Source organism: Nicotiana sylvestris, chromosome 11 (genome assembly GCF_000393655.2).
Source record: "Nicotiana sylvestris chromosome 11, ASM39365v2, whole genome shotgun sequence".
Classification (NCBI taxonomy): Eukaryota; Viridiplantae; Streptophyta; class Magnoliopsida; order Solanales; family Solanaceae; genus Nicotiana; species Nicotiana sylvestris.
Genome location: NC_091067.1, coordinates 59,206,859 through 59,267,806, shown reverse-complemented (window position 1 = coordinate 59,267,806; position 60,948 = coordinate 59,206,859). Strand labels below are relative to the sequence as shown.

General features: G+C 40.0%; 1 protein-coding gene across 1 annotated transcript; it reads left to right on the top strand.

The window, feature by feature from the left end:
* The first annotated feature begins 447 nt into the window (after positions 1-447).
* On the top strand, positions 448-17,785 carry LOC138881082 (uncharacterized). The gene is made up of 6 exons (XM_070161282.1): positions 448-579; positions 653-796; positions 7,433-7,557; positions 7,661-7,903; positions 16,945-17,362; positions 17,684-17,785. Exons 1-6 carry the CDS (start codon positions 448-450, stop codon positions 17,783-17,785), a joined length of 1,164 nt encoding a protein of 387 aa, XP_070017383.1.
* The last annotated feature ends 43,163 nt before the right edge of the window (positions 17,786-60,948 follow it).

The following is a 60,948-nucleotide window of genomic DNA, read 5'->3' as shown; positions in this document are numbered from 1 at the left end:
ACCTCGAAACCCGGCAAGGGTAAGAAGAGGAAGAAGAAAACTTTGACCGAGTCTTCAATTAAGATCGACGCCACGATCTCGACTTCAGCTGCTGTGGCAAGGCCCCATACTAAAGATGAAGATGATGATGATCGCCCTTTGGCACAAAGGGCAAGACGGGGTGTGGATGTTTCGTAGGCTGCTAGGCACAAGGCCGCCGAGTCGGTGATGGTCTATATGGACCTAACCCGTGCTGAGGAGACCCTCAAGGAGGGTTCGGGCGTAGTCTCCGAGCTTCAAGTCGGACATGGCACAGTCCGTATCGATGAAACCTTGGCTGGAGATTCCGGAGGGCCTGAACCCGAATTTTCCCGGGGTTGAGAAGATATCCTTACAGAAATTGATGCCTTGGGTGGTTTTAAATTGGGCCCTTCGTTTTCACCGGGGGAGATTAGGGATGCCCAGGATATGGGTTCCACCAGTGTATGGGCCTCTCATGGAGAGGAAGATATGCTTGGGGACTACTTCGCCGGCATCGACATGGACACAGACCTCGACGCCCCCATTGCTCTTGAGAAGGCTGAGAATCTTAAACAGCAGGTAATATTCTCGACATACCATTTGTGCTTCAAGTCTTTACCTTGCCTTCTCATCTTTTCTGCCCCTGTTGTAGGTCAAGAAGTTGTATGATCATACCTTTTCTAAGCTCCAAGAAGAGCTCTCATGTCGTGAGAAGGAACTCGAGAAACTCACCTCGAAGCTAAATAAGTCAGAGGCTTCCTCCGCCCGACAGGAAGAGGAGTTGGGTGACCTTCGGGCAAGCCTGGAGGGGTGCACAAGGAAAGGACCAGCTTTGTGTCATACCTCCTTTTTTCACACCCGAAAGGAGTATAAGGTAGTTTTTTCCAATTTAAGTGACAATCGAAACGGGATTATTCTATTAGATTCAGAGTCGCCACTTGGGATAATTTATAGTGTCCCAAGTCACCGGTTTTAAATCCCGAGTCGAGAAAAGATTGACTCTGTTTTATAGTCTGCCAACACAGAAATCCGTGTAAGGAATTCTGTTAACCCGGGAGAAGGTGTTAGGCATTCCCGGGTTCCATGGTTCTAGCACGGTCGCTCAACTATTATTATTAGCCTATTTATCTGATTTTAAAATACTTTTAAACCTATGTGCCTTTTTAACTTATTAACCGCTTTTTAAATATTTTAAACGCTTTTAGGAAGATTCAACATTATTTAAAACATATCTTGAACCACGCCACATGAAATGCACCAGCGGTTCGCGACATGTTCTATTTAACGTTATTAAGAAATGAAATTGGGTCACATGAAATTTGCACCCGAAATTAGTCATTTAAAGAAAATCAATTTAAAGAATGCGCCTAAAGCAACTACGAAGGTTCAAATTATTAACAAAGTTTGCGAGGGCCATGGACATTCAATTGATGGCACACCCCGATTTTAAGAAAATTAAGTCTTGAATTGGATCTGTGAGGGCCATATATTATTGGTTTTAAATTTGGCACACCTCAAATTATTTTTTTAAAAGGGATGGGTATTTTTAGAGGTGATCTAGAACTAATCATTACGCGCTTAAAGCAATCTATGATTATCCTAGCTTATTTAATACTAACTTAATAATTTATATGAGAGACAAGGGTGATATGGTAAAAATGGCACACCTCAAATTAACCATAAGAATTACTTTAACCTAAGATTTGAAGCCATATTTACACAACTACTACAAATTATGCTGGGCTTTCAGGCATTTGGGTCACGCCTGCTATAGGCGAAACTGGCAACAGTAGTTAAATAAGAAGTTGGGCTAGAAAAGCAGGCCCAAAGCACGATAAGGCTTGTAATTTCCATTTTCAAGCGGCCTCAGGGTCTAGGCCTAAAGGAAAACACAAATCTCCTGAAAAGTAAGGGCTGGGAAATGTGGGACTCGAGATCGAGTCCATATAGAACATAAGCAGCATTTGAAACTCAAGGATATCAACATGAGCCTGAATGGCTTTCAACAATACACAACACCTTGATATAAGAGGAAAAATAAACTTTAAATGTTATCAAACCATACTACATGCCTAGAAGCAACATTATTGTGAATCAAATTGCACTAGTGACATGAGAAACGAAACTGTACAACATCCATAATTAATTCAATTCCAAGCCATCCTATAGACAATTATATGAAATTTAAACCTCAATTAAACCCTTTTTGACATGCACAATAGCAACAAAAACCCCATGAGATTGTCATATGACAAACCTAAATCTAAACATCAAATCAACTTTAAATATACTCAACACACAGACCAAGGGTAATTCAACATAGGGCTTAACCATTATTGCAAATAACCTGGAGCATTTTCTCCACCCATAGCAAGTTTAAACCAAACTACCAACTAATAAGAGACCCAGAGAACTTAAATTTTAGCTTGACAATAGGACACCACATCCATAACATGAAGCAAACTAACAAAATTGTACCCCAAAACTAAAATATTACAGACTATGAATGAGATTGAAGAATAAAGAAGTAAAATTCAACAAAGACACTGATGTTCATCATATATCCACATTTCAATTTGTATGTTTACATATAATATGTTATCCATGGTCCAAAATATACCTAGAAGTCAAGAGAAAAACAAGGAGAATGAAGAATTAGCAACAACAGCAGAATCAACTCAACAACTCAGCAAAACCAACTTCTTTCAAGCCAAATTAAACCCAGATGAACCTAGTTCTTTGGAGCTTTTTTTTTCTAGAAATTCTGACAATCAGGGAACTCAAATAACAAAACCAAACATATTTCAAACAATTTTCAGTATTCAGAGTCTAAAGGATAACTCAGCCGTTTTCTAAGTTTTTTAATCTTGTCATCCTCTGAAATCTAAATGAGAAGAAGTAACCTTATATAGCAAATCCTAGGGCAACAGAAATGATTTACCATTTTATCCATCAACCCTTCCCCAATTTATTTTTTTTATACTTTTAACCCTGAATTTTAAAACCAATTACTGAACTAACCCAAACCCCTCTATACTGGAAGTTTCCCTTTCAGTTTTTACAAGATTCTCTCAATCAAAATTCCCCAAAAACCTTTTAGTCCCCTGTTAATTACTTCAAGCAACAAAACCCTGAATTGAGCTGCTCAAATGCCTTTGGGCCCCCCTGCCCTACCGAGCTCCAAGCAGCTCTTTGGGCTTCTTGCATTTAGCAAGCCCAAATTCAAATTAAACAAATGGATTCCCAAATAAAAACCAGAAAAAAAAAATCAATTCTGGACTTCAGTAACATGAAATTCCTTTAACGAAGCAAAAATAAAAGAAGTAGAAAGAAAAGGAAAATTAACAATCATTTACCAAAGAAATTAATCTACCTTATAAACTAAATGTGACTTAATCCTAATCATGCAATAGAACAATTTAAAAATAGAAACAAGAAAGAGAAAGAAAGGATCAGAAGAAGAAAGAACGGAAATAACAGAAACAACACAAAAGAAATAAAGATTGAGGAGCCAAACTTACCGACCGTATCTAAACAAACGAACCAGAAACTGAGGCAAAAGAAACTGGACGGTCTTCAAAACGCTTTGAAACGGGCCAAAGATGATACCAATTGATCATTCTTACCAAGAACAATCAAATGGCATAAATTTTGACATGAATCGAGCCTTAGAACTCTTGAAATCAGAAAGAGGCAAAGTATTTTTTTTGTTTTCTTTTGGAGTTTCGGATCTGAAATTAAGGCAAATGGGTGGGGATTTTTGGGGAATTGATAGTGGGATAAGGATGATGAAAGGTTAAAAGCTGTATGGTACGAATTTGGGATAATTTGGGGAAACTAGGGTTTTGGCCGGATTGCTTCAATTGAAGATTCGAGACACTCTAAAGGGATTTGAGGGAAACTGGTCAGAGATTGGGAAATGGGAGGTCATGAGGGTTCTGTTGTCACGCCCCGAACCTGGGCCTGGACGTAACACAACACTCGGTGCCTGACTATATGTGACCGAGCAAACCAACTAGCTGGCTGAATCAACATGTGATATCATAACATACTAAATGCGGAAGATAAACTAATACATGCTGATATATTGAAAGTTTGAATGATATAAATCAAAGTACAGAAATACTAATACAATTTCTGAAACGTATTTGTAGTAAATATAGCTTAACATGAAAAACATGAGACTCTGTCTAACTGTTACTGTAGTCTATGAAGCCTTTATTGAAGTACTAAAAACACTAACTATTTGTAAATACTGAAAGGCTGTAAAGTAATGATAATGCCCCAAAAGAACTGGGGATCACCAAACAGCTAATACGAGAGTCCTAGCGCTCTGAATCGTAAACCTGTATATCATTATCTGCATTGTGAGATGCAGGCCCCGGGCAAAAGGGATATCAGTACATTTGAATTGCACTGGTATGTAAAGCAACTGAAATAAAGAATTATAAATGCTGAAACTGAAACTAAGCTGATAACTAAGAATTGATAATTGATAACTGAAATGATAACTATTGAAACTGAAACTGAAATGATAACTGATGACTGATAACGGATAACTAAAATGATAACTGATAACTGATAACTGATAACTGAAATGATAACTGATAGCTAATAACTGAAATGTTAACTGATAACTGATAACTAAAATGATAACTGATAACTGAACTGAACAAAGGAAGTAAGGCTATGAATACTCCCTCTTCTGAATGATGAACAACCTGTTTATCTGAATATTAAACTGCGGCCTCAGGCCCATATATATATATATATATATGCATGTGTGTGTGTATGTGCACAACTGCGGCCTCGGGCCTAAGTATACGTATACATAACTGCGTCCTCAGGCCCAAAGATGCATAAAGCATAAACTGCGGCCTCAGGCCCAAATATAGGTGTTCGACATTCATGGATTTAAAATTAGGAATTTAGAATCATACTGCAATATATAATAGTAAAATACTGAATCACGCTGAGTTACATGATACTGGAATACTGGATCACACTGAGTTACATAATACTGGAATATTGAATCATGCTGAGTTACATAATACTGGAATACTGAATAGGACTAGAATGAGACATGTATTCTTGAACTGATTATGAACACTGAAACTTCAACTGTTTATGATATGCTGAGTAAACTATACTGAGACTTAGGGACATCAAACCCAAGTCTATATTAAATACGAACTGAGCTCACAACGTTCAGAATGAAAGTCATGAACGAGTTATGAAGCTAGAGAATAGAAGCTCTACAACTATTCAAGGAACTAGGCTTAACTATATTTCCGAGGCAATCGATACGTCGTAAAAGAAACTTAGTGTAGGGAGAATCATTAACATTCCCAAACATAGAGATTTAGCCTCACATACCTTAACTTCCTGCTCTTGAGCATAATACAACATTCGCCAACTCTTTCAACTTTAATCTATATTAATACAAGTCAAAGGGATTCCATAGTAGCAATAATTCTCATGTTTTGGTTACTTAGGTATTTTCTCAAACACTTGGTGAGAATAAAGCTTCATAGTCCTTATTAATGGTGTCTCTACACACAATAACCCATTCTCTTGGTCCTAGATAAATTCTAAAGTCTCAAATGGTTATAATCAACATTATTCTTTATCACCCATAAGGTAAACAACACCCTTAACCAATAATCAATAATCAACACCCAAAACCTATAATCGTTCATGCTTTTCTATCAACCCATCAACTCATATCTCATGAACTAGAGTCTATAATCATTAATTCAATGATAGAATCAATTAGAGGGTGAAGAAATTACCTTTTTGAAGTTCAATCCTCTTGAATTCGAGTTCTAGGGTTTCTTCTCTCAACAACAATGTCCCAATCGAATATCTAATGATATGGAGGGTTTACCCATGTTAATAAGATGTTGGGAAATTGAAATTAAGTTAGAATTACCATTAGAACTTACCTTGGGTGGTGGAGGGACCCTTAAGGAGTTAGATTTTTGAGAGCTTTACTTTCTAGAGCAAGTTTTTATGTTTTGGGGCTGTGGGGGACGAAATAGGGCTAAAAAAATGACTTCCCAAGTTGGACACCGCGTCCCAGTTGGCGTGACCGTGGTCCTGACCGCGGTAAATCGCTGGGACACTGCCTCACCACCACGATCACGGTAAAATGCGGCAGGACCGTGGTGGTTACACACTATTCTGTAAATAGGCATAAATTTTTGCACAAAGCTCCATTTGGGCTCCACAATATATCGGTGGAAAGCTATTTCAAAGGCCTACAACTTTCATGATTTGAGTTTTCCCAAATTCCTTACAAAGTTTCACTAAAACCTGTTGGAACATGGACTTTCTGCAAACTTAGTCGATTTTGTCAAATCATATGCACCTCACTTTCCATCTTGATTTTGAATCAACTAGTTTCACCCATAATCCTTCCGATGGGACTTCACATATCAAAAATATAATCTTACTACTCCTTTAACTCATTCATACCTAAGACGAATGTACGAGGTGTTATATCAGTGGTGTAAATTTGGTGGGGGTTTGAGGTGGCGCCGCCACCGGAGATGGTGAGGAATTTAGGGCAGCGCTAGGGTTTGGGTTCAGATGAAGAAGATGAAGTGAAGAAGTACGAGGTGGTTCTGAAGGGGTTTCGACATTTATAAATGAAAATGGGGAAAGTGTTCCTGGCCATTGGATGATGGTAAATGAAAGGCCAGGATTGACTTTATAATAAGAAAACTCAAAACGACGTAGTTTTGCTCCTATACTATATCGTTTCAAAGGTCTTAGGGGCTGATGGCTTGGACCGGGTGTGGGCGAATTTTGGGCCAATTTGAACTGGTTGGGGAAATAAATTGGGTTGTGCTAAAATGGCCCAAAATTACAGCCCTTCTCATTTTCTTTTCTTTTTCTTTTCAATTTTCAAATATTTTTTTCTTATTTTCTTCTTTAATTAATTTAAATCCTAAATTAACTCTTAAACTAAATTAATTTACCAAATTAAGCTAATTACTTATCCTAACATTTACAAAATTTAAAAACTCCTAAATTAAAAGAAAAAACTATAAAATTTAAAATTAAAATGTTAAAATGCAAAGTGAGTCATTTTTGTGATTTTTATTTTTATAAAAAACTAATTTACTAATTAACCTAAAAATATAAAAATAAATCCTAAATGAAAATGAAGAGTAGTTTTATATTTTCATGATTTAAATAAAAATTAAACATGCACAGAAAAATGCAAATAATTGAGAAAATTCCACAAAAATTCCTAAAATGGCAAATAATTAAAAGAAAAAATCTATTTCCTTGGGATTCTGTAGGAGTATTTCATATAGGGCAAAAATAACATGCTCACACTTTTCCGAGCAGGTAACGCGACATTCACGTGCTCATCCTCTTACTCTTATGACTTGATGCTTATGATCTTGTTTCGCCTTTGCAGATTGGGCAAAAGGATGCCCTGGTGGGGCAACTTCGGGAAGAGGTTGCAGCCAACGATGCGGAGATCCTCGAGTTGAAGAGGCAGAATGGGGTCTTGTCCTCGGAAAAGGACCTTCTGCGGGGAGAGTTAGCCTCGACCTAGGAATTTCTTCGAAATGCTCAAAAGGAGGTCGCTGCACTATCTGTAGCCAAGGCTGAGGCTGTTGAAGATGCGTCTTCATACAAGAAGGATGCCGCTACTGCAAATGCTCGAGCCAGGGAGATATCTGAAAAGGCCGAGCAGAAGTTGGCTCGGGCCGTTGCTTATGCTCGTCTCTGAGCTCGGAGGTAGGCCCTCGAGGAAGCAAACCGAAGGTGTCGATCTCTCTATTGAGATCGAGAAAGCCATAATCTTGGAGGAGAGATCAGCGCCTTCAGCTTCTTCGGATGAGGACTCTGGAAGTGATTCAAATGGTAGTGAGGGTGAGGAATGGTCTTCGAGCCGTCCTTTCTGCTTCTTCTTATTTTTCCTTTTGTGTATGGGCTCCTCGGGGGAGTTTTGTAAAGACATATTCTGTAAATGAATTTTTGAGAATGCAAAGAGATCCTTTTATTTTAAGTCTTCAAATTTATTTTTCAATGCTTATGTAAATCTAGTCTGTTGAATCTTGATGTCGGGTCTTTTATAACCCATACTCAGAATAACCGAGATCCTCGAGATCGGGCACTATCTCGATTCTAGACTGTTAGCACTTTCGGGGCTTATCTTGTAGTGGCAGAGATCTTCGGATCGGGCACAATCTCGAGGCTAGACCGATTATGATAGCCCCTTAGAGCTTATTTTCATTTTGATAGAGTTCGTCGATATCGGGCACCATCTCGAGGCTTAGACTGATATTGATGGCTTCATAGAGCCTATAGTTATAACGACAGAGATCCCCGAGATCAGACACCATCTCGAGGCTAGATTTATACAGGAATCTTGACCCCTCGAATGCCGTATGATGGCATAATTTGTATGGCATGATTGCGAAGTGACCGGGGCGGTCCCTCCGGTACACTTCCCCAAAAGTGGCACTAATATGATCAGGATTAATTGGCCTTCAAAATAGGGCGAATGTTGATACCCAATTTTTTCTTATATATTTTCAATATGCAAAATACCTTCAAAATAGCATATATATGCATACATAAGCATGTCCAAGGTTTTATTATTTTTTCCATAATTTTAAGGTTTTTAATTGATTTATTTTCTCCCTTTTTACCTATAAAATCCCCAATAATTATTTCTAAAATTAATTTTTTGATAAGTCATCTATTGGATTTCTATATTTATGCCAAAATATGGCTAATTTAAATTTTACATATTTTAATAATAACATTTATTATTTTTAAAGCTAAATTGTACATAATTGCAATATTAGTCCCTTTTAATATTTAATTATGTTTTATATGCATAAAATTAGATCCTATATTTTTTAAATTTCTAATTATGTATTATAAATCATTTTAGATTTTTAAATTATTTTTCAAAAATTATCTACTATTTATTATAAATCAAATAGAGAAAAAACTGGCTATTTAAATTATAGCCAAATTGGCTTTCAATTATAGCCCAAATCGGACCCTAATTCCCAGCCCAATTTACAATAAAAAAACCCGACCCACACCTTATTAACCCATTCCCAAACTCGGAACCCACCTGTGAGCACGTGATTTTTGCCCTATATGTATTACTCCAACAAATTCAAAACAAAATAATTTCTTTCAGTGTTTGCAATTTTGTTGGATTTCGTGGCATTTTCTATTAATTATTTGCATTTGTCTGTGCATGTTTAGTTTATTTAATTCATGAAAAATAAAAAAAATATGTTGCATCTGCATTTAGGATTTAATGTTATATTTTTAGATTAATTAGCAAATTAGTTTGTTTTATAAAAAACGAAAATCACAAAAAATAATTCATTTTGCATTTTTACTCTTTAATTTTGAATTGTGTAATTTTTCTTTAAATTTAGGATTTAATTATTGTAAATACCATGATGAGTGATTAATCTAATTGGGTAGGTTAATTTAGTTTAAAATAATTATTAACTAATGTAGGATTTATTTTAATTTTGGAAAAGAGAAAAAAGAAGAAGTGTGAAATTAGAAAAGAAAAAGAAAGAAATAAGAAGGTTTAAATCTGGGCCAAAGTCAATCCAAGTTTCCCAGCCCAAACGAAATTACCCGTTCAAATCAACCCAAATATATGCCTCACCCGGTCCAAAACCCCCAGTACCATACGACGTCGTTTTTTGGAGTCCAATCTCAGCCGTTGATCTCATATGATCAGACGGCTGGGAACTGAACCCTTACTTGATATAGCCCTTACTTGATATATATATATGTCCTAACGCCCCTACCCCCCTTCATTTCATCGTTCCAACACCCCTATCAGAGAACCCAAGCCTAACCCTAACAGAGCCGCCCCCTTTTCCACCACCGTCTGGTGGCGGCGCCGCCTCCGGTCAACCCCAAACTAACACCCCACAACCCCCAGGATTCCCTCATACCAAATCCATAACTACTCTCCTTCGAATCTGCCCGGAGCTCTGCGAATCTTGAATCTGAGGTCAACCCCAAAAGTTCAAAACCACTTTTTCGTCAATCCTGGTACATGCATGGTCAGAAGGCATCGTTCTTCGAGTTTTGAAGTTCGGATTCGAACGATCTACCTTAGTTTTGTTAGGGCTTTTGTCTCCGATGGATATCGAGTCTAAATCGGTAAGCTCTTTTCTTCTCTTGTCTTCTCTTCCTTTTTGATTGTCTTATTCTCTTCTTCCTCCCCTTATCTTTAGCTTAATCTTCTTATACTAGTCTGGCTGAAACTCGACTAATCTCTCGAGTTTAGATTGGTCTTCCGGTCATTGTCCTTCTCTTCTTCGTGAAAGTTTGTTTTCTGATTTCTTTAGTCTGTTGTGTTAATAGCATGGATAACTCTCCGATCTTGTTTTCTGTTTAGCCATCCAAGTTATTTTAAAATTAAGTTACTTCGACTGAGTTAAATCCTTGCCTAGTCATCGTTAATTGATCAGTATAGATTTGCTTTGAAATCATTTCATGTTATCATGGCTTGCAGATTTTTCTTTTCAAAGAGATAAGTGTTCGTCTGGGCATTGGTTTGTCTTTGGTCCATTTGGCAAAGAGCAGCCCGTCCAAATTGGTTTCCTTTCTTAGGGTAAATTCAGCCGTGGGTTAATTTGACCCATGTCCAGTTGGGGTTCAAGGTAATTTTCAGGGGTGAGGAGGGCATTTTAGGTAGTTTACTGGGGGAATCTTTTGATAATAGAAATAGAAGCTTCTAGAGAGGGGTTCAGGGATATTTCAGACCTTTTGATGGGTTTTAACTTGGGTAACAAGTCATAAATTTAGGGATCCCTAAGCTAAAATAAGAATTTTAAAGGGGGTAGAAAGGAAATATGTGATTCTAAAGTTTGCCCTATGGCCTTGCCTATAAAGGCATATCATTCTTGCCTTTGAACAGGGGTTGGAAAGTTGAAAAAGTCTAGGCGGTTAAACAATTGCAGAAAACACTGTTCTATTGGCTTTCCAGTTCTTTTTTCTCATTTTTTATTCCAATTTGTCAAAGAAAATTTTAAGTTCAGTAAACGGGAGAAATGGCTTGAATTAATTCTTGGTTGAAGTCTGGAATTTGTGTGCTGGTTTGAGGTCACTGCTGCATTGGTATTTGAGTGGAGCTCCTTGGTTATTTGGTTGAATCTGGGACATTGCTTGCTGCTGTCAAGTTCTGTTGTCTTGGTCTACTACTGCTCCAGCTTGCTTATTATAATCATTTTTTCCTTCTATAATTTCCAGGTACACCACTCAAACCCGACATGGAATTGAACATTGATTGGCTTGTATGAAGCTTTGGAAACCCAAGTTGACATTCGACTAAATGTTTCAAAGTTTTGATGTAGTTGTTGTTAAATTCTTTCATTATGCATGACTAGATGCCTCAGTTTTTGTGGAGTTTTGCTTCTGGTTTGTATTGAATGCTAGTGCATGCTAATAGCTTAGGGTGATTTCGTTGCTCGGATTTATTGTATACTTTCAGGGCATTGAGTGCTTTAACATTGTTTGAACTCTAGTGTATGAATGGACTGTTTTTAAGTTTTAAAATGGTATTGTTCAAAACATGTCAAGTCTATTGCGTGTGGATCTGAAAAGAGACTCACATGTGTTCAGGTGGTTAGTTAACAATAAGCTTGGAAACAGCATCTCCTAACTTCAGGTTAATTGTGGATTCGACTATCAGTGATTGTCTTTTGTTTTCTCTATTTTTGATCCCTAAGTTTTATTGTTGATTGTAGCTTGATCATTACTAGTATCTGGGCGTTATGTATTAATATATGCACATAGGTGTATGCACGTTAGTAAAAGAAATTCTGCAAGCTTAATGTTAAAGGATTTCCTGGAAATGGTCTATTGATTGCTTTAGATCTGATGTTTGGAATTGGTTAGAGTTGAGACCTGTTAGCAATTATATCCCTTTTAAAATATGTGGGCGATGGACTAGGTTCGAGGTTAAGCCTCCTGTTTACACTCCTGACGATTGACTCCATGTTTAGCATTTATATCCTTTTGAACCCATGTTGGTAATAAGTTGCTTTGATGTTGAGCCTGTTATTAATAAGAATCTGTTGTCAATCAAAAAAAGTTTCCGATGTCAAATGCAAATCTAGAGACCCCTTGGGTCTGGACTTCATTTTTCTTCTTAGCCCTCAAATAGCTTGGGCCATGAGGCGGCAAAGCTGAGGCGCAGGTTTTTTTTACTGGGCCTGCCTATTATTGCCTTGGGCTTGATCTTGAATAGGGCTTGAGCCCCTTTTCTGTGAATAAGCAAATTGGATTTCCTATTCAATGCGGGTGCTCTTCTATAGGGCTTGTTTGAATACTGGAAGTAAGGGCACAAGCCCAATCTATAATATGTCCTTCACTAGAATTTATTAGTAACTGGAAAGAGCCGTAGTAATTGATTGATTGAGTAATGGCCCTCGCAAAGTTAACAACGTGTTAGTTGCTTTAGGCGCGTTATTTTTAAATAATATTACCTTCTTAAACTCGGGTGCGCATTTCATGTGACCCAAATCCAAATCCTAAAACATTGAATAAAATGTGTTCCAGATTGCGGGTGCATTTCATGTGGCGCGATCCAAAGACATGTTTTAAACGACGTTCAATCTTCCTTAAATGATTAAAAGCGGTTAAAAAATTAAAATCAGCATATAGGTTCATAATTGATTAAAATCAGATAATTAAGCCGATTATAACAGTTGAGCGACCGTGCTAGAACCACGGAACTCGGGAATGCCTAACACCTTCTCTCGGGTTAACAGAATTCCTTACCCGGATTTCTAGTTTGCGGACTGTTAAACAGAGTCATATTTTCCTCGATTCGGGATTCAACCGGTGACTTGGGACACCATAAATCTCCCAAGTGGCGACTCTGAATCTTTTAACAATAAATCCCGTTTCGATTGTCCTTTAATTGGAAAAACTCCCTTATACTATAGCCCTTTACGGGGTATAGGTGAAAAAAGGAGGTGTGACACCACCTCCCCCATTTAATCTCGACCGTTTATCTCTCAGATCAACGGTCCACGTAGTTTCTTTCCTTTTTTTAATCCAACAACCCCCCAAACCCTATCCCATTCTTTCATTTGCGCCGCCTCTGAATCCTCTCCTCCTATCTTCTCTCTCAGACACCCTCAAACCCTAATCAATGTCCACCTTCTCCGGTCACCTGCCTCACCGGAAACCATGACCTCTCATCATCTCCTGGCCTCTGCTTCACCCCACGCCAGTTTGACACTACCCTGAGGTCCTTAGGTGAACCTGGAGCAGTTCAATTCCTATACATGGTTTTTCATGCCATCCACGGCTGTTCGAGTAAGATCTATGACTTTTCCAGCTAAAACCGGTAATATTTTAAGGTCCTCTCATCTTCTCTGGGTTCTCTAAAACCCTAAATCTTGAGATTTTCCACTTTTCTTTAGATTTTTCTTAGATCTAGGTATATCCATGAGTTTTTAACGAATTTTTCTTCATCTCTACTATTTTCCGAAAACCCTAGATTCACTATTGTTCGATTCTTCTCAAACCTTTCTAGATCTAAGGTGATTCGAGTATTATTAAGCGTTTTCCTTTAAAAACCTCCTGTTTTAACTAACTATTTTGAATTTTTAATCACTCTTCCTAAACTAGGGTTCATCCCGAGTTGTTTTTCAAAGGGTTTTTCTGACTTCTAAGTGTTTGATTAATTATCCTTTCTTCTTCGTGACTGATTTGTGCAAGAATACGAAACCCTAGTTGATTCTATGTGGTTCCTTCAATCTGTGCTTTGATTTGGGGTATCTTTGTGGTACCAGTCGTGTTAGTTTACTCTATCTTTTGGACTTAAACATTTTTTCCTTGTTAAATCCAGTATTTTTGTGGTTTTCCCCTAATTAATCTTTGTTAGAGTTCGAACCTGCTTTTCCGGCTAAATACTATACTTTCTTTGAGGTCTTACTTAGTCTAATCTCTATTTTATGGGATTTGAGTAATTCTTTCCGGAAATCACTATTCTTTTGAAGGTTTTGCTGATTACTTTACTCTATTAAGATTTGTGTGCATAGATTATATTTATTTCCTTGTTTATGACTTTAATTGGTCATTTCTGCCTTAATTGATTGCCTATATAATTTTAGGGTTCTTATTGGCTCCTTATTTGGTATGATTTGGACTCCTTGCCTTAATTAAACCTCTGTTGTTACCGTTAATCAATTACCCCTAATTAAAGGGATCTATTCCGAACCCCTTTAGGTGATTTGATTATGTAATTCTGTGATTGTCCCTAATTGACTGGCTTCTGATTCTTTACCTTATTGGTTCTACTCATAAAGTGCTATATGTACACTCTTATTTAAACAAAGTCATATTTTCCTCGATTCGGGATTTAACCGGTGACTTGGGACACCATAAATCTCCCAAGTGGTGACTCTGAATCTTTTAACAATAATCCCGTGTCGATTGTCCTTTAATTGGAAAAACTCCCTTATACTATAGCCCTTTACGGGGTATAGGTGAAAAAAGAAAGTGTGACAGCTCTGGCGACTCTGCTGGGGATCGAACCCAGAATCTCTGGTTCAGGGTTCAAGAATTCGAGGTTAGAATAAATTTTATAGTTGGCTTTATCCATTATCTGATTTTGTTACATGATTTGGGCCTTATGTGCTAATCGATTGCTTTTACCGCTTTGATATTCCGTGAACTGTATATAGATTGTTGCGAAATCCCTCTTCTCTCTAAGTCTTCTTAATCATGAAGAAGTGTGCACTTTGTGTGACTTCTTTTCTGTTAGAGTCATATTCCAAATTTAGAACGAGGTTCGGACAAGCTGCAAAGCCGGCGAAGCTTCTGTATTCCCGGTACACTGCCCCCCCCCCGGCTCGAGCTGTCCGCTCGGGTAAGCCAGGTCTAGAACAATAAACCCTAGGATTTAAACCTAGTATAACAAGACCTCATGTCGGAGCCCTAATAGGAACGTTTGTTTGCATCATGTGCATTTTGACTTTGGACACTCAACACAGGGGTTGGGTCTGTCTAGGACAGGTGCACCCGAAATAAAAAAAGACCATCCTGATGCATCTTACTTGCTACTTGTGCATTTATTTGCTTCGGACTTGCATGCTGACCGGCTTATGAATATTGGGAAAGTTGAGTAAGAGAAATAGCAGTATGAGGGCTAAAGAGAGTTAATCGCCTCTTCTAAAAAAAAACAATGTCCAAATAGTGTCGAAACTCTGCCGGATTTTTGAGAAAATAAAAGCAAAACAAAAAAGAGGAAAACAAAAGTTGGAGAAAAAGTCTTGTTTTCAAATAAAAAATAGTTTTTTTTATTTGCCTGAACTACGCCAGTTTGATTCTCACAGGGTGTGAGATACGTAGGCAACCCCCGTCGGGTCCAACTTCCTTTTTGCAAAAATAGCCCAAAAGCCCAAAAATTTTACTTTAATTTGAAAATAAATAGGGTGATGCAATTCTTGCCAGAAATAGCTAAATGTCCCTAAAAGGGCGCCGGAAGGCTGTTTTTGCAAGAACAATTACTTTTTTGTCACTGTGAAAGGTTTTGGCTGGTTAGCTGACATAGCCTTAAAATCTTCGTTTTTAAAGTGCTGAAAGGCCGTGTTGGCAAGGCCGGATGTTTTGGGGAAAGATTTTGAAAATTGGTCATTTCTCTTAAGTCAAAACGAGTCATGGTTTTCTTTAAATTAAAATCACCTTAATAAATATGCAGGATGAGCACAAATCAAAATGAACCTTTCTCAGTCCGTGAAGAGATCCCTTTGGAGCTACATATGTGGTGGCATGATTTGGGGGACGACAGCAGGAAAGTCGTGACAAAAGCATTGGGCGGTCTTATTAGGATTTTGAAGGTTAAGCCCAGAAAAGATGTGATCGAGGCCTTGATACCGTTTTGGGACCCAACACATAATGTGTTCCACTTTGCGGATTTCGAGTTAACTCCTACGCTGGAAGAGATAGCAGGCTATGCTGGGTTCGAAGGGGTTCTCAGAAGTCAGTACCCAGTAGCACCAAGAGCAGTGACCCCTCACAAATTTTTAGACTTGTTAAGCATCAGTCGGGACATCCGAGATGGAAATTTGGCCAAAGGATTTTGTACCTTCTACTTTCTGTACCAACGATACGGGAATCCCCGTGGCTTTGAAACACCAGATACTGGTCTTACTCATGCTGGGAATCAAGACAAGTGGGAAACTCGGAGAGGATTAGCTTTCATAGTGGCGTTCCTGGGTATTTTGGTTTGCCCGAGAAAAGACGGGAACATAGAGATGGGCTAGTAGGGATAGCTGACTTTATGATGAAAAAGGCAAATGGGACTATAGTGTCGTTTATATTGGAAGAAATTTATCGAGCTCTTACTCATTGTCGAGAAGGAGCAAAGTTCTTTGAAGGGTGCAATATGCTGTTACAAATATAGATGGAGGAACACCTTTGCCACCGTCCCAGATACTTGAATTGCGGTATGACTGGCCTCGAGTGCATTGAAAAACATGAAAAATGAGTAGAGGGTTACGAGTTTCCAGATGGTACGGAAGCATGGCATGCTCATCTGATATCTTTGACCGCAAATAAGATCGAATGGACATTCGGTTGGCTTTCAGTCGACGAAGTAATCTATATGTCGGCTGAGGTGTGTTTTTTGCTATTGATGGGTCTTCGGAGCATCCAGCCTTATGCTCCGCACAGAGTCTTACGTCAGTTAGGCCGATACCAGACCATCCCGCACAATGAAGATTTGAGTCAGCAAGTCATTGAGTTAATGCCAAAAGCGGCCTTCTCAGAAGAAAAAGTGTGTCGGGTTTGGCATCAGTGCAGATTCTTAGGGCCTAACACGCAAGTACGAGACCTATCCAGAGGCGAGGTGGAGCCCAGTTATAATGCTTGGTATGGTAAAAGATCCTGAGTTCAACATGAGCCTGACAGGCCCGCAAAGAGACCCCATATCCAGCAATTCACCGACAGAGCTCAGGTACAATGGGATTGGCTGACCAAAGAAAACGAGTACAGGGCTACCATAAGAAAGTTGGAAAAGCAAGTTAGAGAACTTCAATTCGAGAATAGCTTGCAAGTGGCGGCGGACAAAGGGGAAAAGAAAAAGCTAGCCAAAGAAAATGAGGCACTTCGAGCTCAAATTCAGAAATTGAAAGTAGCGGTAGAAAGTCCAGTCCGAAGTGACAGAGATGAAAAGCTCATAGCTAACCTGAGGCAGAAAGTGAGTGACTATAGTTTCGATTTGAACAAAGCAGAAAGTGAACTAGCCAAGGCTCAAAAACAATTGGCTAAGAACACAGATGAACGAGTACGCCTGGTTAAGCAATTGAGAGAAAGGTACGACGATGAGGTCTTAAGGTTAAAGAAAAGGGTCATCGCCACAGAAAACAAAATGATCAAACAGGCAAAAGACTTCAAAGTTGAAAGGGAACATTGTTATACAGCATTGGCGCAATTAAAAATAGATTTGCAACAACTTCAGGAGCAAAATCATGCGGCTGAGCAAACTTTGGAAGCCAGGGCCCAACAGATTGGGCGTTTGTTACAAGAAAAGGGCGCCATAAGAGAGAGAATTAGAAGCATTGCCGACTACATCGTTATGAAGTGCCAGATTTGTGAGGATATGACTCGCACTACCTTCTTTCCAGCAGTAATGACATTTGTTAAACAGATAATGAACGACTTGGATCAACTTCAAATGGAGCTTGCATATAGGCCTGCGGCGAGACCGAATGATGCCCCGCGGGCACTAGGAGCATTGATGTATTCATGATTTTTTTTGTTTGAGTCTGCATTTCCTTTTTGTTAAGCGTCTGTCAGTCATGTTGAGTTTTCTTTCTGCTAGAGTCCGTCAAATTGTTTTCGAGTCTGTATTTTCTTCTGTTGGAATATAATTTCTATTTTTGGAGTCTGTATTTCATCTTTGCATCGAAATCTGTTAGTCTTTTGGAATTTGTTAGTTTTGAGTTTGTAATGGAAGCATTTGTTGTTTTATTTTATGAAAACTGAAAATCCCAAAAAAGTTTTATTTCGCACTTATCTACAAGAACTACGATTGGTCTGATTCATGCGGGGTCATGATATGTAGGCAATCTCTATAGGATTCGACCGTAACCAAATAAAAGAGAGAAAGAAAGAGCGGAAAAACAAAAGAGAGAGAAAATAAGAAAATCAAGAGAGAATAGAAACAAAGAGTGAACGAAAGGAAGGAAAAGAAAAAGAAAGAAAAGGGGGAGGTTTGCAATCAAAGGTAAGAAAAGGCCGGAATGACGCATGCAACCGATCAAATACATAATAGATACGATTAGCTGTTTAGGTGCATTTATGCCCAATGTGCGGTTACCAATCTGTTAAAGCCTAATCGCTAACAAGGTTGTTGTTTGATGTATTAAGTTCAGGCAGGTGGTTAGTTGACTGGCATTCTGGCAACTCACTCCTACAACACCCGATCGAAAGACAGGCTGAATATGGTCGACCAGGAACCGGAAACAAGTATCGTCGACCCATCGAAAGAGGTGGAAGAAATGGACGTTAATGCAATGAGGGAAGAAATGTATAAGTTGAAACAGCAGATGGCTGAAATGTACCAAGCTTGGGCGAAGGGGCATCCACCACCGGTTTATCCCGCCAATCCTGCTTATATCTCACCATCAGCCCAACCTCCGGAGCCTCCCATTGTGAACTCATCTCCAGCCTTTCCCCTCTACCAACAATGTCATGGCGCCACTTCCCATACTTCTCAAGCTCTACCACCCAAACAAGTCTCATACCCTCCTCCACCAATTACACATGTTTTTGTGGCACATCCACCTGCTACATTACACCGATCTTCCAGTGAACCCCTGTTCCAAACTCACGACAACCAGTACTATCCCCCTGAACCCACCTTCAAAGTTCCAGAACCATATCTTTACACTCCTCATCTTGATATCCCGGCAGAGACCGAGAAACCGCCCAAAAATCCCAAGCACGAAGAGATGATCAGAAAGGTCAAAAGCTTAGAGCAATCGTTCCGAGATATGAGGGGGATGGGAGGTCAAGTGAGTGTAGCCTATAAGGACTTATGTTTGTTCCCAGATGTTCAGTTGCCAGCAGGGTTCAAAATGCCCAAGTTTGATCTGTACGATGGGCATGGTGACCCGGTAGCACACTTAAGAGGATTCTGTAGCAAGATGAGAGGAGCAGGTGGAAGAGACGAATTGTTGATGGCATATTTCAGCCAAAGTTTGAGTGGGTCGGTGCTAGAATGGTACACCAAACAAGATCATAGCCGGTGGTACACATGGGACGATTTGGCCCAAGCCTTTGCCTGTCATTTTCAGTAGAATCTTGAAATCATCCCAGACCGTCTGTAATTGACGAAGATCGAGAAAAAGCCCGGTAAAAGCTTCCGAGAATATGGGTTCTGTTGGAGAGATCAAGCAGCGAGGGTTGACCCACCGATGAAAGAGAGTGAGATGGTTGATTATTTCTTGTAGGCTTTGGAGCCCACTTATTTTGGTCATTTGGTGTCAGCAGTGGGCAAGTCCTTTAATGAAGTTGTGAAAATGGGAGGCATGGTTGAGGAGGGACTCAAGTCCAATAAGATCATGAGTTACTCGGCAATCAAAGCAACCACCCAGGCCATTCAAAACGGTACTGGGGGTTTACTCGGAAAGAAGAAGAAAGAGGATGTTGCAACGATCGAGTCGGCAGCTTGGGGTGGATCTAGAAACCTTCCACAGTTCTACAACCAGCCTCGACCCTATCCCCAAACCTATCCCCACACTCTATATAGCCCGCCACAACATTACTACCCACCGCCAGATCCCCATTTTTCTGTCTATCACGCACAAACCTATACCCAACCTCCCACTCATGCGCAGTGGCGTGCGCCAGCTCCACAAAATCCATACCAAGCTCCACAAAATAACTATCCACCCCCAAAAGCCTACAAAAATCCTCCTGGAACAAGTTTTCGACCTAATCAAGCCTTTAAGAACGAGAGGCTGCAGAAGCAGAAGACTTTTACTCCATTGGGAGAGTCCTATACTAGTCTATTCCACAGGCTGAGACAGTTGGGCATGTTGAATCCGATCGAAGCCAAACTGCCGAATCCCTTTCCCAGAAATCTTGATCGCTCGGTGAGTTGTGAGTATTGTTCAGGGGCCCTGGGCCATGACACAGAGAAATGCTGGAAACTAAAAACAGCTGTACAAGAGCTCATTGATACTCATCGGAACGAGGTTCAAGCCCTAGAAGCACCAAATATCAACCAGAATCTACTACCAGCTCACCATGAGACCGATATGATTGAGTTTATACACAAGGGAGGGAAGGCTAAGAAACCCTCGCAGATGGTAATGATGATCCGCTCCAGTGAAACCAGTTCAAAGTAAAAGGTAACCAATGGGAAATCAGTGGTCCAGTTGAAAGGGGTAGACAATAAGCCAGTTGTGGTAGCCGAGAAAGGGTCTTCAAGCACTGTTGCAGTGAAACCAGAGAAAGCTAAAGTGGTGGTATCAGGGGTTACAAGTAAACTTGTTGTGGTCGTGAAGGGTGCTCGCACAGAGCCTATTATTATAAAACCAGTAACTCAACTTCCAATGATCGACAGCAAGGCAGTCCCGTGGAATTATGAACGAATGACAATAACTTACCAGGGGAAAGAGGTTAAAGAAGAAGTGTGTGAGACTCATGGTTTGACTCGATCGGGAGATGCTTTGCCCCCGAAGAGTTGAGAAAAGCTAAGACCTCAAAAGATAATCCAGTGTTGGTGAAGAAAGCAGTGACTGAGCAAGAAGCAGAAGAATTTCTGAGAAAGATGAAAGCGCAAGACTATTCCATTGTGGAACAGTTAAGGAAGACACCAGCTCAGATCTCACTCTTGTCATTATTGATCCATTCAAACGAACACCGTCGTGCTTTGATGAAGATCTTGAACGAGGCTCACGTTCCTGACAAAATCTCAGTAAACCACTTGGAAAAGATAGCTAACAAGATATTTGAGGTAAACCGAGTCACTTTTTCCGATGATGAGTTGCCCGTGAAGGGTACCGAGCAAAATAGAGCCCTATATCTGACGGTGAAATGCGAAGACTCTGTGGTTACTCGGGTACTGGTTGACAACGGGTCTAGCGCGAACATCTGTCCTTTCTCCACATTGAACAAGATGCAAGTAGAAGATGAAAGAATTCACAAGAACAGTATTTGCATTCGGGGATTTGACGGTGGAGGGAAAGATTTAGTCGGGGACATAGTACTTGAGCTCAAAATAGGGCCAGTTGAATTTACTATGGAATTCCAGGTGCTCGATGTGGCTGTTTCGTACAATCTGCTGTTGGGACGACCTTGGATCCATGCGGCCAAAGCAGTCTCGTCTACTCTACATCAAGTGGTCAAGTTTGAATGGGATCGACAGGAAATTGTTGTACATGACGAAGATAATTTGTGTGTGCCCAATGGTGCCATCATTCCGTTCATAGAGGTTGACGATGACAAGGGACCATGGGTTTATCAAGTTTCCGAAACAGTATCGGTAGAGAAAATTCCGAAAGGAAAGTGCGTGCCAACTCCAAAGATGGCTGCGGCATCAGTTATGGTGGCTGTTGAAAAATGGTTTCGTACCGGGCAAGGGTTTGGGTGCGTCTCTGCAAGGTATTGTGCAACCAGTTTCTCTTCCAAAGAATCTGGATACTTTTGGTCTGGGGTTCAAGCCTACCATTGCAGACATGAGAAGAGCTAGAAAAATGAAACAGAAAGCATGGGCATTGCCAAAGCCAATCCCGCGCTTGTCTAGATCATTCGTCAGGCCGGGTATCAGAAATCAACTGCTGTCAAAGGTACCTGGACCATTGATTGGTGTCAATGGAGATTTGGAGAAGGGGTTTGAAAGGTTATTCGCCGAGGTTAACATGGTTCAGGTTGGGGAAGGGTCCAGCAAGGTAGATGTGCAATTTGTGGGACCACGTGCAAAAGTCAACAACTGGGAAGCTACTCCTCTTCCTACCCGGAGGGAGTCTTGGTAGTGGGTTTTAATTTTCTTTAGTTGTCTGGATTATTCCAGGGTCTGTAATTCAGATATTATGTTTCGTCCAGTTGGATGTGTTAAAACCCTGTTATCTTTATATTCAATGAAATGCAATTGTTCCTTTTCCTTCATTTCTTCTAATTTTATTTTTGTTTTCTTCTCTTGTACAGTTCTTTTTATACTGATATCAATGACATGACATGCATGAGGAATCTTCGGCCCAGTTTTAAAAGCCAATCTAACTCTGAAATAATAATACAAGAAATTGAGTGTGATGACGAGTTGGAATTTGAGGATGATGAGGCCTATGAAGAAATTAGTAAGGAACTAAGTCATTTTGAGGAAAAGCCCAAACCTAATTTGAATGACACAGAAGCAGTTAATCTAGGGGACCAAGAAAATGTCCGTGAAACTAAAATAATTGTCCATCTGGAACCTCAACTCTGAGAGGAGATAATTAAAGCACTATTCGAATACAAAGACGTTTTTGCATGGTCCTATGAAAACATGCCGGGTCTGAGCACTGATTTAGTGGTTCACAAGTTGCCCACTGACCCGGCATTCCCTCTTATCAAACAGAAGCTGAGAAAGTTCAAAACGGATATGAGTGTAAAGATCAAAGAAGAGGTCACCAAGCAGTTCGATGCGAAAGTTATTCGGGTCACGCGGTATCCCACCTGGTTAGCCAATGTTGTGCCTATGCCGAAGAAGGATGATAAGACTAGGGTGTGTGTTGATTATCGGGATCTCAACAAAGCAAGTCCGAAGGATAATTTTCCCCTGCCAAACATCCATATATTGATTGACAATTGTGCCAAACATGAGATTGGTTCTTTTGTGGATTGTTATGCGGGTTATCATCAGATCTTGATGGACGAGGAGGATGCAAAAAAGATGGCATTCATCACGCCGTGAGAAACGTACTGCTATCGGGTCATGCCATTTGGCTTGAAAAATGTTGGGGCAACCTACATGAGGGCAATGACAACAATATTCCATAATATGATACACCAGGAAATCGAGGTGTACGTGGATGATGTGATCGTGAAGTCTAGAAAGCAGTCTGACCATGTCAGGGATCTAAGAAAGTTCTTCTAGAGGCTTTGCATGTACAATTTCAAGCTTAATCCTGCAAAGTGCGCTTTTGGGGTGCCGTCTGGAAAGTTGTTGGGGTTTGTAGTCAGCCACCGGGGTATTGAACTGGACCCATCGAAAATCAAGGCCATCCAGGAATTGCCACCTTCGAAGAATAAGACCGAGGTGATGAGTTTGTTGGGAAGATTGAATTATATCAGCAGGTTCATCGCTCAGCTCACAACAACTTGCGAGCCAATCTTCAAACTGTTAAAAAACGATGCTGCAGAAGTGGACAGATGAATGTTAGGAAGCGTTCGATAAGATAAAGGAGTATTTGTCAAATCCACCTGTGTTGGTACCGCCAGAACCAGGGCGACCTTTGATTCTATATTTGACGGTTTTGGACAATCATTCGCTGTGTATTGGGTCAACATGATATCACTGGTAGGAAGGAGCAGGCCATCTATTACCTCAACAAGAAGTTCACATCCTACGAGGTTAAGTACACTCATTTTGAGAGGACATGTTGCGCCCTAACTTGGGTGGCGCAGAAGCTGAAACATTATTTGTCATCTTACACTACCTATCTTATATCTCGCTTGGATCCATTAAAGTATATCTTTCAGAAGCCTATGCCCACAGGGAGGCTTGCAAAGTTGCAGATCCTGCTCACAGAGTTTGACATTGTCTACGTGACTCGAACTGCAATGAAAGCACAGGTCTTGGCGGACCATTTGGTCGAGAATCCGGTTGATGAAGATTATGAACCTTTGAAAACTTATTTCCCCGATGAAGAGGTGATGCACATTGATGAGTTGGAGCAAGTTGAGAAACCGGGATGGAAACATTTCTTTGATGGAGCTGCAAACATGAAGGGCGTGGGGATAGGAGCAGTACTTATTTCTGAAATAGGGCAACACTACCCTGTTACGGCTCAGCTTCGTTTTTACTACACCAACAACATGGCGGAATACGAGGCCTGCATTCTGGGTTTGAGGTTAGCTGTGGATATGGGTGTCCAGGAAGTCTTGGTCTTGGGTGACTCGGACCTCCTGGTGCACCTGATTCAGGGAGAATGGGAAACACGTGATTTGAAATTAATACCGTACAGACAATGTTTGCATGATCTTTGTCAGCGGTTTCAGTCGATAGAATTCAGGCATATCCCGAGGATTCATAATGAAGTCGTCGATGCTTTGGCCACTCTGGCATCAATGTTACATCATCCAGATAAGGCTTATATGGACCCTTTGCAGATTCAAGTCCGTGATCAGCATGCTTACTATGATATGGTGGAAGAAGAACTGGATGGAGAGCCATGGTTCCATGATATCAAAGAATACATTAGGATGGGGGTATATCCGGTACAGGCCACTGGTGATCAGAAAAGAACAATTCGATGATTGGCAAGTGGATTTTTCTTTAGTGGAGGGGTATTGTACAAAAGAACTCCAGATCTGGGATTGCTAAGATGCATAGATGCTAGACAGGCCACAACAATCATGACTGAGGTACACTCCGGAGTTTGTGGACCGCATATGAGTGGGTACATTCTGGCAAAGAAGATTCTCCGAGCAGGTTATTACTGGCTCATTATGGAGCGATTGCATCAGTTTTGTGCGTAAATGTCATCAGTGCTAAGTGCATGGAGATTTGATTCATTCTCCACCATCTGAATTACATACAATGTTTGCACTATGGCCTTTTGTTGCTTGGGGCATGGATATCATTGGGCCAATCGAGCCAGCAGCATCAAACGGACACAGGTTTATTCTGGTAGCCATTGATTATTTCACTAAGTGGGTTGAAGCGAAAACGTTCAAATCTGTGACCAAGAAAGCAGTGGTCGACTTTGTGCATTCAAATATCATCTGTTGGTTTAGGATTCCGAAGGTAATCATCACGGACAATGGCGCTAATCTCAATAGTCATCTGATGACAGAGACATGTCAGCAATTTAAGATTATACATCGCAATTCCACCCCATACTACCCTAAGGCGAATGGAGCAGTCGAGGCAGCCAACAAGAATATAAAGAAGATACTTCAAAAAATGGTGGAAGGTTCTAGATAGTGGCATGAAAAGTTGTTGTTTGCATTGTTGGGTTATCGCACTACTGTTCGCACTTCGGTAGGGGCCACTCCTTATTTGTTGGTGTATGGCACGAAGGCGGTGATACCCGCAGAAATTGAAATCCCATCCCTTCGGATTGTCGCTGAGGCAGAAATTGATGACGTTGAATGGGTCAAAACCCGCTTGGAGCAATTAAGTCTGATTGATGAAAAAAGATTGGCAGCAGTATGTCACGACCAATTGTACCAACAGAGAATGGCGAGAGCATATAACAAGAAGGTACGTCCACGGAAGTTCGAAGTGGGTCAATTAGTGTTGAGACGTATCTTGCCTCATCAGGCTGAAGCAAAAGGAAAGTTCACCCCAAACTGGCAGGGGCCATTTGTTGTAACTAGAGTGTTGTCTAATGGCGCATTATATTTGACAGATATAGAGGGCAAATGTGTAGAAATGTCTATCAATTCCGATGCAGTCAAAAGATACTATGTATGATTTCTTTCTTTGATTGTACTTGTTTGTATTTGGCATATTTTGAAGATTGAAATGACGAAGGCATTTTGTTCTGCTTCTAAACACTTTATCCCTTGTCATCCCTTTTGAGCCTTATTTATTTTCTTTCATACCCCTCTTTCGGGATCAACGACACAATTCACAAACGCAAGTGCGGAGGATAAGTAAGTGAAAAGAAAAAGAAAGAATCAACAAGAAAGGAAAAGAAGAAGAAAAATGAAAAGAGAGAAGAAAGAGAAAGAAAAGAAAAGAAAAGAGAAAAGAAAAAAGAGGAAAAAAAAATAGAACAACAGAAGAAAAAGGAGAGAAAGAAAAGAAAGAGAGAAAATAAAAATCACAACAACAAAGTAATTTCTATGACATGAACTACGTTCGACCTGATTACTTTTAAGGATATGTAGGCAGCCTCACGGTTCGGTCCCATCAAAACAAAAATTCAAAAGTCCCCAAGCAAGAAACTGGGGCAGAAGTTGTAGTTGTTGTGAAAAATCTGATTTCGAGAGTTGTAATTTTAACCCATTTGAATTGTTTTGAGTCTTTTATACCCTTTCTTTCTAATCCTGTCCAAAAGCCCACATTACGATCCAAAGAAAGACCTTCTGATCAGTATTTAAGAAATGCCAAGTCGAGCAGGTAAAGGTAATTCATGTCAGGGGAAACACTCTGGTTCAAGCAGGAAAAATAAAAATGAGAGAGCCTTATTGGTGAAAACCTTCACAGGCACCTTAAGGCGACGGGAGTTGAGAGAAATAAAAATGAGAGAGTCTTATTGGTGAAAACCCTTGCGGGCACCATGAGGCGATGAGAGCTGAGGGAAAGCAAAGAATGAGAGAGTCTTATTTGTGGAAACCCTCACGGGCACCGTAAGGTGAAAGTGAGTTGAGAGATGAACGAATGAAAGAGGTCTGCTGGTGAAAACTTTTCACGGCACCGCAGGATGAACAAGGTCAAGGTTTGGGTGAAGTAATCAGATCATGGGAGTTCTGAGGCAACACAGTACGACGATCGAAAGTTGATTGGTTGGAAAGATTTGGCCGATTAAGCCGAAATGCATGTCATGATCATTGGTACCAACTGTTCCACTCAGATAAGTTTCTTTTTCTTTTCCCCTCTGTAGTAGTGTTCTGGTTTTGGATTCTTCTTATCCTTAACCCGCAAGTCATTGCATTTCATTTTCTTTTGGGTTTATTTGTCTAAGATGTTTCAATGTCAGTCTTGTTCAAAGCAAGTCAAAGCTCACTACCAACTTCCAAAATTGCAAAGCACAGCGTGGTCAGAGTGTACTAAGGATAACATGATGTAAGAGGAGGGTACAAGGAATCATCGGAAGTTTCATCGGTGGAATGGATTGATAATGTCACGGGGGATGCAAAGTTTCAGATAAAGGGGTCAGAGGTAAAACAACAACATGGGTATAGAACACTCGGTTCGTCAAAGGTCAGGGGGTTCGAAAGTCAGTCTGAAAGTCAGAGCGGTTCAGGGCCAGTTCTGGAAGCCAGTCAGAACAAAACAATACAGCGGAAAGATCTTCAGCAAGAATGCCATAAGCTAACCACCATTTTAAACTGACAAATTTTCTTTGATTGAAACAGGGGCAGAAAATTTCGGTTGTTTCGGAGAAACCCTCCATAAAGAAAGGCAGTCACCAAACAGGTTTGATTTTTAATTTTCAGGACCCTCCTGGAAAATGGGACCTAGTTTAAAGTTCAGAAATAGCATAATCTAGCATAAATGTATCCCAAAAGAATATAAGTTAGCTTAGAAGTTTGCATGTTCGAGATAGGATTCAATTAGGAGTTTCCAGGACCCTCCTAAATAATGGGACTTAGCTTTAAGATTTCGATTAGATAACAACATTTAGCGTAAACTCTACTGTAGGGTAGTATAATTCAGATATGAAAGTTGTCACCCTTAAGATAAAATTTGACCTTTGATTTTCAGGACCCTCCTGGATAATGGGGAGTAGTTTAAAGATCCTCTTAGATAGCAAGATTTAGCAAAAGTCACACCTGTAGAAGATATAACTTAGATTTTAAATTGTCGTTTAGTTAAGAGTTGTCAGGACCCCCTGAATAATGGGACCTAGCTTTCAAATCCTTAGTAACACTTGGTAATATGATTTGGTTTTACAATCACATCTGTTCACAGCCGCCAAACTGGGGCAGAAAATTTTCTTTGTTTTTGTCTATTTTGCTGAAGTCAAGATCCCGCCTGGAGAGCAGGGAATACATTTTAAGTTAAAGTCAGGAGCCCACCTGGAGAGCAGGGAGTACTTTCAAGTTTAGCAGTCAGGAGCCCGCCTGGAGAACAAGGGAGTACAATTTAAACTTAGCTTTCAAATTCTTTGTTTTGTCTATGTTGAAGTCAGGAGCCCACCTGGAGAGTACGGAATACTTTCAAATGTTGAAGTCAGGAGCCCGCCTGGAGAGCAGGGAATACATTTCAAGTTGAAGTCAGGAGCCCGCCTGGAGAGCAGGGAATACTTTCAAGTCAGCAATCAGGATCCCGCCTGGAGAACAAGGGAGTACAATTTAAGTTTTAGTTTTCAAATTCTTTGCTTTGTTCATTTTGAAGTCAGGAGCCCGCCTGGAGAACAAGGGAATATATTTCAAGTTGAAGTTAGGAGACCGCCTGGAGAGCAGGGAATACTTTCAAGCGCAACAGTCAGGAGCCCGCCTGGAGAACAAGGGAGTACAATTTAAATTTAGCTTTCAAATTCTTTTCTTTGTCTATGTTGAAGTCAGGAGCCCGCCTGGAGAGCAGGGAATACATTTCAAATGCAGCAGTCAGGAGCCCGCCTGGAGAGCAGGGAATACTTTCAAGCCAGCAATCAGGATCCCGCCTGGAGAACAAGAGAGTACAATTCAAGTTTTAGCTTTCAAGTTCTTATCGATATTTGGCAATGTAGTCCATTTTACACTTACATCTGTGCCCAGCCACCAAACTGGGGTAGAAAATTTTTCCTTGTTTTGTCTATGTTGAAGTCAGGAGCCCGCTTGGAGAGCAGGGAATACATTTCAAGTTAGCAGTCAGGAGCCCACCTGGAGAGAAGGGAATACATATCAAGTTCAGCAGTCAGGCACCCACCTGAAGAAGGGAAAAACATCTCAGTTTACAATTCAAGATGGCAACAAACGGATGTTTCTGAGAGAGTGGAGGATAACAAGGCAACAAGAAACGCAAGAGCAAGCTTGAAGATATAGATAGGACTTTTGTAATCCATAGATCATAGTTTAGTCTAAATTCTTTTATTTTATCATGGTGTAATAAGGGGGTTCAGTAAGCAATAGCAGCAGCAACAACAACAACAGTGGAAGCCCAGCTTCGTGGTAGTCCCAGCTACCAAAACTTTCCGAACTACACTGACCTGATTTCTTTTTAGCCAAGGATATGTAGGCAACCTCAGAAGCAGGGTGCGGTCAAATCTTTCAAAAATGCTTCACGCGGAGTATTCAAACGGGCAAAAATCGCTCGTATCCGCTCACTTATCTTTGCACGAAAACTCTTCGTGTTTCCGAGAAAAGAGGGACAGCTGTGAGCACGTGATTTTTGCCCTATATGTATTACTCCAACAAATTCAAAACAAAATAATTTCTTTCAGTGTTTGCAATTTTGTTGGATTTCGTGGCATTTTTTGTTAATTATTTGCATTTGTCTGTGCACGTTTAGTTTATTTAATTCATGAAAAATACAAAAAATATGTTGCATCTGCATTAGAAAATTAGTATATTTTTAGATTAATTAGAAAATTAGTTTGTTTTATAAAAAACGAAAATCACAAAAAATAATTCATTTTGCATTTTTACTCTTTAATTTTGAATTGTGTAATTTTTTTTTAATTTAGGATTTAATTAAGTATTGTAAATACCATGATGAGTGATTAATCTAATTGGGTAGGTTAATTTAGTTTAAAATAATTATTAATTAATGTAGGATTTATTTTAATTTTGGAAAAGAGAAAAAAAAAGAAGTGTGAAATTGGAATAGAAAAAGAAAGAAATAAGAAGGTTTAAATCTGGGCCAAAGTCAATCCAAGTTTCCCAGCCCAAACGAAATTAACTGTTAAAATCAGCCCAAATCCACGCCTCACCCGGTCCAAACCCCCCAGTACCATACGACATCGTTTTCTGGAGTCCAATCTCAGCCGTTGATCCCATATGATCAGACGGCTGGGAACTGAGCCCTTACTTGCTATATATATATATATATGTCCTAACTCCCCTACCCCCCCCCCTTCATTTCATCGTTCCAACACCCCTATCAGAGAACCCAAGCCTAACCCTAACAGAGCCGCCCCCTTTTCCACCACCGTCCGGTGGCGGCGGCGCCCCCCAAACTAACACCCCACAACCCCCAGGATCCCCTCATACCAAATCCATATAACTACTCTCCTTCGAATCTGCCCGGAGCTCTGCGAATCTTGAATCTGAGGTCAACGCCAAAAGTTCAAAACCACTTTTTCATCAATCTTGGTACATGCATGGTCAGAAAGCACCGTTCTTCGAGTTTTGAAGTTCGGATTCGAACGATCGACCTTAGCTTTGTTAGGGCTTTTATCTCCGATGGATTTCGAGTCTAAATCGGTAAGCTCTTTTCTTCTCTTGTCTTCTCTTCCTTTTTGATTGTCTTATTCTCTTCTTCCTCCCCTTTTCTTTAGCTTAATCTTCTTATAATAGTCTGGCTGAAACTCGACTAATCTCTCGAGCTTAGATTGGTCTTCCAGTCATTGTCCTTCTCTTCTTCGTGAAAGTTTGTTTTCTGATTCTTTAGTCTGTTGTGTTAATAGCATGGATAACTCTCCGATCTTGTTTTCTGTTTAGCCATCCAAGTTATTTTAAAATTAAGTTACTTCGACTGAGTTAAATCCTTGCCTAGTCATCGTTAATTGATCAGTAAGTTAGTAGATTTGCTTTGAAATCATTTCATGTTATCATGGCTTGCAGATTTTTCTTTTCAAATAGATAAGTGTTCGTCTGGGCTTTGGTTTGTCTTTGGTCCATTTGGCAAAGAGCAGCCCGTCCAAATTGGTTTCCTTTCTTAGGGTAAATTCAGCCATGGGTTAATTTGACCCATGTCTTCGTTGGGGTTCAAGGTAATTTTCAGGGGTGAGGAGGGCATTTTAGGTAGTTTACTGGGGGAATCTTTTGATAACAGAAATAGAAGCTTCTACGGAGGGGTTCAGGGATATTTCAGACTTCTTGATGGGTTTTAACTTGGGTAACAAGTCATAAATTTAGGGATATCTAAGCTAAAACAAGAATTTTAAAGGGGGTAGAAAGGAAATATGTGATTCTGAAGTTTGCCCTATGGCCTGGCCTATAAAGGCATATCATTCTTGCCTTTGAACAGGGGTTGGAAAGTTGAGAAAGTCTAGGCGGTTAAACAATTGCAGAAAACACTGTTCTATTGGCTTTCCAGTTCTTTTTTCTCATTTTTTATTCCAATTTGTCAAAGAAAATTTTAAGTTCAGTAAATGGGAGAAATGGCTTGAATTAATTCTTGGTTGAAGTCTGGAATTTGTGTAATGGTTTGAGGTCACTGCTGCATTGGTATTTGAGTGGAGCTCCTTGGTTATTTGGTTGAATCTAAGACATTGCTTGCTGATGTCAGGTTCTGTTGTCTTGGTCTACTGCTGCTACAACTTGCTTATTATAATAATTTTTTCCTTCTATAATTTCTAGGTACACCACTCAAACCCGACATGGAATTGAACATTGATTGGCTTGTATGAATCTTTGGAAACCCAAGTTGACATTCGACTAAATGTTTCAAAGTTTTGATGTAGTTGTTGTTAAATTCTTTCATTATGAATGACTAGATGCCTCAGTTTTTGTGGAGTTCTGCTTCTGGTTTGTATTGAATGCTAGTGCATGCTAATAGCTTAGGGTGATTTCGTTGCTCGGATTTATTGTATACTTTCAGGGTATTGAGTGCTTTAACATTGTTCGAACTCTAGTGTATGAATGGACTGTTTTTATGTTTTAAAACGGTGTTGTTCAAAACATGTCAAGTCTATTGCGTGTGGATCTAAAAATAGACTCACATGTGTTCAGGTGGTTAGTTAACAATAAACTTGGAAACAGCATCTCCTAACTTCAGGTTAATTGTGGATTCGACTATCAGTGATTGTCTTTTGTTTTCTCTGTTTTTGATCCCTAAGTTTTATTGTTGATTGTAGCTTGATCATTACTAGTATCTGGGCATTATGTATTAATATATGCACATAGGTGTATGCACGCTAGTAAAAGAAATTCTGCAAGCTTAGTGTTAAAGGATTTCCTGGAAATGGTCTATTGATTGCTTTAGATCTGATGTTTGGAATTGGTTAGAGTTGAGCCCTGTTAGCAATTATATCCCTTTTAAAATATGTGGGCGATGGACTAGGTTCGAGGTTAAGCCTCCTGTTTACACTCCTGATGATTGACTCCACGTTTAGCTTTCATATCCTTTTGAACCCATGTTGGTAATAAGTTGCTTTGATGTTGAGCCTGTTATTAATAAGAATCTGTTGTCAATCAAAAACAAATTCCGATGTCAAATGCAAATCTAGAGACCCCTTGGGTCTGGTCTTCATTTCTCTTCTTAGTCCTCGAATAGCTTGGGCCATGAGGCGGCAAAGCTGAGGCGCAGGTTTTTTTTACTGGGCCTGCCTATTATTGCCTTGGGCTTGATCTTGAATAGGGTTTGAGCCCCTTTTCTGTGAATAACCAAATTGGCTTTCCTATTCAATGCGGGTGCTCTTCTATAGGGCTTGTTTGAATACTGGAAGTAAGGGCACAAGCCCAATCTATAATATGTCATTCACTAAAATTTATTAGTAACTGGAAAGAGTCGTAGTAATTGATTGATTGAGTAATGGCCCTCGCAAAGTTAGCAACGCGTTAGTTGCTTTAGGGGTGTTATTTTAAAATAATATTACCTTCTTAAACTCGGGTGCGCATTTCATGTGACCCAAATCCAAATCCTAAAACGTTGAATAAAATGTGTTCTAGATTGCGGGTGCATTTCATGTGGCGCGATCTAAAGACATGTTTTAAACGACGTTCAATCTTCCTTAAATGATTAAAAGCGGTTAAAAAATTAAAATCAGCATATAGGTTCATAATTGATTAAAATCAGATAATTAAGCCGATTATAACAGTTGAGCGACCGTGCTAGAACCACGGAACTCGGGAATGCCTAACACCTTCACCTAGGTTAACATAATTCCTTACCCGGATTTCTGGTTTGCGAACTGTTAAACAGAGTCATATTTTCCTCGATTCGGGATTCAACCGGTGACTTGGGACACCATAAATCTCCCAAGTGGCGACTCTGAATCTTTTAACAATAAATCCCGTTTCAATTGTCCTTTAATTGGAAAAACTCCCTTATACTATAGCTCTTTACGGGGTATAGGTGAAAAAAGGAGGTGTGACACCACCTCCCCCATTTAATCTCGACCGTTGATCTCTCAGATCAACGGTCCACGTCGTTTCTTTCCTTTTTTAATCCAACAACCCCCCAAACCCTACCCCATTCTTTCATTTGCGTCGCCTCTGAATCCTCTCCTCCTATCTTCTTTCTAAGACACCCTCAAACCCTAATCAATGTCCACCTTCTCCGGCCACCTCCCTCGCCGGAAACCATGACCTCTCATCATCTCCTGGCCTCTGCTTTACCCCACGCCGGTTTGACACTACCTTGAGGTCCTTAGGTGAACCTAGAGCGGTTCAACTCCTATACATGGTTTTTCATGCCATTTCACTGCCATCCACGGCTGTTCGAGTAAGATCTATGACTTTTCCGGCTAAAACTGGCAATATTTTAAGGTCCTCTCATCTTCTATGGGTTCTCTAAAACCCTAAATCTTGAAATTTTTCACTTTTCTTTAGATTTGTCTTAGATCTAGGCATATCCATGAGTTTTTAACCAATTTTTCTTCATCTCTACTATTTTTCGAAAACCCTAGATTCGCTATTGTTCGATTCTTCTCAAATCTTTCTAGATCTAAGGTGATTCGAGTATTATTAAGCGTTTTCCTTTAAAAACCTCATGTTTTAACTAACTATTTCGAATTTTTAATCACTCTTCTTAAACTAGGGTTCATCCCGAGTTGTTTTTCAAAGGGTTTTTCTGAATTCTAAGTGTTTGATTAATTATAATTTCTTCTTCGTGACTGATTTGTGCAAGAATATGAAACCCTAGTTGATTCTATGTGGTTCCTTCAATCTGTGCTTTGATTTGGGGTATCTTTGTGGTACCAGTCATGTTAGTTTACTCTATCTTTTGGACTTAAACATTTTTTCCTTGTTAAATCCAGTATTTTTGTGCTTTTCCCCTAATTAATCTTTGTTAGAGTTCGAACCTGCTTTTCCGGTTAAGTACTATACTTTCTTTGAGGTCTTACTTAGTCTAATCTCTATTTTATGGGATTTGAGTAATTCTTTTCGGAAATCACTATTCTTTTGAAGGTTTTGCTGATTACTTTACTCTATTAAGATTTGTGTGCATAGATTATATTTATTTCCTTGTTTATGACTTTAATTGGTCATCTCTGCCTTAATTGATTGCCTATATAATTTTAGGGTTCTTACTGACTCCTTATTTGGTATGATTTGGACTCCTTGCCTTAATTAAACCCCTGTTGTTACTGTTAATCAATTACCCCTAATTAAAGGGATCTATTCCGAACCCCTTTAGGTGATTTGATTCTTTAATTCTGTGATTGTCCCTAATTGACTGGCTTCTGATTCTTTACCTTATTGGTTCTACTCATAAAGTGCTATATATACACTCTTATTTTACCTCTTAACACACGAACAATAGTTGAGAATACACACACCCACACTCAAACTCTCTCTTTTTTCTTGGTTACTTGTGCTAACTGCTTGCCTAGCCGGCTAAAAGCCAAGGCTAGATTGTGGAACTCTACTTGCTTTACTTTCTGCACTTTACTTCCTTAACTGGTATGTTTCTAGTTCAATTCTGAAACTCAACTCTATGTGCTCCATGTTTGTTAATCCATGTCTCCTTCTGCATTAATTTAATGGCTTATGTATTTAATTGCTCTTCTTGTTTACTGCTTTATACAACATGCGTAAGTTTTGCCCTCTCTTGTTCAAGCGTGTAATCAGCATGTCTGGGTATCACTTGTCTTGTTTGATACTGGGTCAGCATGTTTACTTGAGTTCTTGTTTATTTCCCTCAACTAGTATGCTCATGTTAGCCCATAGACTCCTAATGTATTTGATTAACACTAAGTAACATGACTAACTCTGGGTAACAGACCCCTTCCCTATAATTCAGCATATCTACTATTTTCTTACATTCTTCTACTACTATTCTGCCCTAACCCCCTAACCCCCCATACATTGTAAGCATGTGTTTGTGACACCCAATCACTATGTGACCCTAAACCATTCCCCCTACACCTAATGAGTAACTATGTTAAGCTCATAGCATGAACACTTTGTGATAGACTATTGCTGTGACTATTTAATTTCTGTAGCACTTCTCTGGTGTTAACCTGTGTGCAAATATGCTTTCACATACGAACTATTTGTCCCCAATTCCTCATTTCCCTGTTGTGTTTGAACCATGTATGTTGCTTTGGTCTTGAGTTGTTGATTGTCCTGTTTCTTTTCTTCTCCAAACTGGTTTTCTAAGGCAAACTCTTCTATTGCTTTTCCAAAACTTATTTCAAACTAATCATTGTCAAAACCATTTCCAACTCAACTCTTTTAAACTTATATCAAGCACTCTCACCTTACTCTTAGACCACTAGGTTCTGCCCTTTTTGTGTGAGCCTTGCCTTGGGACCCTTGAGCTCCATCTGAACTTGGACACACAAAAGCTGGCCTTTCCGCACTACACTTACTCTGTCTTAGCTATGAAATCTGGGTGTGAGCACTACCCGGGATCCTTTGAAGCCCTTAGGGAACTCTGACACATCCAGATATGAGAAAGGCTATGGAATAATCTTGGCACTAGAGGTGATTTATTACATAACTCAGGGGGGAAGTCCTAATCAGGTGCTGAAGGTTTGGGCCTATTTTCCAGGCTCTCTATAGTGTAACTTTTATTTTTCTTATGTAATTCATTTCAGTATTGGTCTATAATAATCTGTTGAAAATAAGTATTGGGGTTAGCTAGTAAAAAAGGATGGGATAAATATGCATGCCATAGTTGTTAAGGGTAGAAAACATGTTATTAGGTTTATATTCCTAATTGCGCAATAGAAACCATGCTTAGGCGTAATATATGAATTCCTTATTTTACGCTAAGGATTCCCTGCATGTCTTAGCATAATGCTTAGGATTCTGAATAACTGTTGCATGTAAAATAACATGCAACAATTATTCAGAATTATTTTAGGTACAAATAATTTCCAAACTATTTTTTAATAATTCTGAATAACTGATGCATGTTATTTTATGCCTAGGCAAGCCTTAGGTGCTAAATTTGTCAAAACTGGAAACATGCTTCTTTATGTATGCTGCTTAATTGTCAACTATCAGAATCAGTAGGCAAGCCTGATTCAGACTTCTTTTATGAGTCATGTAATACGTCTGATTCTGCTGTTGTCACTTGGATACCATGCATAGGATCTGAATGTGGACCTTATCTGTGTATGAGTCATGTTGTCTATGTGTATTACTTGTGGAGGTATATCTGAGTCTTCTATCTGTTTCCTGTATTTTCCCCCTAAATGTAGTCCTATGTGTTATTATTTGTCGCCTAGTGTTTTGCCTTTAAACCTGAGGGTCTGCCTAGAACCCCCCTCCTTTTATAGGATAGGAGTCCTAAATTCCTCCGGGACTGATAGGAAGGGACGGTAACAACATGCAATAGGGGTCGAGACCAACCCTCGCTTTAATTAACTTCATGGGGCGGGAAATGGTAGATATGGATATGATGACCAGTGCGTTAATACCACGTGTAGCCCCTCTTTGAGGAGTGTCATACCGGGTATTGCATTGATGTGATTCATATTATAAACAAACCTAGGACACCCCCTATACATCCCCGAATATGCTTAGATTGTAATTCTTCTTCTTTTTTTCAAAATCTTGCTTTCATTAATTGATGCGTTCTTAAACTTAAATCCCCTACTATTTGAGCCATACTTGTTTATTTGCTAATTGTACAAATTCACATAAACTGTTTGGCCGGGAACCACACTAGTGGATCCTAAGGGTGCCTAACACCTTCCCCTTGGGATAATTTCAAGCCCTTACCCTATCTCTGGTTACCAAACGTAGTTATAAATGAACCTTATAGGTGCCCTAACGCACCTTAAATTGTTAGGTGGCGACTCTTCAATCTGCAAACCCCCTTTCAAAAAAGGAAGGAGTTGTCCTAACCAAAATGTCATAAACCCGATTTCGCGAAGGAAAAAGGGGGCGCGACAGCATGGCGACTCTACTGGGGATATTTAGGCTTTTACCATTTCATACCATTTTTGTGAATTTGTACCTCCCTATTTGCAATTACTTGTTTAATTTCTTTAAGCATTTAATTTCTTCTTCAAAAGCAAAACCGACATATCTTTTTTATTTCCTTCCTTTATAGCTGCTTTAAATTATGAAACTGCTGTATTTATCGCTTTCTTAACGTGCAAATACATGTCAACATGCTTTTAATTATTGCATAATCTTGCTCAACATCATACTCCACTCATGCCAAACAAATACTATAGCAACACTTGATGAGTGGTTGCACTCTTCCTATATCATTACCCCCTAAATTTGGAAAGGCTTATTTGCGGTAAAACTAGTCGATCAGCGATGTAGTCGACAGTTCCGTGCCTTCCCCTTGAGTTGTCCTCTCATGGGTTCCAGTCTAAAACCCCATAGAAACGTTACTCTGCTTAAATTGTGCATGCATCATGGTCAAACCTAGACGGGTCAGTTACATTGTCCACATAATGATCCTTTAAGATAGCCTTGTCCAAAAAGTCCACTAGGTTTCACTAAATCCAAACGGACATCATCACATTCTGTGCATTTATTTGGAGAACTAAATGTTGATGTGCTGATCATAAATGTATAAATAGTCGAGTACGCTGGGGGAAGGGTCTAACCCTTTTATTTTGCAAAAAATGAGGCACGAGGTCCCCAGCTTCGGTATGGTTAACACACCCCCAGTCTTGCTAGACTGGTGGAGGAGTCTTCCATCGAAGGGACAAATCAATGAGTGGAAAGAGAGGGCCGCCAAAGCTAGCAAAAAGTTGGAATATCTAGAATACAGTCTGCTGGAATTGGAAGGAAAAGTGAGGAAGAGAATCACCGACTGTCAGAACGCTGAGGGAAACGAAGGAGAACACCAGGCAAAGGCATTTTTACTGGTGAACCTATGTGAACTGGAGGATTTGATCAACGAGAGCATTCAACCTGAGGGAGGTCCTTCTGAGGCCAAATAGATTTGGTTTACTCGCTTTCCAAATGTAATAAGGCCAAGTGCCAGTAATGGCTTATTATTATTATCTTAGTATCGTTTTGGGATTCGTCTATTTTTATATTATGAAATGAAGCATTTATTAGCATTAAAAGTTCTCCAAGTCTATTTGTCGCTAAGCCTACCTCGGTCACAAAGAGGTTCCCAAATTAGGATACATTTTACATTCTCACACTACGTGTTTAAATATTGCAATACTTTTTATAATCCTCACTGACTTGATTACCTTTTATTTTTATTTTTTGTTTTTATTATTCCCCCTCCCCAAAGGTTATTTCGTGCACTCTGGCATCATCATCTTATTTCACAAGATCCAAAGGCCCTTCCATACAAGTTGTGATCAGAGGGGCATACCTCAAGAATTGGACCATCAGGACAACCAAAGCCCGACGTGCCTCGGGGTAGCAAGGTTAAAACAAGCATTATTCACTATTTTTACTAAATGATTTTCTTTTCGCATTTTTTCAATTCCCGCAATAAGATCTTCAGTGTTCAAAACAGTTGTTCAATTTTTTATTTTTCTTATGAATTAATATGTTATCGTTTTCTCTCCGTGCTTTACCAATACAACATTACTATTACTTGTCTCGATGAACCAATGACTATAACATGCAATGAGACAACGCAACAAATGGACATTGATTCAGAAGAAGATGATATACCTAACGAGATTGTTAAAGAAGTTGAGAACTTTGAGAACAGGCCTAAGTCCAACCTGGACGAGACCGAGATTGTCAACCTGGAAGATGCAGAAAACACCAAGGAAACGCGAATCAGCATTCACCTATCGCCCTTAGAGAAGAAAGAATATACAGAATTTCTAAAGGGGTATGAGGACATATTTGACTGGTCGTATGATGACATGACTGGTCTGAGTACGTCTATTGTGGCTCACAAACTGCCAACCGATCCAATGTGTCCACCGGTAAAGCAAAAGCTCAAAAAATTCAAGCCTGATATGAGTTTGAAAATCAAGGAAGAAGTCACCAAACAGATCAACACGAAGGTTCTCAGGGTAGTAGAATACCCGACATGGTTAGCCAACATTGTGCCAGTGCCAAAGAAGGATGGGAAGGTCAGAGTCTATGTCGACTACTGGGATCTCAACCGGGCCAGCTGAAAGACGACTTCCCTTTGCCAAATATACACATCCTAATTGACAATTGCGCCAAGCATAAACTACAGTCATTCGTAGATTGCTTCGCTGGTTATCATCAGATCTGGATGGATGAGGAAGATGCTAAGAAAATGGCTATCATTATGCCGTGAGGAGTGTACTGCTACAAGATGATGCCATTCGGCCTGAAGAATGCAGGGTAGACCTACATGAGGGCCATGACTACCATTTTCCATGATATGATACACAAGGAGATAGAGGTATATGTGGATGATGTTATTATCAAATCCAAAAAGGTCACTGACCACATAGAAGATCTGAGGAAGTTCTTCAATAGATTGTGGAGATACAACCTGAAACTAAACCCCGAAAAGTACGCATTTGGGGTTCCTGCTGGGAAATTGCTTGGGTTTATTGTGAGCCACCGAGGAATAGAACTGGATCCATCGAAAGTCAAAGCCATTCAAGAACTACCACCGCCAAAGAATAAGAAGGATGTGATGAGTTTCTTGGGAATGCTTAACTACATCAGCTCATAGCACAGTCTACAGTTATCTGTGAGCCAACTTTTAAGATATTGAAGAAGGACGCCGCCACCTAATGGACTGATGACTGTCAAAAGGCCTTCGAAAAAATCAAGGAGTATTTGTCAACACCACCAGTCTTAGTCCCGCCCGAGCCAGGTAGACCCTTATTACTCTACCTTGTAGTGTTAGATGGAGCTTTCAGCTGCGTTCTGGGGCATCACGATGAAACAGGGAGGAAAGAACAAACCATTTATTATCTCAGTGAGAAGTTCACCCCGTACGAGGCCCGATATTCTCTATTGGAACGCACTTGTTGTGCTTTGACTTGGGTAGCTCAGAAGCTGAGACATTACTTCTGTGCCTATACTACATATCTCATATCGAGGTTGGATCCCTTAAAGTACATCTTTCAGAAGCCCATGCCCACCAGCAAGTTAGCCAAGTGGCAAATCCTGTTGAGCGAGTTCGACATTGTTTATGTAACTTAGAAAGCGGTCAAGGGACAGGCACTGGCAGACCACCTTGCTGAAAACCCCGTGGATGGAGGATACAAACCCCTGAAAACGTAATTTCCTGATGAAAAGGTATCATTCATAGGAGAATACATTGCGGAATCCTATGACGGTTGGAGAATGTTCTTAGATGGAGCAGCAAACTTTAAAGGAGTTTGCATAGGAGCGGTCCTAATATCAGAAACCGGTCAGCATTATTCGGTGTCTGCCAAACTCAGGTTCCCCTGCACTAATAATATGGCCGAATATGAAGCCTGCATCTTAGGACTCAAAATGGCCATTGACATTAATGTTCAAGAGATGTTAGTAATTGGAGATTCGGACTTGCTTATACATCAAGTACGAGGAGAATGGACAACCAAGAACTCCAAGATACTCCCATATCTGCATCATGTACAGGAATTGAGAAAGAGGTTTATGAAGATATAATTCCAGCATGTTCCCAGAATCCAGAATGAGTTCGTTGATGCATTGGCTACCCTATCATCTATGATACAGCACCCTGACAAGAATTTCATTGATCCCATTCCGATGAAAATCCATAATCAGCTAGCTTACTATGCCCATGTTGAAGAAGAAGCAGACGAAAAGTCTTGGTTCCATGATATCAAGGAATATTTGGCGAAAGGAGAGTACCCAAAGCTTGCAAATCCTATTCAGAAACGCACACTTCGAAGATTGTCCAACAACTTCTTTCACAGCGGAGGAATTCTGTATATGAGGACTCCTGATTTAGGATTATTAAGATGTGTCGACGCAAAGGAAGCATCCAGGCTACTAGAGGAAATTCATGCTGGGACCTGCGGTCCACATATGAACGGTTTTGTCTTAGCAAAGAAGATACTCCAGGCTGGTTACTTTTGGATGACTATGGAAACAGACTACATCCAGTATGTCCAGAAATGCCACTATTGTCAGATACATGCAGACATGATAAAGGTACCTCTAAGCAATCTCAACACAACAAGCTCATCGTGGTCGTTCGCCGCTTAGGGGATGGATGTTATTGGACCAATTGAGCCTGCCGCTTCCAATGGACACAGGTTTGTCCTAGTAGCCATCGACTATTTCACCAAATGGGTAGAAGCAGCATCTTACAAAGTAGTGACTAAGAAAGTCGTGGTAGATTTTGTCTGCGACCACATCATTTGTCGATTCAGAATCCCAGAGTCAATCATTACTGATAATGGCTCCAACCTCAACAGCGACTTGATGAAAGCTATGTGCAAAACTTTCAAGATCAAACACAAGAATTCCACAGCCTACAGGCCTCAAATGAATGGAGTGTAGAAGCCGCCAACAAGAATATCAAGAAGGTATTAAGGAAAATGATAAAGAATCACAGACAGTGGCATGAGAAGTTATCATTTGCTCTTCTGGGGGTATCGCACCACAATCCGCACATCAACCGGGCAACCCCGTATATGCTGGTTTATGGTATAGAGGTTGTCATTCCCGCTAAGGTAGAAATTCCTTCCCTAAGGATCATACAAAAAGCTGAGCTCGACGACGTGGAGTGGGTGAAAAGTCATTATGAGCAACTAGCCCTTATAGACGGAAAGAGAATGAATGCAGTCTGCCATGGTCAACCCTATCAGAATAGAATGTCCAGAGCCTTCAACAAAAGAGTCAAGCCAAGACAGTTCGCACCAGGACAGCTGGTGTTAAAGAAAATTTTTCTGCATCAAGATGAAGCCAAAGGGACGTTCTCTCCCAACTAGCAGGGTCCCTACATAGTTCACCCGGTTTTGACAGGAGGAGCCCTCATACTTGCAAAAATGGACGGAGAAGTATGGCCAAAGCCAATCAATTCAGATGTAGTCAAGTGTTACTATGTAATCTTTATGCTTTTCTTATATGATGTAAATTGAACTACGCTTGACCTAATTCCCGTTTAAGAGGGATATGTAGGAAGCCCTATGGGTTTGGTCACAATTCAATAAAATTTCATTTCCCCCCACAATTGGAAATAGGGGCAAAATTTTGAGGAGGACCCTCAAAATTCCGAAGTAATTTTAGCCAATCACCGCACGAGCAGCAGTCAGAAACGTCAACCCATCAAACTGGGGCAGAATTTTGAGGAGGATCCTCAAAATTCCGTAGCGGGAGAGGTTGCAATGTCCTGAACTACGTCACAGTCGTCGGTTCATCTAAAAGCTATTTTTAATTATACATTTATGTCATACTTTTACAAAATCATGCATGTTGAAACTGCTTTGTTTAGCAATGCTACCCCAATGATACAGACGGTATCACCAGATCAAAACCGAACAAGTCAAGCAAAGCTAGCGGGGATACAAACTAACATTCCCCCTTACAAAACTCACGATTTTTCTTTGGATGCAGGCACTAGGATTAGACATACTGTATGCCCACGGGACAAACATTATTCAAATATGATTCTCATAACTGTTTCACTCACCAACATTTGCTAATCAGTACATACTAGTGATGTTCCATTTGTCACAATGCTCCCAGTAATCACAACACCGGAATATGCTATCAGCTAAGAAAACTCTATTGTCAGTTGTTATCTTATTTCTTGCATGAGGCTACCATTCTGCCTTCCAAGATAAATGTTGTCTCCATCTACATCTGCATTGCATAAGGCTACCATTCTGCCTTCCAATCTGCATAAGGCTACTATTCAGCCTTCCGAGACTAAATGCTGTCTCCATCTGCATTCTTGCATAAGGCTACCATTCTGCCTTCCGAGGTTAAGCTCTAACTCCACCTGCATTCACATCTTTGCATAAGGCTACTTTTCTGCCTTTCGAGGCTAAGCTCGGCCTCCAATTTCCTTTGAAACTAAGAACTATCCCAAATACTATTTATCTCGCTTCTCCTACGGGCTAAGCTCTGCCCTTCAATTCACAAGACTAAGCTCTGTCTTGTCCGTATCATACTACTGCATCCTTCATGGGCTGAAATATTGCCAACTCATCCAAAGGCATCATCATTCGGAGGCACAATCTTCATAGCCCGAGAACACCGTGTCATGGCTTGAGGATCACTTTTAATCTTTTGCATATCATTATTCAAAGGCGTCATGGTTCGGAGGCACTATCCTCATATCCCGAGAACATCATTTCATGGCATGCGAATCCCTTATCATATGTTTCATGGCCCAGGACATCATGGTCTAAAGACATCATCCTCATCGTCCGAAGACAACATTCATGGTCCAACGGGAATTTGCATCATATTTAAATTTATGCACAGTATACGCTTGTATTGCTTCTATTTGCAGGTAAGCCGGCGAGCAACAGCTATCCCACCAGGAGCGATCCCACTCTAGTTCCCCCAGCCATAACAAACCTAACCATTCCTGTAAACCGTCCACTCACCCTGCCCTAGATATTGCGTCCGTTCTTGAAATGTCTTCATCGGTATACTCCGCCGATGGATCCTGAACTACATACGACCTGATTCCTGTAAAACCAGGGATATGTAGGCAACTCAGAAGCTAGGATGCGGCCTAAATCTTCCCATACCGTTTCCCTCGGTCAAAATTGGCCATCATTTCTTTACCCGAAAACTCTTTCATACTTCCCGAGTAAAGAGGGGCAGCTGTTGATACCCAATTTTTTCCTATATATTTTCAATATGCAAAATACCTTCAAAATAGCATATATATGCATACATAAGCATGTCCAAGGTTTTATTATTTTTTCCATAATTTTAAGGTTTTTAATTGATTTATTTTCTCCTTTTTTTACCCATAAAATCCCCAATAATTATTTCTAAAATTATTGTTTTGATAAGTCATCTATTGGATTTCTATATTTTTGCCAAAATATAGCTAAGGTAATTTTTACATATTTTTATAATTACATTTATTATATTTAAAGCTAAATTGTACATAATTGCAATATTAGCCCCTTTTAAGATTTAATTATGTTTTATATGCATAAAATTGGATCCTGTCTTAAGATTTTCTTAGCCCCTTGAGATTTTCCACTTTTCTTTAGATCTGTCTTAGATCTAGGTATATCCATGAGTTTTTAACTGATGTTTCTTCATCTCTACTATTTTCCGAATACCCTAGATTCGCTATTGTTCGATTCTTCTCAAATCTTTCTAGATCTGAGGTGATTCGAGTATTATTAAGCATTTTCCTTTAAAAACCTCTTGTTTTAACTAACTATTCCAAATTTTTAATCACTCTTCCTAAACTTGGGTTAATCTCGAGTTGTTTTTCAAAGTGTTTTTCTGACTTCTAAGTGTTTAATTAATTATCCTTTCGTCTTCATGACTGATTTGTGCAAGAATATGAAACCCTAGCTGATTCTATATGGTTCCTTCAATCCGTGCTTCGATTTGGGGTATCTTTGTGTTGCCAGTCGTGTTAGTTTACTCCATCTTTTGGACTTAAACATTTTTTCCTTGTTATATCCAGTATTTTTGTGGTTTTCCCCTAATTAATCATTGTTAGAGTTCGAACCTGCTTTTCCAGCTAAGTACTGTACTTTCTTTGAGGTCTTACTTAGTCTAATCTCTATTTTATGGGATTTGAGTAATTCTTTCGGGAAATCACTATTTTTTGAAGGTTTTGCTGATTACTTTACTCTATTAAGATTTGTGTGTATAGATTATGTTTATTTCCTTGTTTATAACTTTAATTGGTCATCTCTTCATTAATTGCTTGCCTGTATAATTTTAGGATTCTTACCGACTCTTTATTTGGTATGATTTGGACTCCTTGCCTTAATTAAACCCCTGTTGTTACCATGCATCAATTACCCCTAATTAAGGGGATCTATTCCGAACCCCTTTAGGTGATTTGATTCTGTAATTTTGTGATTGCCCCTAATTGACTGCCTTCTGATTCTTTACCTTATTGGTTCTACTCCTAAAGTTCTATATATACACTCTTGTTTTAACTCTTAACACACGAACAATAGTTGAGAATACACACACCCACACTCAAAGTCTCTCTTCTTTCTCTATTACTTGTGCTAATTGCTTGTCTAGCCGGCTGAAAGCCAAGGCTAGACTGTGGAACTCTACTTGCTTTACTTTCTGCACTTTACTTCCTTAACTGGTATGTTCCTAGTTCAATTCTGGAACTCAACTCTATGTGCTCCATGTATGTTAATCCATGTCTCCTTCTGCATTAATTTAATGGCTTATGTATTTAACTGCTCTTCTTGTTTACTGCTTTATACAACATGCTTAAGTTTTTCCCTCTCTTGTTCAAGTGTGTAATTAGCATGTCTGGGTATCACTTGTCTTGTTTGATACTGGGCCAACATGTTTACTTGAGTTCTTGTTTATTTCCCTCAACTAGTATGCTCATGTTAGCCCATAGACTCCTAATGTATTTGATTAACACTAAGTAACATGACTAACTCTGGGTAACAGACCCCTTCCCTGTAATTCAGCATGTCTAACTGTTTTCTTACATTCTTCTACTACTATTCTGCCCTAACCCCAATACATTGTAAGCATGTGTTTGTGACATCTAGTCACTATGTGATCCTGTACCTCTCCCCCAACACCTATGAGTAACTCTGTTAAGCTCATGGCATGAACACTTTATGATAGACTATTGTTGTGACTATTTAATTTCTATAGCACTTCTCTGGTGTTAACCTGTGTGCAAATATACTTTCACACACGAACTATTTGTCCCCAATTCCTCCTTTCCCTGTTGTGTTTGAACCATGTATGTTGATTTTGTCTTGAGTTGTTGATTGTCCTATTTCATTTCTTCTCCAAACTGGTTTTCACTAAGGCAAACTCTACTATTGCTTTTCCAAAACTTATTTCAAACTAATCATTGTCAAAACTGTTTCCAACTCAACTCTTTTAAACTTATGTCAAGCACTCTCACCTTACTCTTAGACCACTAGGTTTTGCCCCTTTTGTGTGAGCCTTGCCTTGGGACCCTTGAGCTCTCTCTAAATTTGGACACATAAAAGCTAGCCTTTTCGCACTGCACTTACTCTGTCTTGGCTATGAAATCTGGGTGTGAGCACTGCCCAGGATCCCTTGAAGTCTTTAGGAAACTCTAACACACCATATATGAGAAAAGTTATGGAATAATCTTGGCACTTGAGGTGATTTATTACATAATTCAGGGAGGAAGTCCTAATCAGGTGTTGAAGGGTTGGGCCTATTTTTTAGTCTCTCTATAGTGTAACTTTTGTTTTTTTTATATAATTCATTTCAGTATTGGTCTGTAATAATTTGTTGAAAACAAGTATTGGGGTTGGCTAGTAAAACGGGATGGGGTAAATATGCATGCCATAGTTGGTAAGGGTAGAAAACATGCTATTAGCTTTATATTCCTAATTGTGCAATAGAAACCATGCTTAGGATTCATACATTAGACATCATGCTATTTAGGATTTATATGTACTATTTTCAGCATCTCATCCACACTTAGAAATCCTGTATATAGGGTAGATAATAACAATAAAATAAGCTGCTATTATGTGATTCTGCCCACGTAAACATGCTCCAAAATTTCATTTAGAAATCATGCTCTTAGGAAATTCTGCAATCATATTGAGTATTTAGAAATCCTGCTCTTAGGAAATTCTACAATCATGCTATGTATTTAGAAATCCTGCTCTTAGGAAATTCTACAATCATGTTGTGCATTTAGAAATCCTGCTTTAGGAATCCTGCATATAAATCATTAGATACCATGATTAGGTTCTCGTTCATATTCACTCAGCTACTCTTAGTTAAACTACTGATGCATGAAAAGGAGTATCAACAGTCTCATCCAGCTTTAAACAAACTGGTAATACTCCCTGCATGTTTTTGTAATATTTATAATAGCATATTTTAGGTACAAACAATTTCCAAACTGTTTCTTTATAATTCTGAATAACTATTGCATGTTATTTTACGCCTAGGCAAACCTTAGGTGCTAAATTTGTCAAAACTCGAAACATGCTTCTTTATGCATGCTGCTTAATTATCAACTGTTAGAATTAGTAGGCAAGCTTGATTGGACTTCTTTTCTAAGTCATGTAATAAATCTGATTCTGTTGTTGTCACTTAGATACCATGCATAGGATCTGAATGTGGACCTTATCTATGTATGAGTCATGTTGTCCATGTGCATTACTTGTGGAGGTATATCTGAGCCTTCTATCTATTTCCTGTGTTTTCCCCCTAAATACAGTCCTATGTGTTCTTATTTGTCGTCTAGTATTTTGCCTTTAAACCTGAGGGTCTGCCTAGAACCCCCCCCCCCCCTTTATAGGATAGGAGTCCTAAATTCCTACGGGATTGATAGGAAGGGACGGATAACAGCATGCAATAAGGGTCTAGACCAACCCTCGCTTTAAGTACCTTCAAGGGGCGGGAAAGGGCAGATATGGATATGATGATCGGTGCGTTAATACCACGTGTAGCCCCTCTTTGAGGAGTATCATACCGGGTATTGCATTGATGTCATCCATATTATAAACAAACCTAGGACACCCCCTATACATCCCCGAATATGCTTAGATTGTAATTCTTCTTTTTTTCAAAATCTTGCTTTCATTAATTGCTGCGTTCTTAAACTTAAAGCCCCTACTATTTGAGCCATACTTGTTCATTTGCTAATTGTACAAATTTACAAAAACTATTTGGCCGGGAACCACACTAGTGGATCCTGAGGGGTGCCTAACACCTTCCCCTTGGGATAATTTCAAGCCCTTACCCTATCTCTGATTACCAAACGTAGTTATAAATGAACCTTATAGGTGCCTTAACACACCTTAAATCGTTAGATGGCGACTCTTCAAACTACAAACCCCCTTTCCCAAAAAGAAAAATTTGTCCCAACCAAAATGTCATAAACCCTATTCCGCGAAGGAAAAAGGGGGCGCGACAGCGAACAGTCGCCGCTTGCTCTATATATGAGCTTACTTACCTCTTATTTGAGGACTTCGCTATTTTTGTAGAGCTTTTTCTCCTTGCATCAGTGCTTCTATTGCCTTAGTTCAAAGCTTTCATTTAAGTTTTCATCTCCTTCTTCTCGTTTTATCGTAGTTATGTCTGCTATGCCCAAATTTGTCCACCAAGAGGAGGAGAGTTCCGCCTCTACTTCCCACTCGGTCTGTGGTACACCGCTGGCATCCGGTAAGCTAACCTTGAGGTGCTTTATCTCGAGGAGGGACTTTTCGTTAGAGAGACCGCCCAACGTTTAGGGCCATCGGGAACATGCATTGAGGTTTATCTCATCAATAGGAGAGGAACACCTCGAGGAGGTTAGGAGAGACTGCGGATGGGGAGAAAAGGTGGTATTGCAGGCACCTTCCATGGGAGACAGCATCATGACTCATGTAGAGGGGTTTTTGAACGTATACACGTACCCCTGTATGTTGGGTCCTCTTGACAGAGTCGTGCTCGAATTTTGCAGAAAATATCGAGTTACCCTGGCACAGGATCACCCGTCATTTTGGAGCATAGTGTTGATGATAATGTACTTTGCAGATAAAGCCGGGCTCGAGTTACCCTCGGCCACCTTGTTAGATTGTACTGGCCCTTACATTATTGAGGCATGATTGCTCTACAACGTTAATCCACCCAACCTTTTATTGCCAGTACTGAAGAAGACGGGGACCGAGGGTGGATGAGTCGATTAGTTCGAGTGCGGACCGTTAACATTATACCCGCAGAGTTCCTGCCATTTCCCAAGAAATGGAATTTCACACGTAAGTAGTACACTTGTGCTTTTATCATTTTGTTTATGGTGGGGGCAGACACCATAAAGATGTTTTCCTTTCCTTCTCTACAGCGATCTCGTGGTTGCCATACGAGGTCCCTGATCTGGTGGATTGGACTCGAAAACTGGCGGTTTGCTCAACTTTCGATAAGCGTAAGTGTCTAGATCTGTCCAAAGGTAGATGGGAGGCCAAACACCACGATACGGGTTGCGTGGCCTATTTTCTTTGAAAGGTACTTTCTTTTATGTGTATTAACTCCATCACCGCAGGCATTGGAGAATTTTCTGAGATGTGACTGTGCCCCCTTGGAGAGGAGGAAGGATCGTCAGCGTCGACTTCGGGGCTGAGTAATGATAACAAATGGAAGGAATCTACGAATGACGAAGATGCTCATAGCGACGCAAGCCTTGCTCGGAGGCTCAAATGAGATATATCGGCTGGGCTTGCATCACCCGAGGCTTCTAGCCTCGGAAGAGTGGCTCCACCTTTGTTGCCGTCTTCTCTTCCCGTAGAAGGTACTTTGAGGGATACAGGCATTTTTCTGTCGTCTTCTTTTCCCGTCGAAGGTACTTCGAGGGATACAGGTGTTTTGTTGTCATCTTTATCTCCTGTCGAAGGTACTTCGAGTGATATTCGAGGCCAGGGGCAGCCTAAATCAAGCGGGGTCTCGAGCAACCATGTCCCCACCGAGGTCGGTTCAATTGGGGTCGGTGAGACCAGGCCAGTAGATGCATGCTCAATTTTTGAGGAGGTTCGGTAGCTTTGTTCTGTGGTGAGCTTTGGTTGACTTTGTTGGTTTTTTTATTTTACATTTTCATTTTCTCATTCAGCTTCTTTTTCATAGGCCTTTGACAAGCTTAAGTCCAAGCTGCTCCGCTGTCAAGCCAGGTTGAGGAAAGCCTTGGATGGAGAGAAATCCCTCAGGCTTCTTTGTGATAAAAGGGGAAAAGAATGAGGCACCTTCGGTACGAGGTGAATCGAAGCCTGAACTATGAAAGCCACCTTGAGAAACAGGTAATCTTTACTCCGAGGGAATGTATGCTTCTTCTTCTATCCTTAGAGATTAATATTTTGCTACTTCAGTTGCAGAGCAAGACAGAGGACCTGAAACACCTTTTGGGGCAAAGTTAGCTAGGCCAAGTACGAGTGTAATGAGCTAAAGGCTCAGATAGATGCCCTAGTTGCGGCCAAGAATAATGCTTCAGTGAAGGCTTCTACCCTTGAAGTGCAACTCTGGAATGTTCATGAAAATAGCTTGGTCCAGATGAGCAGAATCACAAGTCTCAAATATGACTTTTTGAAGACGAAAGCCGAGGTCGTGGATGCCCGGGCTGATGCTGAAGCGATTCGAGATAAGGGTGACAAGAAAGTGGCCATTTATTTTAAAGATGCTACCGATGCTTGGGCTGATTTGAGAGGGGCTTCTGATCGGGAGAGCAGAAGCAATAAGTATGCTCGTGCAAGTCCTGGAGGGAAACCCTCGAGGAAATCTATGTTAGGGGCTTTGATCTCTCGGGAGAGATTGAGCAGGCCAAGGCGGATGAATACGACGCCAAGTTCCTCATATCTGATGCTGAAGATAATGAGGGAGAGGCCGACGAGGCCGCAGTCCCCGAGGAGAAAGTAGAATAGGCTATTCTTTTTTTATTCTGTGTATAGGGCTCTCAAAGAGCATTGCAAATGTAGCCTTGCATTATTTCACATATACATGTACAAGGAAGCCTTTCGGTTTCATTTTTCATGTATTTCCCTTTGTTTGTGTGTGTCTTTCTTTGTCTTGTATTTCGACGTTTGTCGATGATTAGCTAGATAAATTGGCCTTCGAGTAAAAACCCTTAGGTTTACAAATAAGCCTTGAGGCTTGTTATGATAGCCCATAGGCTTTTGCGCGTATGGTCGGTATGACCTTTAATCTAAGTTGGCAACAACGGCTCTTACGCACTGGGTCGGTACGACCTTTTAATTTAAGTTGGCGATAGTGTCTCTTATGCATTGGGTCGGTAAGACCCTTTAATTTAAGCTGATGATAGTGGCTCTTACGCATTGGGTCGGTACGACCCTTTAATTTAAGCTGGCGATAGTGGCTCTTACACATTGGGTCAGTACGACCCTTAATTTAGGCTGGCGATAGTGGCTCTTATGCGTAGGGTCGGTACGACCTCTAGTATATGTTTTATTTTTCATTCGTTCAAGTTTTTGTGTTTGTCCAACTCCTCGATGGTTCGGTAAGAACCTCGATTGTGAGCCGTTATGTGACGATAGATGAGCACCTTGGGAGGTCTCGCTCGATGGCTGAATTGTTTTGAAGCCTTTTTGTTGTTTGGAGCTGATATGATAGAAGCGCTTTGGCTTATACCAAGGGTAGCCTGGTTAACCGGTTATTCTCAAAGTATTTCAAAGTAATTGAAGGCTTGTGATTTTATTGTGACGGTCGGGCATCCCCGAGTCGCGTTAGTTTGGCTGGTACAGCCTTGTGACCGTAGTCATTGTATTTGGCTGTAGCCTTTTAGTCCCCGAGTGAAGTAGCTTCGGCGTCTATATCAAGGGTATGCCCTTTTAGGGGTCTTATAAGTTCGAATATATAGCCTTAACTTTAAGATTGGGATTATGCCTTTTGTAAGGTCTTACAGATAAGTTACTTGGTACAAGTATAATTCATGTTTGGCTTGAGATCTTACAGATTTGAGCACGCCTAGAGGTCTTATAGCGTTGAAGATGCCTCATGGAGGTCTTATGAGCTTGGGGTTTCCCGCACGGGGTCTTATGGCCTCAAATTTTTGATAGCTCAATAGGACGACAGTCCCCGAGACATCGAGAGTTCTTGGCTCTGAAGCCGTTTTTCGATGTTGCCTCATTGAGGGCTTATGAGCTTGATGTTTTCCGACCCAGAGGTCTTATGGAATCGAGTGGCTCAGGGGATGTTCTTGTAAAAATAGCAATCTTCGCTTGGAGCACAAAGTGTTTTTATGGTAAAAATCAAAAAATATTACTCGATTACTTGGTACAAGTATACATGGTCTTCGCGCTGAAGGTTCGATTGTTCTATGCGGACACGGTTCTTCTGACCGTTTGGCCCGATACATCATTGTTCTATTGAGACCCTCTTTGGCTTGTCTTATTTCTCCGGGGAGATGACCTCCCGCGGGGATGCCCCCAGTATTCGAGGTTGGTCGAAGAGAAGCCGTGAATACTTGTTAAGTTCTCCTTAGGTAGCATATAGATGTTTCCTCATTAAAAACCTTGCCAGTAAAACCCTTCTTGGGATAAAATCCGACCGAAGGAAAAGAGTGCAACGCATGCTTTAAAACCTAAGGTCTTCAAGCCGGAAGGTACTTCGATTCTTCTAACTGGACGCCTGCACACATGTTAGCATAATACGTAAATAAAAAAGGGGGGTAGTTATACCTTAGTTGTGATGGCGTTTCGAGCCTTGATATGTTTCCACTGCTTGCTTTGGGGAAGCGGTATGGTCCCTTGTTATTTCACTTGGGTACGGCCGAGGATGTAGCTTGTGATTGCTACATCGTTGTTTGCTTATCCTTTGGCTCCTTCGATATTGAAGGTGTCGATGTCAGTGTCATATCGTGCACTACGAGCATCTCTCTCGCAGCATGTTGCTCCCCGTATACAGTTTTTATTCCGTCCTTTATTGGAAAATTCATCATTTGATGAAGGGTTGATGGTACTGCTCTCATGCAGTGTATCCATGGCCTTCTGAGCAAGGCATTGTATCTCATGTCTCCTTCGATGACATAAAACTTGGCATTTTGGGTTGTTCCAGCCACGTTGACTGGGAGGGTTATTTCCCATTTAGTTGTTTCGCTCGCCATGTTGAATCCATTGAGGACTCGAGAGGTGGGCACGATCTGGTCGAGCAGTCCAAGTTGCTCCACCACCCTCGACCTGATAATGTTGGACGAGCTATCTGGATCCACAAATACACGTTTAATTTGAAATGTATTCACAAGAAAAGAAATTACCAATGCGTCATTATGAGGCTGAGATAGGGTCTCGATGTCCTCGTCACTGAATGTGAGAGCATCCTCGGGTATGTAACCTCGAGTTCGCTTTTCCCTGGTGATGGATATTTTTGTTCTTTTGATAGTGGGTTCCTATGGGATGTCGACTCCCCCAACAATCATGTGGATGACATGTTGTGATTCTTCTGTCTCATTTTTCATATTCGCCTCTCTTTCCCGAAATTGATTTTTGGCTCAGTTACTAAGGAACTCTCAGAGGTGCCCTTTGTTGATTAGTCGGGCTACTTCTTCTCGAAGCTATCTCCAGTCTTCAGTTCTATGACCGTATGTGCCATGGAATTCGCACATCATGTTGGGTTCCTCTGTGACGGATCTGATTGTACTAGCCTTGGCCACCTGGTGTCTTTGATTTTACCTATGGCTGATACGATAGTTGAGACATCGATGTTGAAATTATACTCATATAACCGGGGCGCCTCAGTCGGCCCTGTGTATCTATCGAATCCGGCTCTGTTTACGAGTCCCCGAGGATTCTGGCCTCGATCTGTCCTTCAGTCATTTCGGGTATGTTACGCCTTGGGGCGTTTCTTTGATCTTCAGTTTATGGTTGGTACCTCTCCTTGTTTGGCTTTGGATCCTTTGCTAGGATCCTACTTGGATATACTAAGCCGGAGGGAGCTCCCAGTTGGTTGTCCTCGACCCTAATCTTCGATTGATATCGGTTGTAGACATCCGACAAAGTTACAGCTGGATATTCAACCAAGTTCTGCTTTAGTTGCTTTGAAGCTACCGAGTTTCGCTCGTTCAAACCTTGGGTGAAAGCCTGCACTACCCAGTCATCAGAGACTGGTGGTAATTCCATCCGCTCCATTTGGAAGCGAGATACAAACTCCCGCAACATCTCATTTTCTCTTTGTTTGATTTTGAAGACGTCGGACTTCCTGGTAGCAACCTTGATGGCACCGGTATGTGCCTTTATAAAAGAATCTGCCAGCATGGAAAATGAGTCTAACGAGTTTGGGGATAGGTTGTGATACCACATCGTGGCCTTTTTCGAAAGTGTTTCTCCAAATTTCTCTAACAGGACGAATTCGATCTCGTCGTCCTTCGGGTTAAATTTTTTTATGGCACAAGTGTAAGCAGTGACGTGCTCGTTGGGATTCGTGGTTCCGTTGTACTTTGGGAGATCGGGCATTCTGAATTTCTTCGGGATGGGCTTCGGAGCCGAACTTGACAAGAATGGCTTTTGTACGAATTTCCTTGAATCAACACCCTTCAGGATCAGGGGTGCGGTCGGTATTTGATCGACCCTTGAATTGTAGGTCTCTACCTTTTTGTCATTGGCTTCTATTCTCTTTTCTCCCGATTCAATCCTCTTTGTGAGGTCCTCGAGCATTTTCATAATAAAGGGGTCAGTTACTGACCTGTTATTGCTTGATCTTTCCGGTACCTGCTCGGACCGAGGAGCCGTTTCCGGTGCTGCTGTGCTTGGAGTTTTTTGGTGGCTTTGCAGTTGAGCAATCGCCAGTTGTTGTGCCTGTAACATCTCAAAAATAACATGAAGCTAACCTCTTGTTCCCCTTGAGCTGGGGTTTTCTGAGCTTCTTGTTGGTTTTCTTGGCGTATACTCCTGTTAGTGTGGGAGCTTATATCGACATGTTGGGCATTGCATGAGATAACATCCACAGGAATTGGTTCCGGTGCGTCCTCAGGGTTTCATGGTGGTACACCGACGCCTGGAACAGCTATACCATTCTCTCCATGGTCTTCAAGACCGTTGTTTTCATGCGCATTCACTGAGTTAGATATTTTGACCTGAAATCAAAGATTCTTGGGCAAGAAAAGGTGTAAAAAATAACTTGTGTTTTTGGTAAACCAGCACGAAAATAATCACTATTATTTTTAGCCCGACGGCGGGCGCAAACTATTTACCTTGAAAATGGTAATAATAATTAGATTTGATTTTGTGGTTCTAAACATATGTGATTAGTTTTTACACTAGTTGTTAGGTAGTAGATGCTAAGTGTGAGACTAGAAAATAAGATAAGAGCTTGAAAATAGAACGCTATGCAAACCGAGCTGTCGAGGATCGGGGCCTTGAGCTAGCCTATATTGGGCCTTAGGGTTAAGCTAATGAGCTCGACTGGAGCCGGTTGATGAAGAACTAACAATTCTGAGAGCTTTAATGAAGGCTCTTGATGATCAATGATGAGTAGTGAATGAAGAATAATCAATGAAATGCAATAAATGTAAGTAATAAATCTGAGAAAAGATAAGAGAGAATGTTCTTGTATAGAATATCATGTGTGCAAAAAATAACAAGGGTCCCCTTTATATAGGAGGGGGAATCCCAACATAGTACATATGAATTTATTACAAAGATATACGGTTGGTACAGCCATTTAATGCCAAGGTACGGGCTTGTACTATTCTTATGGACTTGGTCAGCTCTAACTACTCACCTTGGGAATCTCCCACTCGTTCATCATAGCCACTGATTTGTATTGCCCCGAGGTCGAGCTGTGCCTCGAGCCTTCTGATTCATCAAAACTCGAGTTGTACCTCGAGCCTTCTGGCAATGAGCTATGGAATGCCATGATGATCCCAAAATTGGACTCTCCTATTTTAGCCGTATACAGATAGTCCCCACGTTTCAAGTGCATCAAATTTGTTCCTAGTAGCTACTGCCTCAGCCTTGTTCTTCCCCTTCACATTGTCAACTTCTTACTCCTTTATAGTTTTAATACTATTGATTTTCTTATATCTTTGGTACTTGTTCTTTCTTCTTTGCATCCACTCCTGCTTGGCAGGATTTGAAATTGGCTTACCCAAAATTTTACCATTTGAAAGGACTTTAGTTGAGGCAGCTGCAGTACCAACTACTTCCTTCCCATTACCCTGATCATCTATTGCTTCATCATACCTCTTATGTAGCTCAGGATGGATCACCCAGCAATCAGCTTCATTGTGACCTTGCTTCTTAAAAGTCTTGCAATACTTTAGAATGTAGTCATATTTGATCTTAATCCACTTAAACTCCTCAGGACCAGACTCATCTTCCTCCTCTACTCTTTTAATTTGTTGAGGAAACTTAGATAACAAATTAATCTCAACTTTCACCTTTGCACAACTAGGTCTAGTATTATTTTGAGTTGCAAGATCAACATGCAATGGATTACAACTTGCACTTGCCAATAAAAAATAAATTCCTTACCAAAGAAATTGGGTGGTAACTCTGAAAAGTTAATCCAAGCTACTGCAATTGGTGGCTCATCCTCAAGCTTCCACCATGGATTCCACTTTGTGCACCTTATCTACCACATCTCACCTTGAGCTTTCAAGTAGAATGCATGCTTAGAAATAATATTAACATAATCCTCCATTAAATGCAACCTTATAAACATATGATTATGTTCAATTAAACCCATTGAACAGGCTCCTTTAATCTCACATTGAATGGGAATAATTTTACGTAATTCACTATTAACAGGCTTACCATAAGAGAATTTTCCAAGAACTACCAGCTGAAGGCCTTGCTACACAATTGATTGTTTCACTTCTTGTTTCTTCCACTTGATTATGGGCTCACCATGAAGGAACTCGACTGGTTTAATAGGTATTTTGGCTAGGGTTTGCATAGGCGCATTTAATAAATTAGGTTATAGTAATTTAGCATAGTTTTATGGATTGGATTAGGGTTGGTAGAGGTTGTTTGGGGCAGTGAGAGTGGTGAGGACGCAATCGCCTTAGAGGCCAAAAGCTTCGAGGGCAATCATCATAATCGCCTGATCGCTAGAGCTCTCAACTCTCACGGGTTTAGGTTTTTTTGGTTTTATGCTTTATTCTTGGTTTTGATATTTTTATTAACTTTTGAGCTTTTGGAAAAGTTCTTATAGGGTATACAGACTTGTTAAGATGATTGGACAGGGTCCTAGGAGGATCGAGTGAGTTTCGGGGTGGTTTCAGAGCATTTGGAAACATGATTCTACTGCTGGTTTCTGAGGCATAGTAGTGAATTGCAATCCCTTAGAAGAAATTTGGGGGCCAAGGATTTGTTCTTCATGAACACGTGCAGTAGGTTGTGATCGTGTAGGTGCGTGTGTGGGTGTTCTTCGCGATCACGTAGGGTGCGTCGCGGATGCAGTGGCCTCAGTCACTTTTCTTCGTGATTGGGTGAGATATACGTCGTGATCGCAATACATTATTTCAGCCCACCGATATATTTTTTCCCAAATTTTTGGATTTAGCTCATTTTCAACATTTTTTGAGTTTTGAGGAACGAGGGGAGGAGAATTTGAAAAGGGAATTTGCCAAATCTTGAAGATTTGTAATTCTTACTTGGATTTATTCACAACCTTGATTCTTCCATAGATTTTTAAAGAGTGAAATTTGAGATTTTTGTCTAAAGCTTAAGAACATTACTTTAAGATTTTGAACATCGATTTGGACTCAGATTTGAAAACTGATCACATATTTGGACTCATTGAATTATGGGTCAATGAGATTTGACCTTGGACTCAAGTTTTGACCGTGTGAGCCCACGTTATTGAAGCTTTATTATTTGAAATTAGTTTTTGTTACTTTATTGAACCTCGCTAAGTATTATTTGGATATATTTTGAGCGTTTGGAGGGCAAGGATAGAGGAAAGGCATTTTAGGTTGAAGCCTATTTCGGATAAGGTAAGTAGTTTAACTAACGTTTATTTAAGGGAACTTTGAATAACAATGAACTTATATGCAATGTACTATATGTTTGGAGGCAACATATATGCGAAGTGACGAGCTTATATGAGTGTGCTAAGGTTGTACCATGTTCAGGGTAGAATTTAAACTTCTTTGTACCTTGTTTGAGATACATTTTCTCTTGTCCATGCGCTATTTATTTGTTTGACTACTTAATAAACTCAAATCATGATAAATATTATGTATAGGCTTTTGATATTTATTTTAAAATGAAAGGCTATTTGGTATATTGGATTTTTACATTATTGTCGTAGTCATACTTGTACACATGCATATATTTTTGCATACTGATTTTTCTATATTCATATGCATCATATATGCTTATTTTCTATTCATGTGCATATATCCATGCATATGATGCTCAGTTATGGACCGAGATTGGTATGATAGTATATTCCATGCGGATATTATGATTGGGTATGACGGTACATTTAGGCGATTTGATGATTGGTTTATGAGATATTGATGATTTATTATGGAGCTATGATGCTCGGCGCATAGATTTGGATCCATCCCATCGGAGTCATATGATCACCCATTTTACCTTGGGCCATGTGTGCACAGTGATAAGGCACTTAGGAGGTGTCGGGAACCTAGGAGGTATCAGTTGAGGAAGAAATGAAGTACTTCATATGAATTTGTATTGAAGACCCATGTAGAGACATGCATATACATGCTACTTGATGCAAATCATCCATATATGCTGATATTGTATCTTGCATTATCTTGCATATATGCTTTTCTATTTATATCTGTGATTTCTTGGTTATTCTTTTGTTTATTATATAATGTTATGAGTTTACCGGACTCTGGAATTGTATCACTTTTGTCTAAACCTCACTACTACTTTATCGGGGTTAAACTTGATACTTACTGGGTATACGTTAATTCCTTTACTCATACTACACTTTGCATAATTTTGTGTAAATCCTAATATTGGTACTAGTGACGTTTAGGAGGGCGCTTAGCAGCTTGATTTGAAAACTTCATGGTGAGTTGCTATACTTGATTCACATCATATGGAGTCTCATTTTTATTTAACCTAATGTTATTTTTATTCAAATAGTAATTTTACATTTGAGACTCAGTTGTATTCTATTTTACTTGCTCATGACTTCATACCAACGGATTTTAGGAGATTGTTGTAGTGATTTTCGTATTTGGTTAATGATGTGAGACTTTATTTATTCCTTATCTGTATTATGTTAGTAGATTATTATTTATTTGTCTTGCTTTGGTTGTTCATGTTATTGTTATCCTAGTATTGGTCCTAGTGATGTTTAGGAGGGCGATTAGCAGCTTGTTTTTTTATAGACTTCGTGGTGAGTTGATATACTCGATTCACACCTTATGGAGTCTCTTTCTTATTTATCCTAATGTTATTTCTATTCAAATAGTACCTTTACTTTTGAGACTCAGTTGTACTCAACTTTAGTTGCTCATGACTTCGTACTATCAAATTTTGGGAGACTGTTGTAGTGATTTTCATATTTGGTTGATGATGTATGACTTATTTATGCATTATCTATATCATGTCAGAAAATTATCCTTTATTTATCTTGATTTGGTTGATTATGAATGTTGGCTTACCTGGCGATTTGGGGTTAGGTGCCAGTACGATCATTGGTGGGATTTTGGGTCATGACAAAGTTGGTGTCAGAGTCTAAATTCATGGGTTTTTACGGGTCATGAGCATGTCAAATAGAGTTTTGCGGATCAGTATAGAGACATCAATACTTATCTTCGAGAGGCTATGAGTAATTTAGGAACTTAACTTTCTTCCTTTCTCTATCGTACGATTTTGTATCATCCAGAAGTTTGAATCTTGATTCTTTTATTCTCTGGCAAATGATAAGGACACATTTGTCAGCGTCTGGTGAGAAGGATCCAATGGCCCAGGTTGTAGTCACTACTCGACGTATAGGTTGGGGCAGAGGTAGGGATGAAGCCCAGACCATGGAATGTTCAACAACACCTTGAAGTGGAGCACCCATAGCTATTTGTGCTCGTGCTAGAGCAGCGTCTAAGCCACATATAGCTCTGGTGGTCGACTATGTCTTTCAAACCTAAACCCGACCTTGGCACAACTGGAATCTGATGCTAAGAAACCACATTGGAAACACCTTATAAAATAGAAATCACACCAAATGCCCTACATTCATTCAATATATTATTAAGCATTATTAAAGTCAAGACACAACTTAATCAATATTCTAACTTAGATTAAAAATTAAAGCTCATGAGTCAATAAGAAATACTTAAATATATCTGCATCTCAGTAGCCCAACAAATCAACCAATGACTAACAAAATACTATAAATAATACTAACATCCGTCTATTGATATTGCGACCCAAAATTTCATTGGAGCCGTGATGGTGCCTAACACCGCTTTCTATGCAAGCCAATAATAAATATGCGAAAATAAACTTCAACAACAATAATAAATAGTCTCAAATAGCGGAATAGCATAAATAAGTGAAGTTATAATGTCAATTCAAATGAATTCACCCCAAATCTTGTGTCACCAAGTGCATGAGCTCTATTAAGTAATAAATACAAAATCTAAAGCAAATACAATATTGTTGGAATGAAAAAACATTAGTGATAATAGGTAAAGGATGGGACTTCAAGATACGCGAAAGGAACTGCAGTGCAACCTCGAAATCACCAAGAAAATCCAGGTAACAGCTCAGTAGTCACAACCTCTATTAGCAACACCTGGATCTGCACACGGAGTGTAGAGTGTAGTATGACTACGACTGACCTCATGTACTCAATAAGTAGTAAGCTTAACCTCGAAGAAAGCAGTAGCGAGGTTAGCTAAGTCTGATACTCACTTTCAACAGCCAACAATAATAATAATAGCAAAATAATGGGATATAAGGAAAATCAACTCAAATAATAACATGCTCAACTCTAACACGATAATAGGAGAAATAGGCATGCTTTTCAAGAATAGCAATCAAGGCACCAACATTTCCACGAAAATTATTTAGATAGAGATTTACCAAGGTAAACTAGGATCTCAAGATCTAAACATCAAGTAGACACAACAATACTAATTTATCATGAGGAAAAAACAACTATATGCTTGCATGTCAAATATATATGCTAAATCAGCACTAACATAGTTTAATTATCAAGTATACACAATCTCAGTACATTCATAGTGCTTGGCACAAGTACCCCCAATCATACTCTCAGCACTCTCATAGTGCCTAGCATAATGCCCCTAAATAAATACACCCGCACACATACTCAGCACTAAACTAG

Bases quoted from the DNA above. Each gene is read 5' to 3' on its own strand.
- LOC138881082 (XM_070161282.1), top strand. From the start codon at position 448: ATGGGTTCCACCAGTGTATGGGCCTCTCATGGAGAGGAAGATATGCTT. The intron at 7,904-16,944 runs GTCTTCGAGCCG...TGAGCCTGACAG, and splicing joins GGTAGTGAGGGTGAGGAATG to GCCCGCAAAGAGACCCCATA. The intron at 17,363-17,683 runs GTCTTAAGGTTA...TTTGTTAAACAG, and splicing joins GAGAAAGGTACGACGATGAG to ATAATGAACGACTTGGATCA.